General features: G+C 37.5%; 2 protein-coding genes across 2 annotated transcripts in view; both read left to right on the top strand.

Moving 5' to 3' along the window:
• The window catches only part of si:ch73-206p6.1 (phospholipid scramblase 2), a 5,644-nt gene extending 4,246 nt beyond the window's left edge, over positions 1 to 1,398 (top strand). Inside the window, exons 6-7 of the mRNA XM_056737722.1 lie at positions 143 to 301; positions 1,223 to 1,398. Of these exons, the coding sequence (XP_056593700.1) occupies positions 143 to 301; positions 1,223 to 1,252 (189 nt within the window). The 3' untranslated portion in view covers positions 1,253 to 1,398. The remainder of the gene's footprint in view (positions 1 to 142; positions 302 to 1,222) is intronic.
• Positions 1,399 to 12,925: 11,527 nt separating this feature from the next.
• Positions 12,926 to 51,878, top strand: plod2 (procollagen-lysine, 2-oxoglutarate 5-dioxygenase 2). The gene is made up of 20 exons (XM_056738252.1): positions 12,926 to 13,318; positions 29,949 to 30,040; positions 30,363 to 30,499; positions 32,675 to 32,838; positions 36,098 to 36,210; positions 36,410 to 36,473; positions 36,926 to 37,023; positions 39,655 to 39,756; positions 41,773 to 41,898; positions 41,990 to 42,111; positions 42,739 to 42,843; positions 43,832 to 43,957; positions 44,219 to 44,360; positions 45,020 to 45,082; positions 46,139 to 46,252; positions 46,506 to 46,571; positions 46,700 to 46,804; positions 47,998 to 48,144; positions 50,258 to 50,383; positions 50,489 to 51,878. Exons 1-20 carry the CDS (start codon positions 13,222 to 13,224, stop codon positions 50,642 to 50,644), a joined length of 2,265 nt encoding a protein of 754 aa, XP_056594230.1. The 5' UTR covers positions 12,926 to 13,221; the 3' UTR covers positions 50,645 to 51,878.
• Positions 51,879 to 72,089: the final 20,211 nt, after the last annotated feature.

Below are 72,089 nucleotides of genomic sequence, written 5' to 3'. Positions count from 1 at the left end.
GCATTTCTTGTCTATAAATGCCCACAAGGGGGAACTGTTAACCAGCGTATACAACTATTGTAGGCCAAAAGGCATGTATTTTATCAATGGTTTATCAATGGATCTTGAAATGTTGTTTATCTTATGTGATGTCCTGTGAAAGATCTTGACTCTGGATGAAGTCAATATCGGGAAGATAAGCAAACAGTGGACAGGTCTTCTCCGAGAGGTCTTCACGGACTCAGACAACTTTGGGATCCAGTTCCCCATGGATCTTGATGTGAGAATGAAGGCAGTGATGATTGGGGCCTGCTTCCTCATTGTGAGTACAATAATATAGACAACAAGCCTTTATAGTATGTGAGACACATAGTTTAAGATTCCCTTACAAAACAAAAATATAGACGGTTTCCTCGGACGCACACTCCTGGCCCGAAGTAAACGTGGTCTGTGTTTTCTCATAATATATCTGTTACACAGTTCGAAGTTGTGAAGAAAGTAGGCGGGAACCAGTGGACATTTAAACAAACTTTAATCAAAATAAACAAACATTAACACGGAAGTAAAATGCCGGCAGCCACCTCACGGATGACTGCTGTCCACAAGAACATAAATACAAATGTAAACATATGTCCGGGCCCGGTCCTCTCTCATCAGCAGTCCTGTTGCTCGTCCTCTTATGCTCCTGATTTCCTCCGTGAGATATGTGGGACCGGTGTGCGCACATCTGATTCCAACTATCACTCACGCCACCGGCCCCACCTCACGGCTCTCGTCCCGCCTTCCTCACCAAAATCTCAATTTTTTTATAGATAATTTATAATAATATTATTATTGTATTGTATAATAATTGTATTAAATTAAAACTACTCGACAGCTATTGATTCTTTTCAGAGTTCTAACTGAACTTAAGTTTTGGCCACAAAACGTTTGTATACGTTGTTGCTGCTGAAACCATCTATATGGAAATATACTGGAAATATGCTATGTGTTATATAATACATTTCCATACAATGGAGCCAAGTGCTTATACTTTTCAAAATAGGAAACATGTACAGTATTATTCAATATATTGTAATGTATTAACAGTGTATTATTCTATATACATATACTATATATACTACTGCATATTTATATATTCTTAAAAAATATATTTAAGTTATTGAGAGTAAATATACTGTATATGGAAATACTTTTCTTTCTGCATGAGGGCATGTTTGAAATGTATCTTTTTGTTTTTCAGGACTTCATGTTTTTTGAGTCAAATAACTAACCTCTACGCGAAATATGGAGAGAATGGCATGATGTTTGGATCTGTATACTTATACACATTGTTCATCTGTGACATCAAATGATATGCATGTGAATTTAGTCTAGATAGTACTGGTTGTTCTGAATAAAGCGTATTGTTTATTTTTATATACATGTAACAGATTATTCTAAACCATAAATGGCTTTTTAAAGGAATAGCTCACCCAGACATTAAATATTTGCTCACCTTTATGAAACTGAGCGTAAATGTGACACTGTTTTCCATAAATTAAAAACCATACAGTGAACTGTCATATGATACCTTTAATGAACCTTAGTATACAGATATATTGTTAGCATCAGTAAAATTAACCTTTAGGATTATATATATTAAATGTTGCTGTAATAGTCGTTCTGAAAGACCTGAAATTTACAACAATAAAACACAAAATAAGCTTTACAGTTAAAACCAGTGCAAGAAGAAAGCATTTGTTATTTAAAACAGTGATATATAATATTATATCTATATTAGTATAATTGTGAAATAGCATTTTTTTGTCTTTTTTTAGTGTCAACATGTTTTTAACTAATTGTGAGATTTTCTGTGTTGTTTCTTTGTGAATTTTTAGTACTACTCCAGTGTCCAGTAGATGGCAATGTTTATCTATAAGTTTACGCAAATAATTAGTTCTTGTGTTTGGAAATTAACTGTTAAAAGTTATGACTCAGGTATAAGAAACACCAATGCTTGCAATTAAACCATTTCTATGAGCCTTTACAAATTGCTGTTTTACATTATTCATGTCTTTTAATAGAATGAATGCCAAGAAAAAAACTGCACTTAGTTCTGTATTTTAAATATTATTTTGTCACATTTCTGACGTTGAAGTTGTATTAAAATGGTCCATATACTGCTAAACATAGTTTTATAAATGACACATTCTTACTTATTTTGTCAAATTATTGTCATTATAATGCGAACCAACTAATATTTCTTTAACTTTTAGTTGTACCTCACCATGGGTTTAATACATTTGTCATGTTAACCTACAAGGCTTACATGAGATGGTATTTTTTAGGGGAAAATGCATAAAATCTTTGGATGGAATAAATCTGTATTTTTCCTGAAACTGTAGTCAAAAAGCTGGCTTCTTAATGAACTGTGAATTCGGAACAACACAAATAAGGGTAGGTCATATAAATACAATAACTGTTAATAGACATTAGAATGTGTTCGGTATGGCAGCTTTGTTCTGACCATGTATTGTGTTGAAGATTTAAAAAATGCCCCTTAACCAGGTTGAAAAAAACAGCATATGCTATGTTAGATGATTTGTGCAGGCTTAAAGGAGTAGTTCACTTTCAAAATAAGTGTTCATGATAATTTACTCAACCCCATGTTATCCAAGATGTTAATGTATTTTTTTCTTTAGTCAAAAAGAAATTAAGGATTTTGATGAAAATATTGCAGGGTTTTCCTAAATATGCTTATCTTCCTCTGTTCTGCGATGAGCGTTCATGATTTGACGACACTTACGTATTAAGTTAAAAATACGTATTATGTTAAAAACTTGCACTTTTACCTTGTAAACACTGACTCTGTACTAACATCAAGCGTGACCTTTACAATGTCATTACACGAGGTCATGAATGGAATTGCAGAACAGAGCAAGGGGAGCATTTGTGTTTATAAACCATATACTGTACATTTTTATTATTTTTAGAAAATGACCGATCGTTTCGCTAGATGATACCCTTATTCATCGTCTGGTATCCTTTAAAGCTCTTTGAAGCTTCACTGAAACTGTAATTTTGACCTTCAACCATTCGTAGTCCAGTATATGGAGAAAAATCTTTGTGAATGTTCTCATTAAAAACCTTATTATTTTTGTGACTAAAGAAACAAATACATAAACCTCTTGGATGACATGGGGGTGAGTAAATTATCATGAAAATGTGTTGTGAAAGTGAGCTACTCCTTAAAGCTGATCATATGCTGGTCCATTCAGTTCAGTTCTCGTGTGCACAGATAATTAGATCATTCATTTCCATTCATGTGTTCAATTCATGCATCAAAACAAACCCAGCACATATACCGTAGTAAATGTTTGTGAGGCCTATTTTAAATACAAAAAAATTATATTTTGGTCTGTACATAAGAACTTTACTGTAATATTATGTTATGGTGTATTGTTTTGTGCTAATGTAGTTTTAAGAGTCTGTTACATTTCTCGTATATTTTACATTTTCCATGCCTCTTTAAGGCTAGAGATATTATGTTTAGTTTTATGCATTTTAGAAATATTACAAAATATAGCGTTTCTCAGAATAGGGGCTAAAAAGACTGTGTCTCAAATATCAGACTTGTTATTGAAAGGAAGAAAAAATGCTTTATGGTGTCCTCAATATTACAAGAACGGACAGAGCCAAACCAATCTGCCGAGCAAGATGGTGATGTCATGGGATGCCGCTGTGAACTATGGGAAAAGCTTGGCTTGAGTACATTCTGGATAAGTCTGTAAAGAACCAACCTTTACAGGTCTGTTTTTTACGTCATTACTATTGCTTGTGTGACATTGTATTTATTTTTCCATGCTTTGCCACAAACCACTATAAGAAACAAACAAATAAAAGAATAGTAAATTATGCAAAAAGAGAATGATGCAACTGTGTACTTTTTGGTAATACTGGTTACATGGTTTGAAGAGTTAGCCAAGAAAAATGCAATGCAACTATGTCAAAGCCAGTATATAATCATGTGCGATGACCCATATTTTACAGTTTGAACATTTATCTTTTTGTGATTATGAGCAAACTAGCTCATTGCTTTTGAAGGAAAGAAAAACAATTCAATGCTGCACCGAGGGGCAACTTGTGCATTTCTTAAAGATTAAAATGGATCGAAGCAATGTATGTGTTCATGGTGAACGTCATTCTCATGTTTTCCATAAATGTTCAGTGTTATTCCGTATTTTTGCAAAATATGTCTTTAGATACATCTGAAGATGTCAAGTACAGCGAGTTCAAGGCTCTGGTTTAAATAATTTTTTGTGTAATAATAGTGAAAAAGAAATCTTGGTTCTGGTTCAGTTTCTTGTTTAACATTTCTGTCAGTATACCGCACCCCCACCCTAACAGTAACCAGAAGTTATCACCGAAATCAAAGGGGAAATAATAGGTTTGTACGCATTTTGGGTCACAGGCCCTAACACTTTCCTTATCTTTAAATTCTCATAGTAATATAAGGACCAACCTTACCCTTTCATCCAGAAGCATTTCCTGTATTGGCAAAACCAAGACAATAGTCAACAGTACATGAGATAATAAAATGTCCATGTTCAGCTAGAACCAAGCTTTAAAGTTTAACGTAAATAAAGTACAGTTAACTTTACACACATTTTTCCTATCAAATTCCAGAAGCCCTACGCATCGGGGGAGATGTGCATTACCTCAGTCCCAGATTGTGTGCTTGATGTATAGGGTTCAACTGAAGGACACATGTTAGTACGCACAATAGTTTTTTTGATTGGGTGTAATTCATTTCCTTATATCAAACTAACTGGCAGCTTTGTTTGAAAATGTACGAGACTTGTGATGATAGCAAATAAAACAATAAAGTTACCGGCTACATATGGAAGCTACAATGCCCTTACAAACAAATCATGTAATTTCCTGTGTCAGTGTGTGAGGACCACACAGCCAAACTGAGGTCTCACAGACAGCTGTGCAAACACAACAGTCCACAATGAGATGAGATAGTACGAACAGGCTCAAGATACAGCTGCAATGTTTAGGTTTTCACTCAGCGTGAGTTATTAGTTATTGTTTGGAGTTAGCACATACTCTGGTGAGACTCTCTTACTGGGTTTCATCCATAACATGATGTGCTCTCCTGAGATTTGTCTGTAGTTGAGCTGACCGCTAAATCTTGCTTATAATGCACATTCCACATGAGACTCGGCCTTGCCTGTCCACTGAAATGGTGATGGTCAGGGTTTATAAATACATCCGAACGTCTTATTTCAGACTGGCCTCTCTAATGATCACGTTTGGTATTACTCTAATGAGAGACTGCCCATAAGACTCATCCTGTATAATTAAGCTGAGGAGAAATCTCCCAAGAGGACCACTAAAGCTGTCCAATGAAGCCCCACCTTTGAGCCACCTAAAGTCTCCTTGCTTTATAAACATTTCACGATTATAGCGCCGTACTGTGGTGATGGCTTGTATTGTATAGTAGTTTCTTTAAAGGGACAGTCTAACCAAACATGACCATTTATTCATTTATTTACCCTCATGTGAATCAACAGAACACAGAAGAAGATATTTTGAAGAATGTTTGTAACCAAAAAACACTGACACCCACTGACTTCCACTGTATGAACACAAAACCCCAGAGGCATTTCTCAAAGTATCTTTTGTGTTTTGCCTGACTAAATGATGAGAATTGTCATTTTGGGTGAACTATCGTTTTAAGCAATATTCCTTGGAATTCTATCATTTAGTCATTCAAACTTCTTTCCAATTCCCTGATACTTTCTTCCTTGGAACTCAAATGAAATGTAGCAATGCAGGATCTTGCTGTTTTTTAGACATTCATCTTTATTAGTAACCACAGGCCATCAGGACAAAACCACAGGACAAAAAGCAGCTAAATCTAAAAAAAACGTTGGTTTGTATGATTCACATGCAAATTTACAAATATAATTTCTAGTGTCCTAGTATTGTTAGTTAATTATAAAATTGTCTTCTCAAAGCTTTTGGGAAAGTAAGATTATTTTGTCATGTTATTATACACCCGGCTTGTAAATTTGCCGTTTATTTCTGTAATTGAACCTTTTTGTACCACATTTTTAAAACATGTGAAAATTCTGTAAAATAATACTAAAAACATATGTTTTATAGTGCACTGTATATTGACATGTATTGGAAAAGCACAATATATACAGCTTTTCAACTGTCCCTTTATGCAAATTCAGTTTTAAAAAGTAACCATGGCCCTCATTGCGTGGCAAACTGACTCTATTTTCTATATTTTGCTAAAATTGTCCATGCCTAAAACGGTCTATCCCACAGTTTCAGCATTGCAAATGGCGCCATTCGGGCTGCATATATTGCACGTTGTACCACCCATATGAATGATGGGTTCTGGATGGATACTTTGTTATGGATAGTCTGACAAATGCATTTTCCTTGGTGGTCAAGTTGTCTTTGTGATTTTGTCTTAGCGTTCTGTAATTCCCTGTCCTCCAAACCTCTAACCTCATTCAAAACTCAGCACAGATGTGGAAATAAGGTGGTGAGGTTAACACCGGATGGTTTATCAGAGAGGCAATGGACTTCAATAGATTAAAGCTTGTAATTAACACAAAGTGGCATGATCATAGATATTTAAAATTGGGCAAGTTAGCTGTTATAGGAAGTATTTTTAGCATCATCAGATCTATGACAACATGGCGTCTTGGATGGATGAATCATCATTTTGATTGAGAAACCATTTGCCAGACCTTCCAGCGGCAAAATATAAAAAACATGGTACTGTATGATTTTTGTTTAGTTTCACCCTGTACTTGTGGAAGAACTAGGTGGGCTATATTTTACGATTGTCTCGCTTTGTGATTCAAGACAAAAGAGCCCAAAAGTCTGTTATAATGTTTAATATAGATCCAACCGTTGATTTAACCACAGCCCGATTCTTTCCCCTTCGTCAAACTTCAGAGTACTTCAGATGAATGGAAATAAAAGAGAAATCAGAGTTTTAAAGAGAGATTCATAACTGTCTTTATTGCCTGCAGACATCCGTGTCACCTCAAACTAATGGCTTTGCCTTTCAAGTACATTATAATAGGAGACACTTACATTTATAAAGTTCCTTTTATATAAAAATAAATAAATAATAAAATCAAATAAAATCAAACAAAACAAAATTAAATAATTAAAGCTCCAGTATAGAAGCCATAATACACAACGTTTTTATTCAATGAAAGGAGAAAAAAGGCTGTTCTGTGTTTTATATAATCCACTTCTAGGATAATATGTTCTTTTTCATGGGTTTTAACTTAGTCTTCATTGGCTGAGTTTTCATCCAAGCTTTATGCAAATTTTTGACAGATACGTAGTCATGTGGATTTAATGTTTGCTACATCAGGCTTTATTCAGCAAATGGGTTTCCATATCCATTATTTGCATAAACTGTTTTTCGGGGAAATAGAAAAAAAGCAAGAGTAAATTATTTTAATCTGGCATTTCCATCACTCGTTTCTGATGCAAACTTCAAAATGTGCATAAAACCAGTGATGGAATCGTGGATATTGTATCTTGTGGTCCCGTTCATTTGAGTTCTTCATTACTTTAACTACTCCTTGTTTGTTGCCATGGTTACTCATTGTGTTCTTAGTTTCCATAATCACTGAATAGTTGAACATGGGTCATTTTCTGTTGCCTTTTAGGTTTAGAGGCCGTTTTTCACAAGACCATTTTCAATTCAAAGAAAAAATACTTGTCAGAGCCAGTTTGTAAAAAGAAAGAAAGAGTTTACGTCCCTGTGTGAAATCTGAAGATGGCGTTTTCCGATAACTATGCTGTCGTACACATGTGTATTACATGTGAAGTCTGTAAGTATGTGCAAGTATTCCCTATACAAAAACTTTTTTGTTTTCTACTCTATCGTTGTGACTCACTTTTATTGATACTATATGGGCAGGCTAAAGATCATACTGATGGTGTTGTATTGATCACCATTATTACACGCCTCGTTTAAATGCTTCGTTCTGATTGGCCAGTCCTGACATTTGCGGTTCGTTATTCCCAGACAACAACCTCTCAAAACTAACACCACACCGTAAACCGGATGCATCAAATAATTTTTACAGATTTTTTCTTTTAATAACATATATGACATGATTTTTATAAATGATTAAACCAAATTGCCTGTTCGTGATATTTAAACGTCGTTTCCTACTTTAAAACCAAAAGTAAACAGCTTTTCCTCACGGAAGATATGCAATCAGCAAAAGTGAGCTAATAAAACATTTCAAATACAGATTTCATGTCCAGTTTTTTCTTATGTAGCAATTAGCTGCGTAATAACCGTAATAATGTACAAGCACCTGGTGTACTAGCAAAATAAGGCCCTTTTGTGTGATACAACTTCTGCGTTAACAACCGGCTGCTTGTACGTATCACTTACTTAGGGGATGTGTTGGGGTATTACCATGGCCCTTGTTGCGTGGCAAACTGACTCTATTTTCAGTATTTTGCTAAAAATGCCCGTTCCCATGTCCATCCCACAGTGAACTGCCTTTTTTAGCACTGCAAGTGGTGCCATTTGGGTTATATATACGCATGTTGTACCACCCAAATGAATGATGGGTTCTATGTGGATATTGTGATGGATAGTCTGACAAATGGATTTTCCCTAGTGGTCAAGCTGTCTTTGTGATTTTGTCTTAACATTATGCGATATGTTAAGGTACAGTACAACTTACTACCTCATAATGCAACACACACTGATATCCATGTCATGACGCCTCCCTTTCGAAGAACTACGGCAGTTGACATAGCACTAAGATGTAATCACGTTTTTGCTTTATTTACGAAACGTTCTCTGTAGAGCAGTTTGTCCGTTTAGGGCTACTGTAGAAACAGTGGACCCCCTGTGTATGTAGATCGAAAGCTCGTTCTTAGGTCATAAAAAATAACCCTTCATTATGTTAGGACTTTATAAAAATCTGAAGACAAAGTTATGTATATTATTTTGCATTTCTGTCAATAAATCCTCCAAAAAATACACATTGGACCTTTAAAGATAATGATTGTAAAAACCGCCGCTAGAGGGCACACGATCGAAACAACATCAATGGCATAGCTTGATGAAGCTGTGAATGAGCGTGGAATGATAGGATCTGTAAGTCTTCAAGTGCACCAATCAGACGGGAATGAGAAATCATGTTAGATGATGAGGTTATGTAATAAAGTTTTATACATTTTTCGTATAATTGTGGTACATTTAAAAGTGACTGCTCGAAACAAGCTAGAGGCTTGCTAGGCCCTAGACACTACTTCCACATTCGTCCACGACTCTGTTGTCATGCGGTTTCTATGTCAGTAAAGGCGGTAACAAAGGGTAAAGAGGATATGACGCCATTTGCAAGCGACTTCACAGGCCCGTGTCACTGTTTATAATGGCTATTTTCTCACGATTTTCAAGTAGTTGGAAACATTTGAGATATTTTAAGTGTTATATGTTTTGTTCTGCGGAGTAATGGTTTTTGGATATTTTACTGCAGAATTGTTACAAACTGTACCTTTAACATGAACTTTTCTGTTTGTACGTTCTTTTGCTTTTGACAATGAAGAAATACATGAACAACTCTGTTCATTTACTCTTTAGTTGTATTTTATTATACTGTAAAGCCATTTAATACATTTATCTGCCACCAGACAATGCTTGTAATTTAAACATACATGTTCACATATAACTGACACTCTTCCAACAAATCACGAACAGATGTGGCAGACAATCAGAACTAGTTTAATGAGTTTCTCACTGTATAATACAAGTGATTTCAGCTGTTCATGATTTAGTGGCGCACAACGCACATTCTTAATACCCACATCTGTATAGTCCCCGACTGCCTGCAAATCCTACTCTCTCAGAAACCTGTGAAATGTCATGGGATATGGGGACAACAGTTGTGTTCTTATTGATCATCTCTGGCATTATTTATATCTACACTCTTGCACAGAGAGTTCTGAAACGTTGTCCACCTGCAGTGACAAAGTTTGCAACAAGACATTTTTTAAAGGTTCACAGTGAAACAACCTTTGCTGAACTCAAGACTGGAGGATTTGTTCTGCTTTGAGTGAAATCGTGTAAAAATGTAAATGTTGACCTCAATGACACCAATCAGGGGTTTGGACATGAACCAGATTACCTCATTATAAAAATTTGTTAACCACACCATATGTTTGAAATCTTGAGAGCACAATACAAATGCAATACTAGTAACCATTTCACGTTTTGAGGATTTGTCTTTTAAAGGTATTGCAATGTTTAACACAGTTGTAGTCAATATGGGCCATTCTACAAAATTACTGTTGGAAACATCTTGAAAAAAGTGTTTTTCTCCAGTTTTGTTATATATATGCAAATTGTAAAATATCAAAGGTATATTCTAGTAATTGTGCAGTTAATTTTCATATTGTACTTTTCAGATTCAGTTTTGGAAAATTCTTCCTCTGCACAAATTTTGTCACTACCGAAACAAAATAATATGTAATTTAATAAGAAGGATTATATTTACACATTAATATTTTGTTTAAAATCTACTAATGAAATTGTTGTAAAAAAAAGTTTCCACCCGTGAATCAATAAATTAACAATATTTCAAGTGTAATTTATGCGATTTGTTGTATTTTGAATTTAATCTTTTTTTGTTAAAGGCATAACATTGATCACACCGATTTCAAAGTTAAGGATTAATTAGTTTACATATACATTAGAAACACTATCATAACATCTTTGTTGATAATTTAATCAACTTTTTTTGATATTTGATAAATTTGATAAAACATCCCATGTTTCGGTCGTGACACATACATGTTCAGTAGTGATGGTAATGTTTTGGTAGTGATCACAATATTTAATTTACACAGCTGAATCAGACTTTCAACATTTTATGTTGCACATATTCAGCCAGCACATATAGCAGACACACATCTGCCAGTAAATATCTAATAGAAAACCTACAGCTCACATACTATATCACTACTAAAACATTCTAAAATACTAATGATTTGCATAACTGCACAGAGTTTTGTTTGTTTCCCCAAATAAAGGATTAAGTGTTCCTTTTACTCACTACAGAAAAAATGTGTCACTACCGAAACAATGATACATTTCGGTTGTGACTGTTTCTGTAGGTGACAATTTTTGAATACTTTTCAGCTAGCTCAAAGATGATAATCAGAATGTGGTTTGCAAGCACTGTTTTGAACAAATGTACACACATAACAAATCAATTTAATGGAATAATGCCCCCCAAAAATTGCTTAAATGCAGAAAAAATATTTTTGGTAGTGATGTTCTAGTTGCACAGACTATTGAACAAATTTACTTCCAAATGATAAGACAAATCTACTCACCATGTAGCTTATTAGAGAGAGGGACACAGTTAAGATCCTTGATAACAAATGTAGGGGTGTGGCTTAAATCAGTCTCAGCCAATGGACTAAAACATACACTGTTTCGGTAGTGACCTGAAAATCCATGACACATTTTTTACATGAAGTTTAATAATTTAAAATTAAAATATATTTAAATATATTAAAAAAAAAATGGAAAAACACGTAACTTTTTTATATGATTTTCATAAATTGAAATTGAGGGGTTTGGGTTCAGAACACCCAATCCTCCAATTGAAAGTACCCAATAAATGATGATTTTATTAAGCTCACTGATATTTTAAATATTATTGTGGGTTTCGAAAGATGATAGCAGTTTTTCACGAATTCTGTAGAATGGCCCATATACACTTCGGACTAATACTTTTAAATATCGTTGTAGTATAGTGTTTATGTAGTATCCAGATTCAGACAATTCCATCACCAACCAAGAGCAAAGTGACCATCTAACTATTCCAGCTCCAGCTCAGTCAAATCCATCCCCAACCAAGAGCAAAGACAGACTACTTGTCATATTAATCCAACATTTACAATGCTTAGTATTTAACACTAAACGTACATCATCAGCATGACAGCAGTTTGAAATTATAGCCACACTCAGTTACATTATGCCATTACTATTCTCCCTGCTTATAAGATTCCTCTGTTGTCTGATGTCGATCACAAAATAAGACAAAATTAGACCTAAACTTTTTCTACAAATGAAATTTCCTAAATCACAACAAACAAGCTCTCCTTATTTTTCATAAGCATTAACTCAGTAACGTTTGATCAAAGTCTCTAAGTGTAGATGAGATGAGGGCACCCGTTCCTCTCGACTGAGACTGGTTTCTCCCAAGGTTTTTTTTCCTCAATTTATTTATCATTGGGGTTTGGGTTATCATTGGGCCCCTCGCCACAGGGCCTGCTCACTGGGAGCCTGAATTTATTCAATATTATGAATTATTTATTAGCATGATCTTGCTTGCTATATAAACACCGTGTAAATACCTTTTTTGTGTTTTTGTGTTTTTCTTTTTTTCTCCAATCTGCTTTGGAACAATGCATATCGGGAAAAGCGCTATATGAAAAAATTGAATAGAATATCCATTGAACTATGAATTTAATCCTATATACTTTATATGACATTGTAGTATAGTAAATGTTTTATAAATAAAATTAAAAAAGTTTTATAAACACAAAAGCATTTTAAATCTTCACCTAAGGTACCGTTTTTGATTTATTTTATAAGTTTTTATTTTGTTGTAAATTATTTAAACTGTTTTGTAAGTTCAGGGAAATACCCAGCAAACAGTAATAATAAAGAATGGTAAATGAGAGATGACCACAGGTGACTTGAAATTACTTTTTTTGGGAAGTATTATTTAAATCCAAAGTTGTCCTACCAGAACAGACTCTTTCAGTAATTTCTTTTGCTCAGTGAGAAAGTTGTGTTGCATTCGGGTGTAAATGAGGGCGGTGCAGGGGGGCATTATTTGAGTTCAGCACTGGAGGAAGGGCAGCGGAGAGGGCGGAGGACTGCGCTCAAACACAGCTGTACTTGTTAAATCAAACACACTCTCTCTCTCACACACACGCGCACTCCTGTCACCCTGTCTGGGGTAGATCACCGTAAGCACACCGGTCGCTTGTTCTTTAGACACAATTCTCACCAGTGATATTAAAAGAGAAATTCCTTCACGTTGATGCTTTCCGAGAAAATATTTCATAATCGACCCCCGTGCTGTGCGGACAGACCCTCAGAGTCGCAGAAACTTCTCGAACTTGTTCATTCACACGGTCTCTGAGGACTTGCTGAAGGCGGCCATGGAGTGCCCACGGTGCTTTCATCTTTTTATTCTGACGCTGATGTTTTGTGTTTATTATACACAGAGCATGGAGACTAAGCAAGAGATTTCACCAGGTAAGACACCGTTACATTGTGACTGCGCGTTCTGCTGACTGATGTCTCAGACACATTGAAGGTGACGCGAAGACGCAACGCACCTAGAACGCTCTTCCAAAAGTGGAAGAGTTGTAGTTGCGTCGCTGAGCAATGCATTTCTCATCAATACATGCGTATCAGTGTGTGGAAAATGTAAAATATAAATACATTAAAGGACCGAAGATACATTAAATTCATCATAAATGTAACTTTGATTATTGCATTCTAGCATAGTAAATGAACGTTTTTATTTTTTGTCGGTTTTGAATGAATATCATGGTTTGTTAGACATGTTTAAAACATTTGTTAATGATTTTAATGTAGGTTATTTAAAGGTGATTCATTTTAAACCTCACACCTTGCATGGTGCTTTTTGAACTTGACGGATGTAGGTAGACTCGCTTTTTTTCACACAAGCATGCTATGTGGGGATGTGAGAGACACAGTGGGGTCCAAAGACTGACATCACATTTTTAGTCTGTAATCATTATTATTTCCATCAATGAAAACGTTTCAAAACAGACACAGTATTAAGGAAAAAAAGACTCTTCTCTGTAAGCTAACCCTGTTATAAAAACCAGCATGTGCTGGTTTGCTGGTTTGTGCTGGTTTAAACTGAGCATGTGCTGGTTTAAGCTGATCATGTGCTGGTTTGAGATAGTCCTTAGCTGGTCCATAGTTTAAGCTGGTCAAACCAGCATCGAAACATACCTAGCCCAGCATATGCTGTTTTTTCAACAGGGAATAATTAAACTAAAGCACATTTAAGATATTGGTGGGGTAAAGTCCTTTTTTAAAATGTCACATTTTCCTTCTTCCATTAAAACACGCATGATGCTTAAAAATGTATTGGTTGACATGAAACATTAGATTTTGCACACATTTGCTTATAGGAATTTATGCACATAGAGTGTATAGTAATTGGAGTGCTGGTGGGCAGTAAGACATTCAAAATAATATATGATAAAATAATAAAAGAATTACATTGAATTAGTATGATTTTTTAATGAAAGATGTTCAATCATGGTCTCAGACAATTGGACCAAATATTAAAACTGTAAGAATACGTGTTCTAGTGCAATTTATGCACACAAAATAGAAAAGCACACAATAAATGGGCTGAACGTTTCTTTGAAACATTGAAAGTTTTTTCAATTACTTTCTGGATGCTATTTGTTTTAACTGTAATTCGTTTGTGATGGTAAAAGTTTACAGTCTTGTAAAAATAATTCAAACTTTCAGATGTTTTGCCTAATCCCTTTCTTTAAATTACACTACAGGAATATAAAGTTGCTCTGTCGAATGCTGAACAAGCCAGAGGGAAAATTATGCCCCACACAGTTTTCATTCATTTTGGCGCACATCATTTCCAAGCCACATGACTAAACCAATCTTTACTCTTGGGCTACATTTACATTGTATACAAGGAAACTAAACTAACAATCCATCACACCAGTTCTGGAAGTGATGGGTGCTTATGGAGACAATTTATTGCTTAGAAAAATACCAAGCATATTATAAACAATACAGTGTACTGGGATCCTTTAAGAAAAAAGGGAAGCAATTGTACAAGTCATGCAGAATATTTGCATGTTTGGACAGTGAGCTTTTTGGTGAGAATTTTATATGTTAAGAATGTTAATGTCTTCTATAAAGAATATTGAAAGAACAAAATCCCAAAATGCAGCATTATGTAAGTATTTCTGTGACTTCATGTCCAATGGTGGGTTTGACATAGTTTAGTAGAACATTACTCATACTGTTTTATGTTAAAGCTTCTTTACAGCCGTTCCTTAAAGGGATACACACTCTTAAGAATAAAGGCGCTCAAAAGGTTCTTCACAGCAATGCCATAGGAGAACCATTTTTGGTTCCACAAAGAACCATTCAGTCAAAGGTTCTTTAAAGAACCATCTCTTTCTTACTGTTTTATTCATTTTTTCACCACAAATAACCTTTTGAGACACAGAAAAGTTCTTCAGATGTTGAAGGTTCTCTCTTAAAAAGTGCCCTCTTAAAAAAAAGGTGCTTCAAAAGTTTATTTTTAATTCCAAAGAGGAACCTTTTGGTTCCATAAAGAACCAATAACATCTGAAGAACCTTCCTGTTTTACAAAAGGTGAAAAATAGCCTACAGATTAGAAAAAAGTAAGAAAGAGTTGGTTCTTTAAAGAACCTTTGAATGTTGAAAAAGTGGTTATTCTATGGCATCGCTGTGAAGAACCTTTAAGCACCTTTTTATAAATAGTGTATTTCATCCAAAATAAAAATTCTGCATTCATTCACCTTCATTTCATTCAAAACCTGCATGACATTCTTTATTCTGTGGCTCACAAAAGAAGATCTTTTGAGAAATATCTCAGTGGTTTTGTGTTCATTAAATGGAAGTCAAATGTTGTTTAGTTACCAACATTCTTCAAAATATCTTCTTTTATGTTCTGCAGAAGAAAGAAAGCCATTCAGCTTTGAAATTAAATGGGGGTGAGTAAATGATACAATTTAATTTTTGGCTGGACTATCCCATTTAATCGTAAATGTTCCAGATTATTTGACTACTAAATTCATAGTTTACCCATTACTTTCTAACATTGAATACTTGCCATCATGTCATTACAACCCCATTTCTTTTATTCCTAAGTGGAACAACCCAAAAAATATTTTGAACAATGTCACTGCTGCTATTTCCTTCACTACGAAAACATATATTTAACTTTGCTATACCTCTCAAATCTCATTTGCACAAATGCCTACACATATCCACTAAAATGGATTGTTTTTATAGTGGAAAGTAGGCATTACATACTACATACTTGGCAATTTGAGGGGAGGGGTTGAAGTGAAAGAAATGTGTGACATCATCGCAAAATGAATTACATTTCAGAGATGGAGCAAGTTATTACATTTAATGAACGAGTATGATGGATATTTTGGGAGTAGTGTGCGCTGATGAATCATGCCCAACAGGACCAGTATTGTGCATTAAGATAATACGCTCAATTTTAATTTGATGTTGATTTCAAACCACTGGCACATTCCAACACAAACTCCTAGTTGCAACTTTCCAAATGTATGCTGCCCAGCAGTAGATAGCAATCAAAATGGGTGCCTTAATTGCCTCAGATTTAAAGTTTCGGTCATTAAAAGTTACTGGAATCTGAATGACTCAGGCAATTTGGGTTGTTAACCTAAACACAGTAGAATATAGGAACTGCTTTAAATAGAGAGAGAGGTGCGAGAAACCCCTGGCTATTGAATAATGATGTCGCACCTCAGTCTGTTAACCCATCCGTCAGCCTGTGTGTCTGAACAGTCCAGCCTGATGTCATCTCTCATGGAATGCCTGTGGAAAACTGTCACCCCCAGTGTGATCTCAGCATCCTCCCACGTTTAGACCTCACACTCCTATTCACGAGGAAATAATTCCCTTTAGGCCGGACTGCAGTGCAGATTTATGACTTCCGAGTCCAACTGAGTCATACATTAACTAAAGAGAATGTATATGTTTGCGTGCAGCGCTGACCGCTAGAGCTGGCAGGACTAGCCTGCAATTGGGTTTGTGCAACATTGTGTCAGTCAACCGCATTCTTGATTAAAGAAGTCTGGTTTACATAAACAATTTCACTGATGCAGATGTGTTTGTCAAAACCTGAAATTATCGTCTTTGACAATCGTTTTTTGCTTGAGCCAAAAAAAACATAAACATAGGAATATAGTGATGTCAGATCAGCTTTGGCAATATCTAGTGTTTCTCTGCCTGTGGCTTTTATTTGATGTCGATTATGAGGTCTGTGGACCACGTCTGCACATTTGTTCAAAGAGCAAATAAAGAGTGTAGTAAACAGGCCTCAGTAACACCTCCTGAAATGACTGTGAGAGAATAATTACCTTATCTCATAAACTTTCAAAAGATTTTAACAGCTCTTCCTTTTATTACATGACATATCAGTAACATTTTACAATAAGGTTGTTTTTGTTAACATGGGTACTATAATAACTAATATGAACTAACAATGAGCAATAACGTTTTATGCTTGTTAAAACTGTCGGAGCCCATTTTTAGCCTACACATGAAAACGTATGTTGGAACTAAGATGGAGATAACTCATGAATTCTTTGGAATACAGACTTACGGTTGGTCTCGTTTGAAAAAAGAAAAGTAGCTGATTATTGTTAATGAAAAAATCACACACACACTAACAAAATTAAAGGTATGTTGTTAGGCTTATTGTAAAAAATAAAAAGTTTAAGTTTGATTAACTTTGATTAAAAATACATTAAAAAAATTCGGGTCGCAAAAGGATAACATAAAATCTAAGCACACTCTTTATAAAAAGAATAAATTACTCTCCCTACATAATTTTTTTCTAAAAACACCAAAGAAATCTGTATTCTAGAGCCTTAGACCTTTCCAATGATATATAGATTTACCATGATTCGATTAAAAATTACATGCACAATATTTACACAGGGGGCACGGTGGCTTAGTGGTTAGCACGTTCGCCTCACACCTCCAGGGTTAGGGGTTCGATTCCCGCTTCCCGCTTCCGACTTGTGTGTGTGGAGTTTGCATGTTCTCCCCGTGCCTCGGGGGTTTCCTCCCCTGGTCCAAAGACATGCATGGTAGGTTGATTGGCATCTCTGGAAAAATTGTCCGTAGGGTGTGAGTGTGTGCGTGAATGAGTGAGTGTGTGTGCCCTGCAATGGGTTGGCACTCCATCCAGGGTTTATCCTACCTTGATGCCCGATGACTTCTGAGATAGGCACAGGCTCCCCGTGACCCGAGGTAGTTCAGATAAGCGGTAAAAAATGGAATGGAATGGGAAAAAAATGGAATATTGACACAAACTTAGGTGTCCCGTATACGGAACGGGTAACAGTTAACAGGCTACTGCCAATGGGCTCTGTCATTTACTTGGCGCAATGCGGCACCAACCATGACGTACGCAAGTGATTTTGCTAAATTCAGCTCAACGCAGTATTTATTTTCATGTCCTGTGCAACATTGTTTAAATAGCAAATGCATTTACTGCACGTGCTGGTCTGAAAACGAGGTGTGTTCCGGCGCATTGTGGATGGGTTGCTATTTTGAGGCAACTGAAATAGACTTCCCCACTGACCACCTGAAACCTGGTTTAAAGTCAACGGTTTTAGTTTGTTTGCAATGTATTCATTATTTAAAGAGCATGCTAGTAATATGCGCCTAGGCGGGTGCAAAGCGAGTGTACATTCTGCTAATTACACACAGAGGGACGCGCAGCAGCACACAAACCTGCCAAATATAAAAAATTAGTGGATTACAATGTAAAATATTATTATTGTGTACATAAAGATACAAAATCTGCCTTGTCCTGTAGATGGTCTGCTAACGACTTTAACCTTGCGCACGAGCAGATGCGTTTCCTCTCAGGAGAAGCGTCCAGTTTTGCTCTTGGAAATTCCGCTGTGTAAATATGGAATCTGCCATGGCGCGAAAGAAACTGACTCCTAAAGGGAATGGGAGATGAGACTCAAGCTGTGTCTGAATTCGCCCCCTATCTCCTATAGGCTATAGTGTACTATATTGGGGTGTCTGCCATTTTTTAGTGTTGTCCAAATTCTGAGTAAACAAATCATTCCCAACATTTGTTCTGACTTTTTACCCACAATGGATTCTGATTGATGCAGGGTATATTACGTCACTGTCCGAAATTGTTCACTCATTTTCATTCACTTCTTTCCCACATAGTGGACTATTTCGCTATATAGGGAATAGTGAATGAGTGAACAAGTGGATGAAATCAGGCGCAGCTTCTGATTGGTTTACTGCACGTTTGGACTAAAACACAGCCATGACTCATTAAGAGAATAAGGACAAGCCTTTTAGACCATGCGCAGGGCGTGCTAAACGATTTTCCCGTCCGTAGCCTGTTAACTGTCACCCGTTCCGTATACGGGACACCTAAGTTTGTGTCAATATTGTGCATGTAATTTCTAATCGAATCATGACAAACTATGTATTATTGGAAAGGTCTAAGACTCTAGAATATAGATTTTCTTTTATAATTTATGTAGGGAGAGTTACGATTATTTTTATAAAGAGTGTGCTGTTTTGTTATCCTTTTGCGACCTGTATTATTTTAATGTATTTTTGAATCAAAGAAAAATCTTTTAATCTATTTTTTACAATAAACCTAACAGTATACCTTCAATTTTTTTGGTGTGTGTGATTTTTTTCTTTGTTGAAATAAGCAGCTACTTTTCTTATTTCAAACGGGACCAACCCTAAGTCTGTATTCCATAGAATTCATGAGTTACCGCCATTTTAGTTCCAACATGCATTTTTATGTGTAGGCTCAAAAAGGGATCCGACAATTAACAGGTACTAACAGAGGTGGATTCGAACACACCCTAAGTGCAAGTGCGCCCTGCGCTTTAGACTATGCGCTTAGATCGTTAAAATAGAGCCCAATGTTCAATGGCAATTTGTTTGTGATAGTTCAGTATGTTTTAACTATTGTTAACAGTTAAACCTTTTGATTCTCATAAAATATTAGTAAATGCAAAAATGGCCATGAAAAAAGCTGTAAATGGATTTTGCTAGGACATGCTAGCTAATGCATTAACCGATACTAACAAATAGGCTAAAACGTTATTGTAAAGTGTCACAGGAAATGCTAATGTTTGTCTATTACCGTACAAAAATATATTTTTTACACTTTCTGTAACAAATGGGAGTGATATTGACCCTTCAAAACTAGAAGCAACGTTATATGGATTATTCTGGATATGGCATGGCTTGTCTGACAACTCTCCATCACACTTTGCTCTGTTTGTGGTATCATTTATCTAAAAAATGGTGCACAATGAGTTACAGACTACATTTTAATCCAACAGATTTAAGAACACTTAATCTTAAACGTGAGCAATGGTACACTGATGGGTGCCAATTGTATGTAGCCATTTGTTATTAAAGCCATGTGCTGTCTTTACACGTAAAATACCCATAAAAGGTTATGAGAATTTCCACAACCAAACAGAAGCGGTTCCCCTTTTATATCTAATTGATTTGGCCAATAAAACATTTAGTCTCCATGGCAACGTTCAAATTACAGGAAGCGACTACAGCAGTTGCGCGCATTAGGCCACCATAGGCAAGATTTTGGCAATGTCAGGCAATCGACCCTGATTTGTTCTCTTCTTGAATGGATTGTTTTACCAGCTAGGGAAAATAAACATGTGTTACGGCTTAGTTCAAGCTCCAAAGTGACTTTGTGTTCAACCATGTTAAACCAGACGCTGATGATGTCATGTAATGTTCCATTCAGGAGGCATTTATAACTTTGGAGTGATGCGATTGAAAGCTGAGCCCCTCCGCCAGCGCACTACATGGTTATAGACACGGATGCATGTTAAAACAATCAAGAAAATTTCCAGGCCCCGATAGAGAGAAAGTTTTTCTATTTTAGTTGTGGACTGTTGAAATAATGTCTGTCTACCTCACTTGACGATTTTCTTCAAATTAGATTTCTCACCTCCAAGTAAAAGCACATGTGGGAGCCACCTTACTAATGTTTTACTAATGTAAAGATGTGAATATATGTGCATTTACATACAAGTTAATACTGTATCATTGGTATTCATGGATTGATGGTGAATTTGGTTGCCATTGTGTTTACATCCTTATGTTGTGTGTGGAGAGAACACACCGAACACTTAACACCAGTTTCGGAAGGTCTGTTGGAGAGAAACAGTGGCATACCTCTGGTATAAATGAACGTGTACTGTGGTGTAGTCTGGCTCTTGATGGATCGGACTGTTTAATAAGGCCAGAAATGCGACTCAGGAGAATGTTTCCCAGAACTCTCTGCAGTGAGATCAGCCCTGTTACTGACCTGAATCTGACTTTATAGCAGAAAGTGATGATGAATTACAGCCTCATACCTAATACTTTATAAGATGCTTGGGAAGTTATTGCATTCTATTACTTTAGAAATGTTGCGTTCATAGTAGGCAACTGCCTAAAAAGCTAAGTCATGATCCTTTCAATTTTAGAGTCATACATCATCAGTCAGAGAAAAATGTCACCTGTCCAAGCATCTACTCCGTAAGGGCTGTTTAATGATCATGATTAATTGGATTCAGAATAAAAGTTTGTTTTTATATAATATTTGTCTGTGCACTGTTCATATTTATTTTGTATTTATAAACACATACAAAAATACATGCATATGCTTAGAAAATATTTCCATGTATATATTTATAATTTAGAATATATATAACCATTATTAATATACATTTATTTATACATTTTTCTTATATGTATACATGTATGTGTTTATAAATACAAAATGAATATGCACAGTACACAGACATAAATTATTGTAAACACAAACTTTTATTTTGGATGCAATTAATCATGTAACAGCCCTGATGTGATTGTATGATGTCACGTCATAAATTACTGAAATTGGTTTCATGCGAGGTCACACCTGGTTAGGACACAGTAAAGATTAACAGATAAATCTATTGTTAATTCGTTTTTGGACACCTTTAAAATATATTTAAAGTGCAATAATTGTTGGAGCAGTGCCCCTGAAGCAATCTAGGGTTCAGCATTGCCTCAGATGTGAAAAGTAATTGTTATCTCAGCAATTCTTTAGTACATAAATAGAGTTAACTTTTGTGTTATCAGTCCAGATCGCTTGACCATTGACAAAACCTTTGTATTTCCCCTGTAAAAAATAAATATTAACAGCATTTCTGATTTATATGAAATGGTATAAAATACTGGGATGTTCAAAGTAAACTCGAATTATTGCTGCATTTTGACCATAAAAAGCCTTCAAGCAGGAGCCTTTATGAAACATTTTCCAAATGGTATTTCATGTTTTCTTTGCTCATACAAATTTGCACAAAAATTGCAATACAGCATGTTAATTGAGTGTGTTATATGTATATAAACGTATTATGACAAATTTTCACTAATGAAAATGAAAACTAGAAAGTGCTCACTCTTTGGCCACTCTTAGGCCTTAAAGTCCTCTTGAACCGGAAGTTGCGATCATGTTAACATCCAAATTCTAATGCATTTTCGAGTGAAAGGGAATTTCGAATGAAAAAGATTTGTGGGTGTGACTTTCATGGCTATTTAGATGTATAAAAACAGCCATTGCATTTTGTAATGGAACTAGGAGCAGACTGACAGTTGAAGGGGAGGAGTTAACAGATGCTCCTCCCAAGCCGTCTAACATAAGTCATTTAAGATGCATAGTGTCTACATGATGGAACTGCATTTTCAGGTTTTGAGGGCACATTCCTTTTAACAAGAGAAGGACCCACATTAGTATGCGATTTCCAATAAACACTGCAATATTTCATGATAAATTTGAAATTGTTATTTTAAATTTCACTGGGACTTTAACATGGAGGTTCAACTTTGGGCCATTTTAAGGTTTACTCATCTGATGTATGTTGACCCAATATGAGACCAGTCAAAAATGTGTGAAAAGTTCTTGTTATTGTAGGCTGAGAGCTTTCTTAAACACACTCAGTCTCCGGGGCATAGCCATTGCTTGGAAGACAAACTCAGAATGCCAAAGAGAAAATAGACTGTGTGTTCTTTAGCTTCCCAGTAATATCCTTCAGAAAGAAACCTAGCCTACTTTAAGGCAGCAATCTTTTCATGTATTTTGAAAATACAGACCCTGTCTCTCCTACTGAGACTTGAAAGTTCTCTGAGTATATCAAGGTGCAGTGTGAAAGTTTACACAGACGGCTCTGGACTGTGTGCAGGAACGCTGTCTAAAACATTACTTTGAACCACAGCACTGATCTAACTCAGGTTGGTCCAGACTATGCTCTACATTCAAAAATAGCTCTTCTAAATCTTCTGAAGCTCCACGCCCACAGTGTTTAGCCTAAGCTTCACCCAAAAACAGCTTGCTACATCAAGGGTGGAAAATTTCATTCCTTTCAGTATTCGGACAGTGACCTCTCCTTCTGTCCTGTAGGTCTGCTTGCAGAGCTTTAAGGACTGCCTGTGCACTCCATTAACACACATTATTTCCCTGAAGGGTGAAAACTCACATAATAATATGTAATATATTATATGACTTGTCTGTTTTCGTCATTTTTACTCTAGGCTACATGAATCATGGAAGGAATATCTAGAGTGACTTCAGATGATTAAAGCGACTGGACAATGTGTGCTGGCTTGGTTTGAGAAGATATCTTAGAAGGCCCTGTATAGTTAATTATTATTTTTCAGTCCATCCATATGCCATATATCTCAGGATTAAAGACACTGATTGAATACACATCATTCATTACAGACTAAGTGATCTGACCTAAAAAAACTTTCAGTGAAGTAAGTTACCAGGACCCATCAAGCGAGCACATGTCATTTAGACGTGGAGATGGGCTTTTTGACCCCCCAAAAGCCCTAGCAACCCTACTGAAAGCATACGCTAGCATAACGCTAACAAAGTAGTTTTGCATTGGGAAATATCAGATGGTAGCATTATTGCGTGAGGCTTGGGAGTCGTCAGCCTACTGCATGATTTCTCAGCAAATCTTGTATTTGAAGGGTGTGGAATGTGTAGGTCACCTGGTTAGCTTCACATCTTCACAGACGGTGCTATTCAGCAGCAGCTGTGTGTCATCACATCCCCGTGTCTGTTTATTTAGCGTCATGGAAACCCAGTCTCTCCAAATTTGTTGAGCTCGTCTTGAGATCCAGCAGGGCACAAAAGAAGAGGGCACCCACTGTAAACTAATCTGGCTGCTGTGACCATTTGTGTTTTGCTGTTGTCTTAAGGGATCAGGGGGAGGTTAGGTCAAGCGAAGGTCAGAGCAATTGGTGTTTATTTGCCGGCCTTAGGGAAAGACAAGAGAGGGAATCTAACAACCCCCCAGAAACCCCTCTTGGACAATATGTAAGTGTTTTAAGATGCTGACTTGAGAATGATGCTGTCGACTTTCTGGTTGGACCTTTCGGCATACTCTAGCCATAGTGGTACATACAGTGTGGTATCCCACACATGTGTAGCTTCGCTTTAAAGCGATTCAGGACCAATCTGAGAGGAACTTTGAGCCAGGAAACGACTAAAACTTGTATCTATGACTAGATACTAGACTATGATTGGTTGGCTGGCCAAGAAGGAAAAAGGGCGCTGCTAAGTATGGGGCCGTTAGTTTGAAATTGCATTAATACTTTTTTTCAGTTTTACCATACTTACACATGCACTATATATACAGTATGTGTGTGCGTGTGTATATATATATTTTCCAGGCTGTTAATATCAACGTATTTGATAGAAAATGAAAAGTGACACAGTAAGTTTCTGTAAGTGCTGTTATTGTTTGTGTGTTCAGATTGTGACCGTTGTGACAGAACCGAATCATCTCTGCTGCATAGTTGCATTTCTCCAGTTGCCAAATATGTAAATATGATTACTTTTATTTCTGACGCTATGTCATTTTCTTGCAGATGTTAGATTGTCTCTACTAGGATCGGTCACAAACATGAACCCTGCATGATCTAAATTTAAGATTTAAATGGGATATATGGCGTGAATACGTGTTTTTCTGTGTCTTTGGTGTGTTATAAGTTGCCCATGCATGTATTAGACGCGAAAAAATTACAAAAATGAAAGTGTAGGAATAAAAGATGCATTCTATCTAGGAGTGAATGATAACCCAGACCTGCCTGAAACGCCTTGTGTAACCACAACCCAACAAATCTACGTCACTTGGTGGTATGAGTTGTCTAAGACCGCCCAAATTTATACGCAAGTAAGGTGGGCGTACCTGTCAGTACAAGTGCTTTGGAACCTGATGTTCCTAATATGGCCAGAGGCGATACATATCCGTCACACGCTTTCAGTGTTTGACCAATCACTACGCACTGGTTAACTGGCCAACACACCTCGCTTTTCAGAGCGATGCGCTTTGTGAAAAATGTGCACGTTTCAGAGAGGCGGGGCAAAGAGGAGAATCAAACATGCATGGTATGTGTAAAATACCTTAAATCATGTATACGCATTGCATTACATCTAAAACAAACGATACTATTTGTTTTAGCTGTGTCATATGACTCCTGTAATAATAATTTGCATTGCATCAAAGCAGCTGTACAAGAAAACCAAAACCAAGAAAACCAAAAGTTGAACACACAAAAAATTATAAAAATAAAAAAATCTGATAAACCTTAAAAGTAATCAACACATTTCATCTCACTTTTTGTGTTTCGTTCGTTTTCTCAGACGCTAAAGAAATTATTAATTATCTTAAAAGTCCTCCTAGTAACTCCTAAACTTTTTGACCTTAAGAGAGCTTTTCATGGTTAAGATGCTTTATGAAATAACTTTTTTTTACGAGGATATTTTTTGTAATTTGAATTTTCTTTGGAAATGTGGGTTTAGAATAGAAAAAGTTGATCTGTTTCCTTAGAATTTTGTCACTGGGAGCACCTCTTTGCACAATGATTTTTCATGAATACGGTACCATATGTTTTCCCAAAAGTCTTTTTCTCAGATGTTGACTGTAGTGGAGTAGGCGGGGCAAGATCGTGAGTCGAGGCCGGGGAGTGAAGTGTTAATGAGCGTCAGCTATGCACGCACCGGTCTCGTATCACGTAGGAGAGCGGGAGCATAAGAGAACGAGCGACCGGACCGTTGACGAGAGAGGACCGGGCCCGGTCCTCTCTCGCCACCTTCTCGAAGGGCCACCTTCGCGGTGCCTTGCGGTGGCCCTGGGCCCTCGGTGGACGGCTCGACGGTGGCTCCTCCTTTAGCAGGGAGTTGGGGCGTGTTCCCCGTCCCCTGCTCCTCCCCCTTGGCCAGACGGACGCAGGCTCCGGCCTCTGGCAGGTGGTGGCCGCACTCGGCACTCCCGCCCCCTGCTCCTCCCCCTCGGGGACGGACCCAGGGTCCGGCCTCTGGCGGACGGCGGCAACTCCCCCGCTCCCGCTTGGACGATAGCCACCCCACCTCGACCTAGGGGCGCGGCAGCAAATGTCGCCGTTCCACCGAAGCTTTCACAGTGGCCTCACTGTGGACTTCCGTTTCCCCAGAGCCACCGCTTCAGGTAGCCACTGGCGGACCTCACAGTGACTGCCGAACACAAGAACATACGTACAAACATAAAACATGTTTGGGCCCGGTCCTCTCTCGACGACGGTCCGGTCAGTCGTTCTCTTACGCTCCTGCTCTCCTACGTGATATGAGACCGGTAGCCGCACAGCTGGCGCTCATTAACAATTACTCAACGGTCTCGAAACACGGTCTCGCCTCGCCTACTCCATTACATTGACATACTGTACAGTAAGACTATAGAGCTGGCTGTTAAAGAATTTCATGATAAATGTTTGGGTTCATGTTAAGACCTCAGAGGCTTAACTTGGGTATTTGAGTTGAGTCTATATCAGGAAACCATAATCTTGAAAAACAGCAAGAAAGAGTTCATGTTTCCATCTTATATGTGTATTGTACATTGATTAAAGAGTTGATCTGTTTTGCCTCAACATGACCTGTATTAAAAGTTGACCATCACATTGAATGAAAAAAACAGAACAGGATGTCTGGCAAATATCACATTTTAACCGAAGTAGCTGATTTCCTGACTCAAGTGTAATTGATTTACTGATACTTTAAACCCAGACATCCCTGTTGAAAAAAAACAGCATATGCTGGTTTGGTTTGTTTTGATGCTTGTTTGTGCTGGTTTGAGCTGGTCATGTGCCGGTTTAAACTGGTCGTGTGCTGGTTTAAGCTGGTCCTTAGCTGGTCATCTGCTGGTCCATAGCTTGTTTAAGATGGTCAAACCAGAATCAAAACATACCTAACCCAGCATATGCTGATATTTTCAACAGGGATGACTCTGCAGAAAAGACCCTTTTTAGACAAATTGAGACTCAATGGGAACTAGACCTATGAAGTATGCCTCAAACCAGCACTATTTTTGTCTGGTTCAGAATCTGTTGCCTCTAAAATAACCGTATATTAGCCTTATCTAAAGACCTATCTGTACAGATTCCTAAAACATGATTTAAATGGCATCAAAGATAAAAATCACATCTCTGATACAGTGAGATTGTCTCCAGGAACTCCAGGTTTTCTTGAGAAGTCCTCGCCCCTTTTTAAAATGGATTAATGTGTCGTTCTATATTTTTGGCTAGTTTCTTGAGCTATGAGTCATGAGTAAAATCATAGCGTCTGCACACAATTTCCAGGCAGAACGTTTCTACACTGGTGGTGGGAAATCCACATAATTATTTAATTTGTTTGCAATACATGTCAATCAAAAGACCTGAGCCTTATGAACCCCCAGAGAGCAAGCATAAAGCAAAAGTGGCGAATGTATTTCAGAAATAAACCTTGAGAGGAAACAGAATAACTTTGTATGTCTTTTATTTGGGTTACTGTCCTGCCTCAGAAGGTTTTAGATAGAAATAACCCTGAAATATTAAAGAGTTGATTTAGATTATTATTTCAAGTGAGACCTGCGCCCATATTCCTAAAGCTTCTAAGCATCCTCTAAGAACGCTCTTAATTTACCGTAAAAGCTTCTACGTAGTAGTCTTTGCTTAAAAATGGTCCAGGACCAATCTGAGAGAAACTCTGTGCAAGGAAGAGACAAAAACATTCATCTTAGTGAGGAGACGGGGCTGACCCCGTTGCTATGTATGACACAGTCTTTTAAAGACTGTGATTGGTTGACCAAGAAGGAAAAAAGGGCGCTGTTAAGTATAGGGTCATTAGTTTGAAATTGCACATGTCTTTTTTACTGTTTTACCGTACTCATGCACGCACACACACACGCACTATATATATATATAGATAAATATTCTTTCTTAATTTTATTTTATAGCGTTTTTACAATTTGAATTGCATCGAATCAGCTATACAATAAACCAAACCCAAGATAATCAAATGTTGAACACAAACACACCCAAAATAAAAATAAAAAAACTGGCAAACCTTAACATTTATATAGAAATTGTCTTGGATTGCAACATATTTCTTCTCACTTTTCTGGTTTAGTCCATTTTCTCTGCTTCTTAAGAAACTCTTAAGTCTCTTAAAAGTACTCCTCGCAATTCCTAAACTTTTGGACCTTAAAAGCTCTTTTAAGGGTTAAGATGCTTTATGAAATACTTTTTTCTTTACTAGAATCTTTTCTGTTATTCTAATGGGAAACGCTCATATTTCTTAGAATTTTCGTAGAATTTTGTCATTTGGAGCATCTTTTTCTCTAAGATTTTTCATGAATATGGGCCCTAATCCTAAAGTTTGACAGTGTTAAACTTGTAGAATAAAGTTTTATGCAACTTACATCTATATTTCCAAGTTTGGCTTAACACCTCCGGCAGCGATCAGGCAGTCTAAGCTGAAAGGACACAGTTGAGCCATTACATGAGCTGAGAAATCTGGTTGCTCCTGCCATAATTCCTCGTTTCACAGCTGAATATGAAATTTTTACTTTCTGAACTGAAGGAGGCAAAGACCAAATGTGACAACTTTTAAGACCCAACCAGACTGTTGCTACTTTAGTGAATACCTTTAGAGGAGCAATTTGAAAACATTTCAAGAAAAGTGAGTGTGTGGTATTTTTTTATTTTATGTCCCAGTTTAATGTGCAGGGACATATTTGGGTGATTTCCTCATAAACGTGTAAACACTGTGTCTCTGCGGTGCTTTCACAACATTACTCTGTTTATATGAGCAGCTTGACATGGTAGTATCAACCAATAGCATCATTCTGAGGTAAAATTGAATGCTCAATCCAACCAATGTGAGACAGCCATAGTGTTTGGAAAACGGTTTGATGTTTTGTTTTGTTTGTTTAGTGAACTGTTAGATTGGCGTGGCCTAACATTTTTTCAAAGATCACATCAGCACATACAATAACAAATGATGTTTTATTCCCACTGTGTGTCATCTGAACACTAGCTGTAAATCTTGCCTCTACTGCTACATATGACGAACATGCATCCAGTTTTTTCTACAATGTTTTCCTAAGATTTCTCTGGGGCTGTTTTCCAAACACCAGAGATGACGGACGATTGAAGTTAGCCATTGCTTCGCACCCCATGCCGGAATTTATTTTCTCACACAGGAGGGTCTGTCTCTGCTCCGCAGCACGTCCACCGGAAATGTAGCGGCTGCTTAAGAAACTAAAACGTATTCTGCTAACTAACCATCAGCACCACGTTAGCCACTGCCGTATGCAACACTATTACTCATTATACACAGGATTCTGCCAAAAACACTTCTAGCATGTATTTATCCTCACAAGAGGAGGTGATGAACTTTCAGACTCAGTCTTACAAGTGTTGACATAGGTTTGAGGTTTGGTTGAGCTTGGTTTGGAGTAACTAGATACCCACTACTTCATACACTAGGCAAAAAACAACATATACGCTTTGGTAAAGAAGCTCTTTTGCAAACGGCATGGTTTTGGAAGCTGAAGATTGCAAATGGTTTACATTAAAAAGCCTATTTGAGTAAACATTTCAAACCTCAGTTCACCACAGTCACAAATCTGTCATGTTTCTTTACTTTGTGATTATGTCATGCTTGACTTCCTCTTTCTTAATGATATTTGTTTACTCTATATTCTTCTGTCTACAGATAAACTGCTTGTACTTACTGTTGCCACAGAAGAGACAGATGGCTACCTCCGATTTTTGCTGTCAGCAAACTACTTCAACTACACTGTAAAGGTCAGATTTTCTTTATCATTCTATTTTATATTCTATTTGAACTGAATGATCAACTGCTAAATTGTACAATTTACTGAATTTCAATACTTAACTGCGCCAGTTTTATGTATCACGTGTTTGTTTTTTAAATAATGCAATAAATTGAACGTCTGTCAAATTGAATGTTTCTATCCATCTTGTTTACTTGTCCATTATTGCCAAATAAATCCTTTTGGGCCTTTTTAGTATGTACTGTATCGACTCACTGAGTACACATAAGACCGGATGTATGTTTTATTGAACTTGAGATATTGTCAGCTAACAGTGAAAAATTCTAACACAGGTGCTGGGAATGGGGGAGACTTGGAAGGGAGGAGATGTTGGTCGTTCCATTGGTGGTGGTCAGAAGGTTCGGTTGCTGAAGGAGGCAATGGAGTCTTTGGCTGACCAAGAGGACCTGGTGATTCTTTTTGTGGACAGGTAGGCTCAGAATCAAGGGTTTATGTATTGAATTAGCAAATGATCATTGTGCTTCAGCTAGTTTTTCGTCTGGTTGCCTGTTAAATACAACTCTCAAGGCAGTTTATGGCTTTGGAAATTTGGAATCTATTGATTCGTGTTCATCGTCACGAATTTCCCCCTTTTTTTGTGTCAGTCAGGACAACCCTTTTTCTTGTCACTCAGCACAACGTTCACTTTAACCTAATATCAAAAGAAGTTGTATCAAAAGAAATTCCTCATCTCAAACCCTAAAATCAAAATCTCAAAGGCTAATTTAGCTATAAACGTGAGTTTCACGAGGTAGCAAAGCAACGATAATGGCTACCCTAACCCTGCCCCTAAAACTAATGTTACAAGGGAAAAGTCGGTCACACTCTATTTTAAGGTCAAATTTTTGGTATTTATAAACCATTTACTACCACTTTTGCGTCAGTAAACGTCTAATTTGTTGCTTATTAATAGTTTGTAAAGTAGTTGTTAGGTTAAGGTATTGGGTAGAATTAGGGAAGTAGAATTTGGTCATGTTGAATTATGTGCTTTATAAGTACTAATAAACAGCAAATATGAGTATAATAGGCATGCTAATAAGCAACTAGTTAATAGTGAGAATTGGTCCCTATAATAAAGTGTTACCGAAAAGTCAAATCATAACAAAAATACGAATGAGATCGTAGAAAATATGAATTCACATTATTGAGCCACCTTGAAAAATAGATAGGAATTCCCATCAGATTGCGTTGATATATACTCACACGTGTAAGATATTGCGTCTAAAAATATGTTTGATTGAAAGTAGTGCAGGGTGACACAAAAAAGTTGTGCTGACTGTCAAAAATATAGAGGGAAATTCATGTTGATGAACACAAATGAATAGGTTACAGTATGTGACAATGTCATGAATTCCTGTGAGACTGTGTTGGTTAAAAACAGATCTAATAAGATGCTTTGCTTCTTAGTACAAATCAACTTATAACATTTATTTATGCGGGGAGTGGCTGTCCTATGAATAAAGTTGAATTTGAAACAAATTGCTTTTTAGTAAGCTGCACAAACTGCTCAAATGTAGCTTTTCAGTTGACTATAACAAATATGACATTAGTGTCTTAACTTCCTCAGCAGGAGAAATCTTGCAGCACTGTAAATTTAATGGAACCCAGCAAGACTTTGTGTGAGGGAAAAATGGATGGGCATTCGTTCAACAACTTTGTAGGCCTACCTATAAAACCCCATTTTTGGGGCTCGATTTATGGTAATCAGACATAATAAATGGCCTGTAATTTAATCTCATCATTCATGGGAAATTACAGCATGTCATTTTATAATGAAAGTGTGGTAATCTTTCCCGTGCCGTGCAGGTCTGGGTGTGTTCTATTGAAAAGCCATTATTATGATCACAGAGCAGAAAAGACCGCCGTTTGGAGTTAACTTCATGCTTACCTGCCACATGCTATGCAGTTTTGTTTATGAGGGGGTAATTTATATAAAACCCCTTCATATTAAATGCCTCAAATCAATTTAAGCCCACATTACAGAACTCTGGAACAATTTATGCACAGCCATATCTGGAATTAGAGATATTTCTAGGTCACCTAAACCACTCAGAGTTTAGAATAACTACATTCAGGGCCATACGTCAGTGAATAGCTTGCCTTGTGTCTAACCTTAACATTTAGGTTACTCCCATGCTGCTAAAATTTCTTCTGAAATACAGTATTTTTCTAAGTAATATTTTATTCACAGGTACGGTCGAGACCGTTTTGCCACATTGAGGATGCGTCATGTATTCCAGAGATGAATGTTGTGTCGTGTAGGGAAAAGGAAAGCGATTTGTGTGCACAGGTGTTCTCCAGATGAAACCTTGGTTCTTCCCCCACAGTTCATTTCCTATGATGACATTTATAGTTACTCCCATTTCCAGGCATATTAATAGTGTCTGTAATGCAAAACCTAAACGCCAGTGAAATGCCCCCCAATCCAGTGTTCAGTGAAAACAGACACAGCTGATTAAATAAACTAGAGGCAGATTAGCAAATATTGTTTGTACAACTGTTTTAGAACTTCTTAAAGGTGAAAATATGACTAACTGCGGATCAGATGATGAATTGATAGCTAAAGTGAGCAGGATAACAGCATTTATTTGTCTTTTCCCCTCAGTTATGACCTCATCTTTGCTGGAGGACCTCAAGAGATTCTTAAAAAGTTCCAACAGTCCAATCACAAGGTGGTGCTCGCTGCCGAGGGTGTTATCTGGCCAGATTCACGCCTGGCTGAGAAGTACCCTTCTGTCCGCAGTGGGAAACGCTTTCTTAACTCTGGAGGTGTGTAAAAGGCATGCATACTAAGTTGGAAATAATGGGAAATGCCATGTTTGGATGTGTTTTTAGCATCAAATGTCTTTTTTACTTTTCAAATGTTTATTTAAAATGATTGAAGACAAAGCAACGAGGTATAGAGACACAGATATGAGGACACTCCAATGCAGTGTTCGAGACAAAGTCTGCATTGGGAATAGCCACGTTTGAATGTTCCACTTCCCACCTCAATGCATTCCAGACAAACAAGGTCAAGCTACATTAAAATGTGCTAAAACCGTATTTATTGTTTGAATTTAGTCATTAAACTAAATATACATTGTTTCAGCATTTTGTGCTGTGGGTTTATGTGGAAAGAGCTCCGTGCTATTTGTAGCATCCTGGACATGATGTCAGATACCTCATATCAATGAACCCTGACCTCAGGAAGATGAGTTCACATTTCCTACTTCAAGCACCATTCCAGGTGTAAGTTCCTAGTAGGAGAAGGTAATATGAGTTGTCACGAACTCGCCACGAGTAGGCTATGTGAATGCAAAAGTTTGCATGTGCATATTCGTCCAAATTATTATTCTTATTTTGCTTATTGTTTAGTTTATCAATGTTTTAATTATTCATTTTTTCATTATTCATTTATGAGGCCATCTTGAAGACTTTAAGCCAGCAATGACTGGCATACTTTCTGCACACAAGGTCATGACCGACACTCATTTGAGCCATATCATCCAAACTGATCTTGCCTTGAATGCTTCTTCTGTGGGTTTGTTTGGTCTAGTAGGGGTTAGAACAATTCAAAGCGATTATAGAGAGCATAGAAAAACAGTACGATTTTATTATCTGCATTCGACGATAGAGAAAATGTTTTCTTTGTGAACCGTCAAGCAGAGGCCAGTCACACTGTGGAATTTCCTTTGGCATAGTGCTCTTTTCATGCAAAAGCCCAGGTAAATGGAGCATTCATGTGAGAGTATGCATGTGTCCGTCCGTCTTGCCAAACTCTCGTTGAAGAACGGTCACATCCGCCTTCATTATACATAAACCCTGTGGTCATGGCTCGTCTTAACACCGTAGTCTTGATACAGGCTATTTTAATCTGGTGAATTACTGCTTTGAATGTGGTGGTCACTTGTCTGGTATATTGTCATGTCAGGGCGTTGAGTCTGTGTGATTAACAAGCTTATTTGTTTTGGATTTCCTATCCGATACTGTTCACAATCCAAATTGATGGTTTGGTTTTGTCCCGTAGGCTGCCCAGTAGATTGCGGTGTCCACTGTTTTGTTTCAGTTAGATGAGGAATGTCATATCCACTAGCTTGTGGAAACAAAAAAGACTTGGGAGATTTGGAGCACTGTATTTCAACATCAGTCTTATTTGCTAACCACTAGAAGTCCAGTTTGACCATTTAAAAAAATCTGAATTTGGGACTGGATCACATTTGAGCAAAGGTGTTCAGGCTCAGCTTCATATGATAATCTGTTGCATCATCCATAACCTGATACTCATGACCAAAATTTTGGATGGAGATTTGCGTTCAGCCAAAAGTTTGTGGGCATTTTTGCAACATCACTTGATTCATTTTACTATTCATTTAGTCAAATGAAAAAAGCTATTCAGTTTACTTGCTGTCTGCAGGTGTAATACATTCGTAGTGAATTCCTCCAGGTGTTTACACATGTAACATAGCTTATCTCGTTAAGATCATCCTTTGTTGCCAATATTCAACATCTTTGTTGGTAGCAGGGTTTCATTCAATGGGAAAATACCTTCTGCATTCTAGATTAAAACCACATGTCATAATCCCTTACATCTGGATTTAGCCAGAACCTGGGCATTATGTCAAGGGTTTAACTTTACTGCAGTGTAATAAAACAAAATCCATGCCACCACATCTGAGTCGACATCGTTTACATTAAGATGATAAACTAATTTACAAAATTCATTGACAAGTGAATGGTTTTTGTATGGTTTATCGTTTTTGGCTTTTGGTGGATTGAAGCTTCCTTGAAATCCTCAGTGTCTAAATTTCTTTATAAGAATTTATCAAATTCCAACTACAGCCATTGAAAGAAGCAGTAGTATTTGTCTTAAATGCCTGATTTTCTTAAGGGTATGAATGCTTCTGAAGAGTAAAAAAGGGTGACATAGGGTGGAAATTGAACATAGGCTGATGTGAAAGCCAAACCCTACAATTTCCAAGTCTGGTCAGGGAAAAGATGATAAATATGCACCCGGGTTACTATAGAATCCCTAACAACCAGCTGAGGCCCTACTGTACACTATATCTAGGGTAACTACAGAATGTCTTTCCTGTCTGAGGTTACTCAACTTCTTGGTTTCTACCCGATTTCCCAGTATTTTGAGGGTTTGAGGAATCACACTTTTTTATCCACGGTTGCATATGGTCATAAGTAAGCACAGTGCGTAACTTTATACTGTCTGCCGCTGTGTTCTATGTTTAATTTTTGCATTATGATATACACTCACCTAAAGGATTATTAGGAACACCTGTTCAATTTCTCATTAATGCAATTATGGTGGTGGTGTAATGGTGTGGGGGATGTTTTCTTGGTACACTTTAGGCCCCTTTGTGCCATTTGGGCATCGTTTAAATGCCATGGCCTACCTGAACATTGTTTCTGACCATGTCCATCCCTTTATGACCACCATGTACCCATCCTCTACTGGCTACTTCCAGCAGGACAATGCACCATGTCACAAAGCTCGAATCATTTCAAATTGGTTTCTTGAACATGACAATGAGTTCACTGTACTAAAATGGCCCCCACAGTCACCAGATCTCAACCCAATAGAGCATCTTTGGGATGTGGTGGAACGGGAGCTTCGTGCATCCCACAAATCTCCATCAACTGCAAGATGCTATCCTATCAATATGGGCCAACATTTCTAAAGAATGCTTTCAGCACCTTGTTGAATCAATGCCACGTAGAATTAGGGCAGTTCTGTCGGCAAAAGAGGGTCAAACACAGTATTAGTATGGTGTTCCTAATAATCCTTTAGGTGAGTGTATGCTTACACTTTGTACAGCACTTTGGTCAACAGCTGTTGTTTTTTATAAAAAAATATGACTGCCTGACACACTGTTATTGGGATGGATATTGAAATATTTATTATCGAGAAAATTGGAATGAGAACCTTCATATCTGGGCATCCAATAATGTCAACCATTCACACACCTATTTACAGCTTAAGCTTACTCTTACAATAAATGGATCATAAAACCCAGTTGTGTTGTTTTTTTCACAGGCTTTATTGGCTATGCTCCATACATACACAAGATTGTGAACCAGTGGAACCTTCACGACAACGATGACGATCAGCTATTCTACACAAAGATTTACGTGGACCCACTTCAAAGGGTTAGTGAACAAAGTTTGCCACTCTCTGAGAACATATAAACTTACTCATAACTTAACCATGTCCTCATAAACTGCTACCAAATGCATCACAGCGCTCAAATGCTAGAAAACAGCTGAAAAATACACAACCAAACTTTGAACAGAGATCATATTGTTACATTTTTACACAAACTATAACATGCACTCTTCTTTATTTTAGGAAAGGCTTAATATGACTTTGGACCACAAGTGTGAGATTTTCCAAAACCTAAATGGAGCAGTGGGTGAGTTTGTTGAAGATGGTGTCTGACATTGTCAACTTTGGTAGGAAACACAGTTATTGATTCTGTGAACAGTGCATTAAAAAATGCATCTATATGACTAAATGGTTCTTCAAGTATATTAGTGTCCTTACTTTTCTTTTTGAATAGACATTTATCTCTTAAGTATTATATTTTGGAATGTAACATTTCCAGTGTTGTTTGTGTTGGAAGCCAAAATTATAATTATGCTGTTTGTTTAGGAAGCAGACTAGCAGGTGATTAAAAGTACAAAACCATAGACTTGCATGGAAGGGGATACCCAAGTCACATCCTGCAATAATACTAGAGCTTGAGGGTGGTCTCTTTTTAGGCCAGTAAGCACCACCTAACAATTGTCCAAAACGGCCTAAGAACTGCAGAATTGTGTTACAACCAATTTGAATGTGACACATTTTTCATTATTTTGCATTTAGATGAAGTCCTTCTGAAGTTTGGGACTGAGCGAGTGCGAGTGAGGAACACAGTCTACAACAGCCTGCCGACCGTAATACATGGAAATGTGAACTCCAAGGTAAATGTCTTTATTTCTACAGACACAGACATAAACAGTTAATGCAAATTCTCTATTAAACATCCATGAAACGAAATATGGAGTTTAGTGGCTTTGAATGTACAATTTGTAATTTTTTGCCTAGATGCCACTAAATTTCATACACTGCACTTTTAAGTCTGTTTAAGTTAAGTCTTATTAGCCTTGAGCCTTTTCATCTCAGAAGATACCCATAAAAGTTGCCATGTTTGTTAGTGTCAAAATGTACAGCCTGTAACAGAAAAACAACATATTACAATCAGATGTATTCATTTTTTGCTCTCAATAACCCCAGGTTGACCACCACTTAGTATACACATATATTTTACAGAATACTACAATACTAGCAAATAGCATACTGCTCCTCGGCCTTAAGTCTTTAAGACACTGATATCCAACAAATCCTGCAAGTCTTCAAAATAGGTGTCAGGGATTACTAGACAGTTCTCTGGCAACAATATGAGCATCACTCCCCTATTCTCAGGGTCCAGCTGTTGAGTATGACAGTAAAACATTCACTGCATATCTGGATGATAGCATAATCTCAACCACAGAGCGAGATGAGATTTTCCTGCTACTCTTCTCTGAAACATTAAATAAACCAAGACTCTCTGTTGAGTCATCTTCTCCTGGTTCTTAACCATCTGTGCTGTTTCTAATGAATAATCATTCATCCAGAACTCACCCTCATGCTTTATGGTCCAGACAGCCCCGTGTCGGTCAGTGGAAATCTTCTGTGAAATATTTATCAGACCCTGGGGAATCCAGATGTTCCCATAAACACAAATACAAGGACCAATTAAAGTAACAAGGCTTGAGAATATAGTAGCTGACGGCTAGAAGCTAGTGGCTTTCGGTTTATAAAGACCGGACATCTCATAATTTATGTCCGCAGAGTTTAACCAACTGACCCGAGAGCGCCAGAGGTCAAGACCTGAGTGTACAAGATTTGTCTGCATTGTTGCCACATTTGATGTCGAATGACCTACCACTATCTCAAATTGATGAACACAGAACGTATTAGACAGACTGCATCTGGAGACCATCTGTGGTGGAGGCTGGTTTGAATTGTAGATCCCATCCTTAGTTGTACTTTCTAACTTCTTGTAATTGAAAGCAGCATGTCAAGAGTGTGCAAGGCTCTTATTCCAGAATCTGCATCCAACAACTTGTGAGCAACTGAAGTAAGATTAAAAGCTTCTCTAACAGAAGAAACTCAAAGTTGGTTTTCTCTAAGTACAGCCAATGGGCAGTTTGTTAGAGTGTTTGGTTTATACGTTTAATTGAGTTCATTGAGACATGCTGTTACATTGTAATAAAGGGTTTAGTATAATTTAGCTATTATCATATATACATTAAGTATATTAATATGTCTCATTTTCCACATTTGCCTTTAACTTTTTGTACAACACTGGTTTACTCTTGTCTTTGGGTTTGCAGGACTGCAGTAATTGCTATGTGAGGTTGCTTTGGATAGAAGCAGGTTTATCAAAGTTAAAACTATTGAAACATTTCTGTTAATTAAAACAAAATTTGGCTTGAACATTATTTGCAAAACTTAAAGCAACAACGAAATATAAGTTTAAGTTGAGGCACTTATGATATTAACTGAAAGAATTAAAAACTGAAATAACCATGAGTTAAACTTATATAGCAATATCCAAAATGGACAGTACAAATAATGAAAACCATAAATGTTGGCAGTCTATCAGATTTCATGTATTTTATTATCTTACTACAGTAGCTTTGTCTATGAATACAGTTTAGGGCTGGAACAAACAGATTACACACTATAACATACATCAGGACGTTAGAGGGCCCCTACCCAGCAACGGGCCTTGTTGTCCTCCCTCTGACCACAGCCATGTTGGGTTACAAATATACATAGGACACTTATTAGACTGGGTTCTGTGTAGCTACTAGTAGAAAGCAAATATTTATTAATGTAAATAGCATTTGCGTCCGTTTGGCTGGCTAGAGGGTTGAGCTTTGGAAAGCATAGGCACCTTTATCGCACAAATCAACAACCACTAAAGATAAATATTTAGCGCTTTCTGTAAAGTTTAGGCTTAAGCTGTTTATGCTATTGGGAAAAATTGTTTCAGCATTCAAATTTTAGATAAACACAAATAACTCCCATATACCTGAATCTCCATTTACAATTTCAATATGAAACGACCAGCAGATGTGAAGTTTCCATCTATGCGATGCTATCCTAGAAATTTCCATTGATAATTTACAATCACTGTCATATATTGTTTGATGTGTGTTCTGCTGTAAATCTAAATTCAAAATTCCAACAATAATAACAGTTCAGTTGAAATTTATTTCATGAGAATTGAATGGCAGGAATCCTTTTTGGTTTAACGTTCCAACCAAAACTACCATGGGTTGGCCCGTAGAAAGAATAGACATTTCCCATCCTTGCTGAAACATAAATCACTTTAACCACATATTTTTAGACCAAAAAGTACATTTCTTAAATTCACGTTCATAGTGCATTCAAGCTAATAGCACATGGGACTTGAACCCATGACCTTGATGTTCCTACAGTGCCACGCGGTACCAGTTCAACAACAGGAACACTGAGTTTAACTCTTCTTTTTATTCCAGATATACTTGAATTACTTGGCCAACTACATCCCAAATGCGTGGAACTATGAGCGAGGCTGTACCATCTGTGACCATGACATGGTGGATTTGTCCCAGCTTAAAGTAAGTCATCGAGCGACCGCCACAGTGGGATTTATCATTTCTTTTCCCTCTCAGAATCCTAAAACTCATCCAGACCTACTAATAATACACAACTCTATATGTAAGAACTGGTTGTTCTGTTTCGGGTTTCACTTTGTGATAATCCAGGAGAAGTCAAGCTTGAGACTCATGAATGTGTTATCCAACAATAGCAAGCATCTTGCCCGACGTCTCCCCAGGCTTTCATTAAAGCTGTATAAATGCCCACGAGGAGCCACTTGAGGAAGAGGAAGTTGTGCTCTGCTGTGGTGCAGGAAATGGCTTTTGGTTTTTAGACAGTTTCACTTACTGGGGTGTTGCTGTCAACCAAACCTGTCTTTAGAGGGTAGTGTAGTATGGAGTTTTATCCACAGGGTAACTTATAGTGGTTATCCTGAAAATTTGACACAGGGTTCAGCTAAGGCTGCCAAGAACAACAACCCTGGGTAGTAGCTAATACATTGCTTAGGGGGGTCTGGGGGCTCTGTGTCAAAACAGCCCACCCCAAGTGTCTTACATTCTGATCCTTAGAAATGGGTTGAATCTTGTTGTCATGCTGGTAAATCGTAAACTAATAATTTAGAGAATCCACTTAATTCATGTCTTAATTCATGTCTAATGCAAAAATTATGGATTATGAGTTACGCTTCAAAATGTAAAACTAAGGGTCAGAGGTTTGCTTAAGTTCTTCACCATCAAATACTGACTGGGAAACCACACGGAAAAGAGCAACTTTCCTAAAGGCTGTCGGGAGAATTTCATTCACTTTGACATTTTTATTCTAATTACAAAACACATTGTTGGGCTAAATGGAACCCAAATGAATAACTATGCTTGTCTCTTGCTACTCAGACATTTCTTCTTAGAAATAGACCCAACAATGAGTCTTAAGATCTCAACAATGTCTCAAACTGTGACAGGGTTTTTCTGCCAGCAGCTAAATCATCTTGACTTTTTGATGATTCAAGGTTTTTTGAAGGATCAATGTTCAGCCCACTTTCCGAAGTTTGTTGTTTCTCGGGGTGAAGCAGTGGCCGGGTCACACAACCTTCATCTGCTTTGTGGTTTTTGGTTGTTTGTTGAAAAATGGACGAGAGTTCAGATTCTCACACTGTCTATGCTTAGGTCGAAATGGGCCCAGTTAAAAGAAACTGTCCCGGTCTAGACTCTTCAAAATCCTCTGTGTCTCCTGTTTAGTCCCTGGTCCTCTGTCAGTAACAATTTGCAGACCTCTGGCTCGATTCTTGGACACTCCCTTCAGAAACACAGAGCCAGGGTCAGAACGGAAAATTACATGGTGCCAGTTAGGCCCCGTTTCATCTAGTGAGCTGTGAAGACCGGTCACGAACCACAAAAGTAGTGACCGATCCATGTACCCTTAAGCTCAATTTCATGGGAAAGAAACCTCGACATTCTCTAAGACCTCCAGCAGAGCTCTGGGAAAACTATGGCCAACCAGTTGTTTGCAATGTATTATTTGTTTACCTACCAGTAAGCAACCCTTTAAATTATTTAATTTTAAAAATGAAGAAAAAGATGAAAGCATGGAGTTTAGTTGTTACAGTGTATATGTAAAAGATAAATAAAAGTTTATCTGAACTATACACTTTATTTTGTGTTTATTGTATGTTTCCGCTTGTTTTAGACAATGAATCAAACTCAGAATATGAGGCAGTGTAAGACAAATAGAGAATTTGTGACTCTCATATCCAATTTCGAAAAGAATATTGAATTATTCACAAAATTATAACAATAACACTATATTTTTAATGAAGTTTTGAATATCATGGTTATTGCCCATACTAATTAATTTATTTGTTTGTTTTCCACAATGTTAAATAAGATTAAGCATGATTATTTGTAAAACATTATATTTAAAGCATACAACATACTCTATATAATATAGGGTTTTGGTCTACCTAAAACATGTGAATTTCTTCATCGCATGATAAAGTGCTCTCCATTAACGTTTGACAACTTTTCTCTTTATGTAAACAGGAGTTTTCAAGAGTGACTGTTGGTGTATATATTGAACAGCCAACTCCATTCCTGCCAGAGTTCCTCCAGAGGCTCCTCACACTCGATTATCCCAAAGATAAACTTGATGTCTTTGTTCATAACAGTGTGAGTGTCTGGCCGAGAAGGTAATGATAAACATTTGACCTTTTGAATATCAGGCTATTCGTGAACCTTTTTTTCATTTTGTGTTCTTCAGGAGGTTTACCATGAGAAGCACATACAGAAATTCTGGGAGGAAAACAAGGATGTGTTCCATAGCTTTAAGGTTGTGGGACCCGAAGAAAACTTGAGTCAAGGAGAAGCACGAGACATGGGCATGTAAGTGTCTCCTTAATGTTACTTCATGTCTGTGTTTGGAGTTGGTGTCTGCTGTCATGGTGATCTCAGTCAAGTTGTTTGTCTTAATTGTTAGGGCCAGAAATGTTTGTTTAAGCAGCCAACGCAGATGTTAAAAGATGGGTTTTTTTCAGACACCTGTGTTTTAGAGTGTAGGTTTTTAGGAATATTTTAAACCACAAATTAAAACATTTGTTCAGCATGATAACCTGAAGATTTTTGACTGCGTATAAGCTCTTTTAGCCCGGGAGACCAAGTGATTCACAAACAAACTCTTCATACTGTATGTTTTTACATTATACTTGAAAAATCTGAATAAAATGAAAGTTAAATTATGTAAAATGGCATTTTTGCAGTGCTTAAAACAACCATACAACATTACAAACAATAAGTCATTCTTTACTACTACACATTCGTCTTACTATTTGTAATAAAAATAATTATAGGCACCACTTTTTCTGCCGGTAATAATTGATACATTGCATATAAAACATCTAAAATCAGTCAGCATATGTTGTGAATTATTAAAAAACAGCTGATTTTTGTATTGTACATAGTATAGAAATGTACTTATATTATTAACTAACACAAAATCTCTTTTTTCAACAGGGATTTGTGCAGAAAGGATCCTTTATGTGACTACTACTTCAGCATTGATGCAGATGTAATGCTCACCAATCGACAAACTCTCAAACTCCTCATGGAGCAAAACAGGTGATTTTTACTGTTATGCCATATATTTAATTCCTCTGGAATCTTCCAAAGTAACCGTTTGTCCCTCAAGCTCCTCAAAAATCTCACGGTGGACTGAACGCACATCCCTCGCAGTATAAAAATATGCCTGGGTGGCTTCCTGTTTTCCCATGGTGCATGGAAAGAGTCAGCGGCGTATTGCATGAAGTTCCACAATAAACAGAGCTAAAATGAGCTGCATTTACCATGTGACAGCGCTTAACACTCTTTTGCATGACTCTGGAGGATGCCAGCCTCAGATATTTAAAGAAGCCTTGGGAAATCTCTCTTGTGACCTCTGGGTTGTGGTGTGAAATCGTAACTCGGAACTGTGGACATGTGGAATTTTACTTTCTTGCTTTCACATTGTTGACCAACACTATAATTTCCACTAATGTGAATGACATGTTTACGTCAGTCAAGTGATATTTGGTATGCTTGCAACGTTTATTGGTCAGAATGGAGTTGAAGTGCCCAACTGTGTGACTTTAGAAGCTCAGGCGGTTTCACGAGCCGATGCCCTCTTCAGAACTTCACGCAAGAAAATATGCTCATATTCATCATTGGAATGACACATTTTTATTCTATGCTTTTTACTTTACAAGTCGTTATCCAATCGTTTTTGGTTCAATGAAATCAATGGGTTTCAATGTTGTTCAGACACCAACATTCTTCTACAATATCTTCGTTTGTGTTCTTCGGAAGAAGGAAATCCAGACAGGTTTGAAATGCCATTTGGGTGAACAAATAATGAAAGATTTTTCATTTGGGTTCATGTTTATATGCTCATTTAATATAATCATTATATTAATAATTATTAATTATTTCTCCTGTTATTTAATATAATTATTATATTAATAATTATTAATTATTTCTCCTGTTATGACCTTTTTTTGAACACTTGACTGTCAGCAGAGATGCTCACATGTTAACGTCATTGAACTTTTCCATAATCCTGTTTTCCCGTCAGAAAAATAATTGGGCCGCTTGTCACCCGTCATGGAAAACTGTGGTCCAATTTTTGGGGAGCCCTAAGCCTGGATGGTTACTATGCAAGATCAGAGGACTACATTGACATTGTGCAGGGAAAGCGTGTGTGAGTATCTTCTCCTGCTCTGATCTATGCTTGAATCATTTTTTTAGACTAAATCAAAGCCCGTACTTGAGGTTTTTTACCAAAAATAGATGACTAATTCTAGATTTTAAAATATCTAAATTTACATGTACAGTTCCTTCCATGATTTACTTGAATTTCATCTCTTTCATGATCATCATACAGCGCATTTATACGATCCCATGCTTGTATGTTTAAAGACGTGTTCATGTCCTGAGCCGACCTTTTGTTTCGTGTTAACAGTGGTGTGTGGAATATCCCCTTCATGGCCCACGTCTACCTGATAAAGGGCCAGACTCTGAGGAATGAGCTTAAAGAAAAGAATGTTTTTGTCCTGGAGAAGCTGGACCCTGACCTGGCAATGTGCAGGAATGCCAGAGAGCTGGTATGACCAAACAAAGAGCTGTACAGTAACCACAAATACAGTGTCCTAGATCAACATCTCTTGCTGTCTTTTAATAATATTAAATAATGTGAAATAAAGTCTAAGCCTAAATTTATATATAGTTTATTGTTATTATATAAACAATTATTTTTCAATGCTTTTAAACATCTGCTGTTCCGCTGTGATCAGGATGTAACTGGCAAGTATACCGAGTATTTGATGTGCTGTTTGTGTTGAAAGCATGAATTTTCTATGTCTTCATAGCAGCTGTGCATTTTCAGTTTCATGTCTCATCGTCCTCTCCCCTTGTTACATCTATCCCATCACGTTTAATAGAAATGGGAAAGTCTGGTTGGCTGCTATGTTGTTTCTCAAGGAACCCTACTAACAACTGCTTTTTTCCACCTAAAAGGCTTCATGTCTACTAAACTAACTGTTATTGACAACCTAAAGCTTCGCATAAGTGCTGACCAGAAAGTTGGCCACCTTAAAAACTCAGGGATTTTTGCTGCACACGCATTTCAAAAGCTCCTTCCTGGCAAGGTTTTATATACAGTATACAGTATATGTGGCGGGTCCATTTCTTCCCTCATGCTCTCCTTCTGTTTTACGTTTTTTCCTCATTAAATAATTCACATGGTGCTTTTCCTTCATTTTAGACAATACAAAGAGAAAGAGAATCTCCTTCCCCGGAATCATTCCATATGCTCAGATCCCCAAAGGTTCCTCTTGTTTTACTTATTCTTTACTGTAAAATACAAATAAATGTTTTACAGCTAGCTCCAATCTCTTTCCCAAAGGCTGAGCAAGCAATAATCCAACCATTACTAATTGTAGTATTTAATGTTAATAGTAGATAAACAATATGCACTAAAATTTAATATTTCATATATACTGTAATTTTTAATGATCGAACAGCAAACATTTATTTAAAATCTAACATCTGAGATAAATTACCCAATATGCATGAGGAAAATAAATCCACATTTTACGTTCAATGTGGTTTTGACATGGTTTCCATAAACGTATATGCATGTATTTGTACGCATTCAGATATTTGATTATATAAATATTTTATGAATATTTGAAGCGCAATTTGAAACGCATCTTCCTCAGACAGATGTGTTCAGTAAACAAGCCAAGCCTTTTGGGAAAGTGATGTTGCTGTTTTGAGTTTGATAATCCACACCTGCTCTTTGATGGAGAAAACCTGGAGAGAAAGCACCACATATTACACAAAACCATCAACTCCTGCCCCTTGCGTGAAGTGGTGGAAAGGCTTATGAAGGCGGTGATAAAGATCCCACTCATTAGAGTAGACCATTTCCTTCCAAAAAACACAGCCGTAACATGAAGCTTACCCTCGCAAGCTCCTTGACTTATCTCAGTCTGGGCATGTCCTGTGTGAAGCCCATCCAGCAATCCAACAATGACAGTGTCAGTGAATGATCACTGTTGCCGGTATCTTATTAAAAAGCCTTGACTGAGAGTAAATCAAGTTCTAAACCCTTGTCCCTGCTTCTAGAATAGTAAACAGGAATTTTGGTTCCTGGAATTGCTCTATTCCCATATCTCCCCGAGTTCCCGTTCTGTCCCTACTCACATCCCTCCTCAATATCTGTCCTCGTGTATTATCCCACACTGTTTGGTTGTGGAATAATCCAACGTCAGATATGATTTATTACTTATTTTACATTTACAATTTCACATGGATTGTCAATGTTGGATATTTTCCTTGAATGTACAGGCTCTTATGTCATTTTCTTTGTCGGAAACAGGGAGTTTTCATGTACATTACGAATCGGCATGAGTTCGGAAGGCTCATTTCAACGGCCAACTACAACACATCTCATTATAACAATGACTTGTGGCAAATATTCGAAAACCCACAGGTGAGTAGTTACATGACCATATTTTTTATAAGTGTTTGATACAAAAACAACTGTGTATCAGAATCCAGAAGTTATTTTCATTAAGAGACACGTTTGTCATGGATAATGAAGTGGAGTGCTGAAAGAGTAAACATAATGTGATGACCTCCATCTGGCCTGGTTTTAGTCCATCTGTTGAATGAACCCAGAGGGACTGGGCGCTGTTTGGATAAATACAGAGAAGAAATACTGTAATCCTCTTTCTTCTCCACAGGACTGGAGAGAGAAATACATCCACCCCAACTACACACAGATTTTCACTGAAAATCTCTTGGAGCAGGTAGAAACAATTTACGTTAAAGCAGCAACATTTTGATACCCTACATGGCACGGTTTTGTCTTTGCACTGTGTCCAAGTGAATTAAGAGATGACCGGGTGATATTAAGCACCTGTTTATATTTCTGCAGCCCTGCACAGATGTCTTCTGGTTCCCTGTGCTCTCCGAGAAAGCCTGCAATGAGCTGGTGGAGGAGATGGAAAACTATGGGTCATGGTCTGGTGGAAAACACCAGGTCAGATAAACCCGCCGGCTTCAAAACAGCCTGCACACTTTGCACAGAAATCACACCCATTAAAGACTCAAAGATTAGCACATGAAAAGAAAATTCTGTCATTTACTTGCCCAAAGCTGAATAACTTTCTTTTTTTTGTGAAACAAAAATAGAGTCATTTTCAAGCAATGATCCTTTCCTCCAGTGAGCTGCTAAATTGGTTAGCTGAAGTCTGATTCGTGATCAAATTCTTTGGATTTATAAATAAATCATTCTGTTGGATTTGTGAACTGGATCAAGCGGTTCATAAAAAAACTGATTCCATAATTCGATTGCAGTCACGTTCATATTCAATATTAAAGTGGCCGCAACTCAGAACGTTTCTAAATATCTCACGCTTATGTTGAGTACTTACTGAATAGTATCGTACCCTTCAAATATCCGTAGAGTCTTTAGTTTTATCACATTTATATAAGACAGATACAGCTGTACGATTATTTCCGAAAACAAGCGGAACTAAAGCACGGAACTAAAGCATGTGCGCATCAGTTGCCAACAAAACACAGACTCGGTTTGATTTATTGCATGTGGTTCATGTCCGGCATCTTTTAGAGCTGGAAATGCTCCATCTATCAGTTTCAAATGATCTCCAAATCCAGCATTATATCCATCGTTTATATAACATCTATCACTGAAATGGCGTGAACAAACAAACACATCTCAACTTCTCTCACTATTGCAAGAGTAACGAGATGTAATTGCTGGCCCACTGCGCAGCCAATCATGATGGTAAGCGGGTCCTCCTATTGCTCGTCGGTTGATGCGTGGGCAGGCTTTTTCTTTCGCCTTGCCATGGGTGTGCTTTCCAGGTGAATTGCCCAATAAGGGACTAAGAAAAGTTGTTATGTAACGGTTTTTCATGTTTGAAAAACAATTTCCGAAACCTGTATGAACCTCAGGGGAGTGTATCGAGCACAGAAATACTATGTGATATAACCAACTCGTTTTTCGACAAGTTGACCATGTCAAGCATGAGAAGACAGTACGTTTAACATTGTAAAGAAGTCCGAATGCAAGAAACGCTTTTGCACTTCCCCTTTAAAGACATGAAGGTATTTAAAAAAAATCAGGGGAAATTCTTTAAATTACTGTCGGATAACATTTACTGTTTATCATTGACTGTATGTCAAAAGTCTTCTGTTTTCTATCCTCAGGACAAGCGAATCACTGGAGGCTACGAGACTGTCCCGACGGATGACATACATATGAAACAGATCGATTTTGATAACGAGTGGCTTCACTTTATCAGAGAATTCATCTCTCCTGTGACTCTCAAGGTCTTCTCCGGCTATTACACCAAGGTGAGTCGGTCTGTCTGGGCTTGGACCAAATCATCTGTTAAATCTGTACGTCTTAGCTTGTGTTGAAGAATGTCTGTCCTACATATCTTCTCTTCTCTCTATCTCTGTTGTCCTCTGAGGCACTTTGTCCTCTACTGTTTGCTTGAGTTTGATGGACACTGTTTGGAAGAACCTTCATAAGCCTCTCAAGAAAATGTGAAGGACCTACCACAAAGCTAAATATTAAGACATTTCGCATAACAAATATTTTAATTATTTTTTTACCCTGTAAAGTCTGTACTGTAATGAGTAGGCCTTATTTTCAGTTTTGGCTGCGTTTGTCAGATTTTATGTGGTTTTCATATACTCCCACTATAATACAGTGTTGTTTATTTTATTAACGGAATATACAAAACAATGTACATTATGCAGAACATATTTGACAATATATATTTCATAACACGTACAACAAGAACAAAAAGTCCAATGTCCATTAGTCAAATATGGTATATTCATGAAAAATATTAGAATTGTCAAGTCTTCATTGATTTAGTTTATGAACCTTGTTTTTCCAAACAGCTGTCCTTTGTCTCTTGAAAAAAAATGTGAAATTTATTTTTAATGCTGTCCATTTTATATAATACAATAAACAAACAAACCATCTGTTCCAATCATTTTTTGCTTAAAGTTTTGGCTTATACCAAAAGTCAACTACAAAAATTTCAGATCCAGCTATATGATGGCTTTGGCTGACTTGACTCATGGAATGAGTAAAGTCATCTCTCTCTCTCACTCTCGTATCTTTTGGGATGGAGGGGGTGGGGGAGGTATTTGTCTACGTTTCACTCAATGAGCACTTTAGGTCTCTGGTTGATTTGACTTGTGGAATGTGAACTATAGTTGGCACCAGTTGTTATGAATGACTCAAGAGTCAAATGCAGGAGAAGGTAGGTTTATTTCGACCCAGCACAAAATGCTCGTACAGAGAATAATAATCACATAGACAGTGAATTTGAACGTCAAGGCAGCAATAGTCAATAAAGGCACGAGCGCTCGGCCGGGAGAATCAGGGGACTGCACCGAGAGGTGCGTATACCAGCGGGAAAAAAATAATAATAATTGTCCAGGAGTCAACTCCCAAAAACAAACGAGTCCGCCCAGCGAGCACCATGTAAAAGTCCACCTGCTGCAGGCAGGTCAAAAACACTCAATTCCACCTTGCAAGGGCCGAGGAAAAATCCACTTGATGACGACGGTTCAACTGGTGTGATTCCTTCCAGAGAGACTCGAGCCGATCTGCTATAGCCACTTCGAGCTGAAGACGATGAACATAACCCTTGTACTCCCGTTTGTTTGACAGTCAAAGTCCGTAACCTCAATCCCAACAACCCACTGTCGGCTGAGAATCAAGGGGTAGAATGTCAGGACGGCAATCACACGTGCAGCAAACCAGAGGATTCCCCAGGCAACTGGAGGTAGCAGCGACATCCCTCGAGCAGAGGTAATGGCAGTCGGAGATTCTTGAGTAAGCAGAGAGCAAGGCAAGGGTAGATTCCGGTAGAAGACTAACAGTTCTGGAGCCTGGACAAGACAAGGTGATATCAAACAGGGTTTGCAATCGCAAGACTGGCCTGGCGTGGCCTGCCGTGGCGTGGCCTGGCGTGGCCTGGCGTGGCATGGACAACCTTCGGGTAATTAAACCAAACAGACTCACATTGGACAAGAGGAGACATAGGGAATATAAGGGAAAGTGAGCTGGAAGAAAACAAGGAACAGCTGGAGAAAGAGCCGGAAAATCGGAAAATCAAGGTGAAGAGTATAAACTAATAATGGAGTAAACAAGGAAACGAGGGGAGTGGGTGAAACGTGGGAGTGGGTTCAGACACTGAACAAGTGACAAACTAGGAATAACAAAACCCACGTGCCCGACAACCCTAACAAGACAACAAGACGCTAGACCAGAGACCTGACACCAGTTGGATTCAAGAGAGGCAGTTAAAACTCAACTTTATAGAACATACAACAGTATTTACCACATAAATGAGGCAATCGAAACACAAGTCTATTACTGTAAATCTGTTCAGGTTTAGAGGTACTTTTGGGGTTTTCATTTTGCCTGTTTAAATTTTTTCAGGGCTATTCTATTATGAACTTTGTGGTGAAGTATACACCAGACAGACAGGCCTATCTGAGACCACATCACGATTCCTCAACATTTACCATCAATGTTGCTCTGAACAACAAAGGCATAGACTTTCAGGTGAGCTTGCGTTACATATCTAAAACAAAATTTGTTTTTTGAGCAATTTAACCACCAACATAACACATTCAACAAAAAAAGTAATCATGTTCCCTTCTGTTTTAGGGTGGAGGATGTCGATTTCACAGATATAACTGCTCCATAGAGTCTCCTAGAAAAGGCTGGAGCTTTATGCATCCAGGTCGACTCACTCATCTCCATGAAGGACTGCCTACCACCGGAGGCACACGCTACATTGCGGTGTCCTTCATAGATCCATAGGCATGCACACACCCTGCTGAAAACTAGCCTAAAGTGGTCTCCCAGTTTGGCCAACCTGTTAAAACTAGTCTGTTTTGCTGGATTTAGAGGGGGTCCGGGTCAGGTTTGAAGATCATCTGGCCGAAAGGCAAAACAAGGTTAAGACAGACATCCACTTCCGGCTGGTTTCATCTTTTTTTGCCTTTTTTAAATTGAAATTTGTGTATTGTCAACTGCTTGGTTGTGTTTGTTTTTGCTGGATCATTCCTGGTATGTCTGTCTTGTGGCTGTTTGTATTCGCTGTCTTCAAAAATATTTACTACTGTCTCGAGAGGAGGAAAAATGCTGTTAGAAAGAAGTTTATTAAAGGTCGCTGCACACATAGACACACAGGCAGAAATACAAACTTTGCTGAGAGATTTGACTGTAACTCTACTGTAACGTGGCCAGACATCAGGTCTGTAACTTTGGTTTGGGGTGTTTAGTGTTAGGACTCAATCGTTGTTGCTGCCTTTAAGTCCTCTTGGGAAGGTCTCTTATAATTTAAGAAATGATTATGACAATGTGCTTTCAAGTTATTTTGGGTGGAAATCAAATAGTCGCTATGGACTATTTCACATTTCTTTCTCACTTGTTCACAAACAGACGAAAAGGATTAATATTAGTGCATTTATGTGTTTTTGTAATGTCCTAAATACAATAATTCTGACATGACTTTAAAAGCAGCATTATTTTACTGTTAGCCACCCCTCAAGCTGAAAAAGTAAAAAAAAGAGTTAATTTTAAGTTGGAAAGAATGAGTTTACTGTCAATGTACTGTAAATCTGGCTCTTTTTATTTTGCTGAATTGTTAGTTCTGATGCAATAACACACGCTTTCAACAGTTCTTCTGTTTACAGAAATAATATACAGTTATTGCTAAAGTTACATGTCTTTACAGCAACTGAATTGTGGATATATTGTCAAACAAGTACGACCAGCTTCAACAAAGATATGTACGACAAAGAAATATAATTTTGTATCTTTGCACAACAAGAAACAACAGGGGTGAAAACAAATCCTGGTGGAAGTTTTTGAGACAAATGTTTGTTGGTGTTTTACTGTAAAATACAAGGTAACACGTATTTGAAACTGATAATGTCTCAGAGATGTTAATTTTTTTACTTTCTCTGAAAGTTGTTCTTTATAAATGTCTCACCCAGGTCAATTAACTTATTTTGAAATTTCTGAAATAATAAAACAATTTTTTGAAGGATTCTTTTATCTTCAGTTGACAATAACGGCTTTGTGGAGAAAATGTTAAATGACAAAATGCTGAACTATGTGTGACAAAATAAGTTACAATTCATTAAATGTTCTTCGGAACAAAGTATGGCCGTTCTACAGTGAAATTTCACATAAACATTGAAAAACACATTTAGTTAACCAGTCATGCAAAGCACATTATTTCACACATTTTAATGTATTTTCACTACATTCTAAAAATGTGGGATATTTTTAATCCAATGTTGGGTCAAAAAGTGACAAACTCGACCGTTGGGTTAAATAAACCCCCCCGAAATAGTACTTTGACTAACAATGGGTTAAAACAACCTATTTAGAGTCCAGATGATAGATTAAATGGTAATCTATGTTATGGTTAACCTGCATGTTATACTCCACCTTATACGGAATAAAAACACTACTTCATACACCATTCATTTTAAATGACTCAAAATGTCATGACAAACCTTAAAAATGTAATGCTATTGTGTTACAATGTTTGTGAGAGCACCACTTTGGCTGTGACCTGTAATATACTAGTCTGATAATAGTTTAGCTCAGATGAGAAATGATTGATAGTTGATACTGGTCAAAGGACAGCTCTTACATTAATATTAGTAACATTCTTGAAAATCCTGACGCAATCGCTGTTATAGGGTCGGTCAGTGACACTTACTTGAACTTGAGTGTTGAGAAAGATGGATGATCAGTTAGAATGTACAATTATGAGGACCGTGTGGGAGTATTTCCTCCATACATGCAGCTGGATCATTTTAACTGGAATTATACTTTGCTTGTTTTTCATTAAACCCATACAGATGGGTCAGTATGCTTATCCTTTAACAACCCACTAAAATATGTCAGACATGTTAGCACCCTGACAAAATGTACAGTATCATTCACTATTATTGGCACCCTTGGTAAATATGAGCAAAGATGGCTGTAAAAATAAATCTGCATTGTTTTCATTAGGTCATTGTGGGTTAAAAGTTAAAGGTTTAACTACATCTTTTTCAGACGTCATCTGAACATCTGATATTGATGTCCAGGGGATCACATACAAACTTATAAAAATCAGACGAATTTCAGACGAATAAGGAAATTGAGTTCAATGATCTACATGAAGCAAGACTGTTTATTTACCCTGATAGCAAGCAGGGGATGTATTTTCAACGTCGGCAAAGACTTAGAAAAGACGTCTTCAGGTGGACAGGAATCAGATGACTTAAACTGTACTGTCTTCACCTCAGCTGGTGTCTGCCACATCGTGTAACTGCTAATTTGCGTGATTTTAAACTCCACCCATCTTTTTCAAGCCCCCAAATAGAGTACGCCAGCTCTCATTGAAAACCGCTGTCAATGTGAACATGCCTGGAGTGTAAACACAGTGTGGCGAACAAAAGAAAGGTCGAAAGTTGTCACGCCGATGGATAGCGGTGAAACCGAGACGTGAGAGCTTTTTCCTTCCTTTCGTCTTCTGGTTGGGGTTTTCTGGGAAGAGCTCCTTGACTTGTTCAATGTTTCCGTCTGGCAACGAGAGAGCGGCATGTAGGTCAGAGACAGCTGCCCTGCAGCAGCCTACAGAAAGACCCCTTTGTGTCCGCTTTCTCCCCTCTGCTCACGGCTCTGAAAGATGACATTGATGCAGAGCAGCGGCACAGGAAACCGGCGAGGCTATTAAACCAACAGGTTTGCTGAGCATGGCTTATCAAACAGAGCTGAGAGGGAATTCTGTAGTCGAGAAGATCCCAATGTGTGAGGTCAAAACACACAGTAAGCGAGAAGTCAGATCAGGCCACGTAGCAAAAAGTTGTCTGTGTCGCAGATTGTTATTACATTTATACAGCCATCATGTCTATTTAAGGTCAAATGAACTCATGGTTTGTAAAGGGAATAGTTAAGAGTCCCTGCTGAATGTGTAAGCGAATATGACGTGTCAGGTAGTGATTACATAGTGCCGTCCTGACCACATCGGGCAACCCGTCTGTTTATGTCCTTTCTATTTCTTTAATTAAACTCACACACATTCATTGTGGGGGCATGGTGGACCGACTGGTCCCACCCTGTTTACTGCGGCATAAGGGTGGAGTCACTTGTTTAGCAGCAGGCAGAATTAAAGCTGGATCCCGTAAAGCAGTGGCAGGGTTATCCGGCACAGCATTGCCAAACAGCCCTGTTTGCCCACTGGCTGAAGTCTAGGTATTGAAATTATTTGGTTTTAGAGGACAGTCATACTCTTATTTAGAGGGGAAAATTCTCAACATTCCCTGTGTAAAAGATGCACACACACAGACACACACAAAAAGTGCTGAATGCAAGTCGCATGTCAACTCAATTCAACAGGTTACAGATTAGGCTGTGAAGAACCTCTGGTTGAACTGAATTGGTGGTGGTGGTTAGCAGTACGTAAGTGCGTACATTTTTAGTAGAATGTGTTTCTCATGCATTCCTTTTACTAACCGAATGGATTTTGTGACCCTGGTTGGGTCTATTCAGTCTTAGAAAGTTTAGTCAGAAAGCAGATGAGATCATTCAGGATTTCCCGGTATGGATTGGAATATTTAAAGTACGAAATTGAGTCATGACATCAAGTCTAGATGAAGACCAGTGTAGACGTTTCAAATCTTCTGAGAAATGTTACTCTCTCATCATGGCAATGAGCTCTGAATTCAAGAGTGATCAGAAGGCCTACAGAGCCATTATAATGAGAGAGACATTAACCACAGAGAAATTAGGACAGAGTGCTCAGTGGAATAGATGAATGAGCGAGTCAGGCCCTGTTTTGACAAGTGGAAAAGTACTGATGGAGAAAATAATGAGAGAGAAAGACAGCAGAAGAGAGAAAATGAGAGGTATCGTCCTCTGTAATGACAGTGATGTGTTGGCATGCTAATATTCCCATCGAATGAGTATGGATTTAGTCATTTCAATTTAGTGAAAAATATATGTGGTTGTACTGCTTCAGACTCCTGCAATCAATGTTTTTCTTTAATAAAATGACTCACTGGGCAATTTCATGTCTATAAAAGCAATAAGCACCAAGAAGCAGTGGGTTACAGTGCATCTTATCATTGCTAAGGGTGCCTTAAACCCCATAGCTGTTAAAAAATGCACTGTTATCCACTTCTTCATGAGCATATTGTTTTGATATAACGGTTATTCCATATGCGTATCAAGGTTTCATAAAATAGAGTAAATACAATTATATTTGGGCTATGTGGTGAGCTGTCCCGTTATATTTCGAGGTGTTTTATAACAGCTTAGAACTCCGCTCAGCCAAAATGAATCAAGGACCAGAACTTTTTACACTCCTAATGCAGCATAACTTTGTGCATCAATTTTATAATTTATACTTTATCTACAGTGGGTAGGAAGCCTCTCCTCAGTGCAAGACACATGAAATCCCGCATGGAGTTTTGACACATTCTTATTGACAACATGGAATAGGAATTGTAGTTTATTTTGCCAAATATTCGCATATTTAATCCCACTAGATATTTTTTTTGCAATCGTTTCATATAGAGGTAAAATCACATGATACTTTTGTTGCATCGCAATTTCACTACATCTAGTTTGAGACATTCTTCACTTGAAACCTAAAAACAATTCCAGTGTTATGGATGTGACTTTTTGTCAAAACCTAAAATATAAACTCACTGAATGTATATATTACCACAAAATTTAAGCTGTTTATATTTTCCCAAACCCATGTGGAGTCCAGATATCAGAAGAAAATATCAGTCTGAATAGTGCTGTATATAGTACTGTATACATATCAAAATAACATGCATTGTGGATGTACGAAAAGGAAACCGTTTTTTAGAGGCGACACACTTTGTAGGATTTCTGTGAATTAAAATACACAAAATAGCCTTTTGACGACATGAAATTCTTAATATATTTGCATTTTCATGTGCATATTAATGAAGAAAATTACACATTTGTGTATACATGACAGTGTTTTTGAAACCATCTGCAATTACATGGATATGGCAAAACTGATAAAAACAGTGTAATATGCATGCCAGGTCAATGAATGGCGATGTTGCGCTATAAATTAACACTAATTGCCTGCACATATACGCATAATTTGTTTTAAGGTAAAATCGCTTTCAAAACACTTTGTCTGTACGTATGTTTATAGTTTGTGTATATAAAAACTATGTCTCCGCTGTAGTCGTGAAGAAAATCAGCATTTTGCTGGAGAAATGAAGTATGTCACGCAGCACATGCACCCTGGAGGCGGCCATTATTGTTTGGGGAATACTTGCGCATGCCGTCAGACCAAACATGTGATACACATGTATTTGGCGTCATCGTTTTCAGAAAACACCACCTTCAGAGTTTGCACAGAAACAATAATGCCGTTGTTAAAAAAAAAAGGCAATTTGAGACCCGTTTTCAGAACATTGCTTTTTCAGTCCTAAAAATGCTGTTGTCGTGTAAATGAACATCCAAAATGCATAAAAAGTTTTCTGTTTTTAATTGAAAACGTTCTTGTGTGGGAATTCATACCTATTTTACAAAAGGCTTCATTCGTGTGAATTCCTATTTCCTACGATCTCATTGGTATATTTTATTATGATTTGACCTTCCCCCGTGATGTAAGGTTTAGGGGCGGGGTTGGGGGAGCGATTTATCAGTGTTTTGCCACCTCGTGAAACTTGCGTTTTCAGCTAAATTAGCCTTTGCGGCTGTCATTTCAGGGTTTGGGGTGAAGTAAGGTGTTGGTTAGCCACATCGTAAAAAATGTACGACTTCTTTTGATATCAGGTTATACATGTAAATACACATGCCGTCTGTGTATTGAAAGTTTTGCTGAGTGGCATTAAAAAAAGGGTCGTGATCACTCACATGAAAAAATGGAGATATACGTGCCATTTACACAAATTACTAGATTCCAAATTTTGTGTCCATGCCACGAACTGCCGTGAGACTGGGTTGAATGTTTTGCTTATGTGGCATTATCAGACGCAAGGTGTGACATCACGCTGACTTCCAGATGGTTTAAAGGACATTCACTTCTGTATAACACAGCCAACACCCTATATAAGTCCTGTCTTTTTTTATTTATTGCTGTGTAAATAAAGGTTGCTGCCAGTGGGCCCCTGTAGCGTCTTTACCGGAGGCAGACGGCCTGGACACGATACTACGGTGTGTAAAATGTGTTAAAAATGTCTACTGCCAGCATGGTTAAGACCGATCATTTCATGCTGACGCCCATTTTCATGACTATGTTTTCAGGTGAGTGCTCCTAAACAGTAATTACGGTAGATTGTACGCTTCTGAGTGCATCAACTTGTTTACTTTGCAGCCATGCGATAGTTTACTGGATGGTTTTAAATGCAGGGCAAAGCCCATTAGACCAAATTACACAGCAACACGCTGGAAAAACAATCTCCGACATTCCCAGATGTTTATCCATCGACTTATGGAAAGACACAAAAGGAGATTTTCACCCGGACACTTTCACAAGAAAGTGAAAGCAGCACTCTCTCAAATTCTGTCTTTCTTTTTTGGGTATCTGGCCTTTCCAGAGAGGATTTATAGAGTCTTGCAAAACAGGGGTCACTGGCAGGAGTTTCTGTTTAGGAATGGGTTTATGATGTTGACTCTGAGGTGTTGTGCGTCTGTGTGATCATTTGAATGGTGTGTGTAATCACAACAGGTCCGATCTGTCTGCATGCTTTGCCAACCACAGCCAGACATCGAGCACACTGAATCAGCCAAGTTTGTGTGTCAAACAGTCTGTCTTGACACACAAGCACACACAAACAGTTCATGTGGTTTTACAGGGTGAATGGAACCAATGAAATATGTCTCTCACAATAGAGTTTCCATTTTGAATGTCCACTGAGAAAGAGGAGGGGATGGATGCTAAGGTTTTTTTTCAAGCATGAGCAGTGAACCACAACGCTCCTGCATCACATCTCTGTCAATACGACCATGAAGTGAACCTCGCCGCTATTTCTGCCTGATCTGGTCTACGTCCATCAACCGAACCGATGTCTGCAAGCCGCTACAAAAGACCAGACCAAACAAAAATCTACTCCCCGGTATTCAACAAACAGAGCAAAAGGAAAGAAGATTTGTGTTATTTGAAACTATTTTGAATAGACTTGATGGACGTCAAGTCTCGGGGATATCAAAGGCAGTAAGCGGCTTTCCTTATGCCTGTCCTTGATAAATCATAATAGATTGGAAAAATCTGCATGGGTTGAGTGCGTCGCTGTCATGTTTGTTTGCCTTGCTGTCATCTTGCGTTTGTGTTGATCTGCCATCTGTCACAACCGTCTACTCTGTGTTTTATTGCTGATTATAGCTGCCCACCTGGGAGCTGTGTCTCTGGAGACGTAGAAGGTGAATGTACCTCACGCATAAACACACGTGTACTTATTCACAAACATTACTTCCTGCAACTGAATTTCAGCACATCCTTTCGAAATATCACATTCCTCTGAGAAACTCCTTTGAGGTCTATGATAGATGTTTCGCTGAAATATAAATCGGATTGTCCGATTGATTTCGAGCTTACAGAAAATGACACATTAAACATTCAGAAGTGAATTATGAAGTATGAGTAACATTTGGATTCGGTTGAAAGCACACATCAACAAATGGATAGATCCAGCCAAAAATACTCATGCACGTGCAATTACATTAAACCACAAGGCATATTAGATTTTACTGTACATGAATATAAACAGAATCCGGATTAAATTTAGGATGCTAATCAAGGCTCGCCGTGATTACAAAGGAAGTTGGTTGTATTCTCTCACAATGCATCAACAGATCCAACACAGAAAAGCTGGAGTTTGTTGCTGTGGTTTAAATCAAAGTTAGCAATCCATGACAGCGAATGCTCCATTCAATTATGACCAACCATGCGTTTACGGCCTAGACGTACAACAGCACTGTGCGTGCCCTGAAGGATGGAAAAGGTAATTGCATGCTTCGTTTGGCACCGTGCTTGCTGCATTTACACTCTGAACTTCTGTAAGTTTCAAATCGCAGGCGGAAGTCGGCCCTGCCCTTGCTGCCTGGGAAAGAAGAGTTTATCTGAGGTTGTCTGTGTGAACCCATCGCCCTTCTCTTCCCCAGGCCCATAATAAAAAACGGAACTCATATACTAAAAAATATAATAATGCAAAATATAAAATATTTTCGTTTTCATATAATGGGACCTAGCGTTAATATTATTAGTATTAATTTCTAATTGTATTATACTGTAAAAAACTATTTTTTTGTGTACATTTGAAAAAAGTACATGTTACCTAAAAATCTCTGTGCAAAAACTTGACACAAAAAATAAGATACAATATCATTTTAAAAACTGTGTAAAAAACTTTACAAAGAAATGTAAGTAAAATTTCTTTGTGAAAACACTTACGCAAATGAACACAAAAAAATAAGTCAATCCTACACTTTATACAAACAACCTTTCTGTCGTACAAAAGGATCTTTGTGGCGAAATAAGTTTCTTCAGATTCTAAAATGTACGGAAGAGGTGGTTCTGTAAAGAACCTTTGACTAATTGGTTCTTTGTGGAACCAAAAATGGTTCTTCTCTTGCATCGCTGTGCACCTTTATTTTTAAGACTTAATAGTTGTTTGTTACAGTGTGTATCGTATGGTATTATTATGGGTTTAGTCCGATTCACTTCTAAAACCACAAAAGCCTGGAGATCAAATAAGCCCAGCGACACCAACGTTCCAACAGATACTAACCAGACATTGGAACCTAGATGACATTTTCCCTCCATCTCCTATTCAAGACTTGCTTGCGTGTCCCTAGAAACTGTTGCCACTGTGGATCCTGGAAGCACAAGTAATGTTCTGTCTTGTGGCAAGTCTAATTTACTTTTGGACTCTGTGCTATTCTCCCTCACTCTCTCTTTGTACAAATGTATGATCCTTCACAAACCATATTCCGTTATGCCCAATTTAACAACAAAGGGTTTTACCACAATAAGCTTACCATCCTTTATTCGCTTTTTCAACCCGTCCAACTTTTTGTCAGTCCTTGTGGAAGCATCTTATTTTAGCGCCATCATGAGAACAGATGCACCGGGCTCATCTTCTGCTCTTTTTGGATTAGGGGGGAAGAACTGATGGGATCTTCCAAAAAAGCAGACACATACGGGAGGAAGCCAGACCTAAAAAAACATAAGGCTGGTACTTCAGAACACACACAGTGGATAAAGTAAGCTGTTTGGCTTCCCTGAAGTCCATTCTCTCTCTTTTTCCTGAAACCAATATAAACCCAATAACTTCAAACTTCACAGGGACATTCAAAGCCACAGGGTTTGCTATTCTTCAGCCGAAGTTTAAAACAGCTCATTCCCCTTAGTTTGTTTCTCTCCAGTTTTCTGGTTGCTCTTGCCAAACATCATGATATTGGGACTAATGGCTGTTCCCGACACATGTTTTTCTGAAGGGACGTGTAAGCAGTGGGGCATTCTTGACAGCTCTGCCATTTCTACTGCTCTATCATACCAGCCTTTCTCACATTCCATGAGGTCATTACTTTGTGCAACTGGAATTTCCTCCACTATACGCAGCACTAACCACACTAAGTCAGGCCTAATGGATCAAAACGTTCTCTTTCCCTCAGCGCTGGAATTATTACTTAAAAGCATTTCTCTCCATCTTTACCGCATCGGACGGTCGATTCTTGGAAATTGCAGAACATTTTATAACCAATGCTGCTTTGTAGGGTGTCATAGTATGGTAATAGACCATGTCTTCCAGATAGCTGACATTTAACATTTAGCATTTTGCACAGGTTCATGTTAAAGAAGCACGTTTCCTTTTGTTCGACTGCAAAACAGACAAAGAAAAATTTGACCATATAAGGGCAAACATCTCAAAAGAAGGTATTTTGAAGAACGTTGGTAACCAAACAACATAGACCCCCTTAGACTTTCACTACTATGGAATGAGCAAGGTTTACAAATGGCACAACAAGTTGTTTTCGCTGTCATGGTTGCTTGACAACCGCATCATATTTCTCACAGCTGCACACTGTAAAACCTCATGGGTTTTGAAAATGAAAAGGCCCTGCTTATTACAAGTGTCTGTAAAATGAGCATTTTATATACAAGCTTTGGGTTTCTGAGGGTAAACTGCGAATTGGCTGGTAGAGTTTACGCACATTTCTCCGGCCAAAACTACACGGCTCAGTTGGGTTTCTCCGAATGCGTGAAATTAAACTGGGTGTGAGAACGGCTCCAGATATCACACCGTCGGTCTGCCAGCGGGCCTGAATCCACGTCAGTCTGTGGAGGTTCCAGTGTGTCTATTTAAAGAACAGAGCCATTCAAAATGATTGAATAGAGACACTACGAAATTTATGTAGTTCGTAGACGGGTGTAGTTTCCCACAACAGCACTGACCATGTGGAACTGATTCTGTGGAACAGAAGAAATGGCTGTGAAATCCATTAACATGAATAAGCATATATCAGGCCTAAGATCTCAGGACTAGCGTAGCATTTTTGTGTCATTTTTGAACATTTATAGGCCATTAGATAAGAAAGTGAATAAGTTTGGTCAGGATGAAATGAGACCTGGCCTTGCGTATTACTGTACATCAGCTTTTTACTAATGTGATGACAACCCCATCTGGTTAGGTTTCTTTAACAAAATTTCCAATAACATCTGCAAAAATAATTGAAATTAGACTTTCCTAGATTAGATGTTACAATAACTCACAAGATAGCTAAAGTAAAATTTGGACTTGTGTGATTTTAAAGGGATAGTTCAGCTAAAAACTCCAATTTGCCGTTTATTTATTCACCTTCAGGCCATCCGAGATGTAGGTGACATTTTTTTCTTCAAGAGAACCATGAAGAAGATTGTTTGGTAAATCCGCAGCCCTCTCTGCTTCATATAATGGGAGTCTATGGGGTCCACCTGTCTAAGACTTTCTAAAGCACATAATTCCAAAAAGCGGCTCCTGGCAACATTTTAACATTTTGTGAAGTGACTCACTCGATATTTTCATAAATTTGAATGTCATTTTTAAGTATATAAGCCATACTGTACAGCCTCAAGACTCCCTTTCTGCAGGTGGCGCTAAATTTACCAGACACTGGTGTACCATCCACCACCAAATACTACAAGAAGAAGATTGCGATCATGCGCAGAGGTGGCACAATATGGTGAATATTATTAAAAACAACGTTTAATTGGGTGTGTGATCATAGAAGATATTTAAAGGTAATTTTTGTATCTTTTTTAACATCCTACACTGTAAAACAAATAGTGCTAAAAGTGCACTGTACAACTTTATTGTAGTTTTCGCAGCAGGTTTGTCAGTAACTTACTGTAGATTTAATTACTACTTAATATACTTTCCAATTATTACTGTTTTCAATTACTTTAATCAAAATTGTAACAATTAAACTGGCATTAGCACAGCAACACTGCAAAAAATGACATTCTGCCTTAGCATTTTTCTGTTGTTTTCTGTAAGAATATTTGAAACTTCTTTGATTACAATACATTTACATAACAAGAAAAGTAACATTTATTCTTGTATTTATTACAAGATATTTATTCTTGTTTTATGAAAGAAAAATTTGTAAAGTTTATGCTAAAAACTAAATTGCACATTAAATCTACAGTAAATTACTGGCAAACCTGCTGCGAAATTACAGCAAAGTTTAACAGTGCGGTTCTTGCCAACGTAACCATAGGCGAACCACTTTTAGGGCTACATAGCACCATATTTTGTGCTCCAGTGATTCTTCAGCGGTTCTTCGGGATGACTGAGGTTCTACTGTAGAACCACTGAAGAACCATACAGGGGCTTTCTGTCCGAGATATGGTGCAATATATAGCACATAAAGGGGTTCAAGCCAGTAATATAGTCATTTATGGTAATGATCATACTAGTTACATCCTACCTGCAAGAGGGATTCGCATGTCCTTGAGAGAGTGATGTTACAAGAGCCCGAGTCTAAAGATGTTGGTAATTTCAATTGGAAAATATATCAGGGCCCCTGTTCCCTTGTACTAATATATATTTACTGTAAAGCACGTTTACAACAATTCAAAACAAGCACAACTGCTAGAATCAAGTTGAGTGAATATATACTGAAGTGTGAAGTCCTAAATACATAACATTGATCTAATAATGCATGGCTCTTATCCATCAAAAAAATGCTTTTTTCTGCATAATGCACAAATACTGCTAGATTGTCTGCAAAACTCTCCGTGTCCCTTTTGAGCTCAACAGCTTTCACCAGTTGTCATTTTCAATACAGGGTATCACCTAACCTGTCCACAGTCTTATGTCAGTGCTACTGATTTTGTGTTGTGAGCAGTTTTCATTTTTTTATTCATGCACACATTCAATATCCTCATCCACATTCTGCCCCCTTGAGGATAAGTGACATAACACATGATTTAAACATTAGAGAGAACTGTACAGTGCATCACTTTAAAACCAAACATGTAAGAATGAATAAATAAACAGACCAGGCAAGAACACATCACCAACTATCCTCAGCACCAAAGCAAGAAAACATATATAATAACTGACAATGTGTCGCAGTGATGGGAACCATACAAAGGGTTTAACAGCAGCACCTCACCAAAAGGCATTTTTCACTCAGGATAATGTGAGGAAATTGGGACACACAACTGATGAGATGTCTCTCTGATAATGGTAAGTATGCTATGCATTTCTATAATCATGTATGCCCAGACACAAAGGATGCCTAAACCTTCGTTCCTCTACTAATATTCTTGCCAAACAAATATACCAAAACAAATTTAGTGTAATGTAAAGTAGAATGCAAGTATAATGCATTGATCATGTACAGAAATTGTTTTAGAAAAGTTTTGTTCAACTTGTTGACACCGCTTTACACCACAAGGAGGAAGCAAAGAGCTTTAAATGAATATTTTGAAATCTTTGCACAACACTGTGATGTTTTATTTTAAGCAACACTTAAAATAATAGTTTACAAAAAATCTCACATAATTTACTCACTCTCATATCATCCGAGGTGTTTTTGACGTATTTAGCTTTTTTATGTTACTACAAAGAATTTATTATTATAATATGAAAGATATGCAGTTCTGTCTGTCATTGTAATGTCATTGAACGATGAGAGAATTTAAAATGGTCTATTAACTGTTCCTTTAAAGCTCTATTTGTGTTTGCTTTTCAGTGCCATACACTGTAAAAACTAAACCGTTTTCATAATTTAATATTTTACACACAAATGTCACAAAAGACTTTCTCTAGCTTTGTTTAGCCTATAGGAGAAAGAGCTTCCAAGATACATCGACGAACATCATGACCTCATTTCAACATCCGTTAATAAGTTGTTTTAAAGTTCAGTTGTAAACATGCATCTGTAACTCGCTTTTACAGAACAGCACAAAGGTGTCAATATTTATACCCTGAAGTCATAACCTCAGATATGAAAACTTGACAGACCGCATTGGTTTATGAGACATGAAAGAACTAACGGTGCTCAGCATGAGGTGAGAAAGGGCCAGATAAGTTAAGGATGGTATAGATATGATGAATGTAGTGCATGTATTGAATGAACTGATTTCTAATTATTCTGACTAAAATCTACTTTTTTTCCTCTAAAGAAAAAAAGTACCTGGTTTGAAATTACACCCAAACACGCATTGAAGATTGAATTAACTGCAAACTGAATAAAAAGATAAACACCATTAAACATCGGCAGGCCACGGACAACAACAACGACACATTGGATTAATAGGGCATGTGTGCATCCTTCAGTGTGAAAAACAGGCTTTGTTTTTGAAAAGAGACGCAAGATTAATGACAGCGGCTGACTTCTTCCACAAGGCCTGTCCCCGTCTAATGAAAAGTGAAGGATTTTTTCAAGGTGGACTCTTCGGAGGCGCTGTGTCCAGGGCCGGAGGTGTCCGGGCAGACAGCCGATAAAGTGGAAGAAGATGAGGAAATCATCAGAGAACTCACTAATCTCTCCATATTACAGCCTAGAGAGACGGCGCACAGGATCGGTCGCTCCTGGTCCTGCTTTTTTGTGTCAGATAAATGTGACAGCTCTGGGCTTTCACAATAATAGCCTCTCTAAGGATGGACCTTAAAATCTGTGCCACTTCCCAAAGCCGTCAACAAAAGTGTCCCCAAAAGAGTTGGGAATTGGTGAGTGTTATAGGATTAGAAAATACGGTCATATGGTAAACTAGAGAAGAAAGGGTATTTTTGTCTTTCAAATAATTAGTCTCAAATGCTGAAGAGTTAAAATGTTGTATAGGATTTTGTACTTGTAATAGACAGTATAACATTTTTGATCAAAGAATATGCAAGTACATAGTCACCATCAATGTTCCCTATATCTTTTTTATTATTGGGCAACTTGACATCTCTTTAAACACAACGTTATATTTTAATATTCAAATACTTACACAATAACACCACATTTATACGAATTAGCTACCTAGTATGAAAGATGGATAAGTGAGGGAAAAGACAGACCTGAATCAATCTTTCCTTCACATTTTTTTTTAAACCAACACCACCCACATAGTGACGCTTCATGCAAATGGTCTTGGAATCATTATCTGCGCAGTAAAAAATTATAGATGAAATTGTCTGTGAATTACCTTTGGACGGATATTATTTTGTATATCAGCGAATATCACATAACACTAACTGTGGTCATTCACTTTCTCTTCTTATATTGGTTAAAAAAGGCTTCAAAATGGCCCAGATTTCCTATGTTACAACAAATAAATACTGGAAAGTGTTTCTACATCCCCGGTAACATCTCAGGAGCTTTGACATTCAATGCTCAAGTGTTCAAATTAAAAAGAGCAAAGTTATAAAACGGACTGTCGATTCAACAACTCACATGTTAGCTATGTGTTCCTTGGAGTCACAAACAGAACTGTGGCGAGCAACAGACAATGAGTCAGGAAGAGCTAAAGAAAACAAGGGATGTATATGTGGGAGGGATTCCATACCTGAAATACTGACTTTCCACTTCTCTGGCCTGTTCTCTCATAAACGCTGTTGTCATCCGGAGACGCAGGGGCAATTAATCTTTGAGAGGCAAAAAAACGAAACGCACCAACACAAAAGCTATCAAGATGACAAGACGAGACAGTTCAATATAGCAGATATTCATTGCTATCAAGTACACAAATAGCAGTGATAAACTTGTTCAGGCTGAACAGGAACAGATTGCCACTGTGGGACTTTGTTGATATGTCCGTAATTGAGATTTTCAATTTCGCGAGATGAGCTGTAACACACATCTGTTTGTTATCAGAGAAGAGAACTTGTACCCAGAGAGAGTGAAGAATAATACATGAGGTGTTCGATCCAGACAGATATGTAACACTCTAGAGACGGTGACATCATGCTTTGTGTCATGGTTACTCTGAAAGATGGCTACTTGAAAAAAGTCTTACATTAAACATATAGTTTAGCTACTTAGTGTAAAACTCTGACCGGAAAGAAATGTAGATAGGTTTAGCAATTAAACATTAAGCAATCACCAAGACTGTTTTATTACACTCACATTTTTAAATACAGTAAGTTGTTATTGCCTACGTGTTGTTGGGCTATAAATCAAAATGAAACAGGCTGTTGAGAATGATTTAGTACTAACCAGACCGATCAACAAACACAGACTGGAAGTTAACTTTAGGCCATGCCCAATGAAACCATCAATAATCTATAATCTTTGCAAGTGTGTGTGGTTTTATGAAAACATCACTTTGTCCTTTCAATGTTTCATTCAACTTTGCTTAAAAGACTTTAGATTTATGTTCATATAGAATGTGTATATGCATTAATAACTAAATCAACTGTACACCATGTACGATTTTAACATGTAGATAAATACTGTATCATTTTTTTAAAAGTGTGTATTTTAAAGGGGTCATATGACACGGCTAAATCAAATATTATCGTTTGTTTAAGATGTAATGTAATGTGTATACACTATTTATGGCTATAAACGCTGTATTTTCCACATTCCGTGCATGTTTGTATCTTCTCTTTGACCCGCCTCACTGAAATGCGCAGATTTCTTACAAAGCTCATCCCTCTGAAAAGCGAGGTGTGCCACGATTGGCCAGTTAACCAGTGCGTAGTGATTGGTCGAATACTGCAAGCGTGTGACAGAAATGAAACGCCTCTTACTATATTTGGAACATCAGGTTCCAAAACAATTGTACTGACAGGTGAATAAATGTCATCAATTTGAGCCCGAATTTGATCTGGAAAATGATGATCAAACCGATACATCAATTTAACCACCGCGATTTAAAGGATTGGTAATTTTTTAAAAATAAATATTATGTTAAATAGTTAAAAACTATAGCTAACTGTTTTACCTTTTATATACGACTTTATAAAGATTTGCCGCTAGTGATCATCCAGTGTTACGCCACGTCTCGTGGCGACTCAACAAAGACAATAAACCCTGTTATAAACACGACATTTGTTGCCTCTTGTTGTAACAATACTGATTATTAGATTAGGATTATGTTGTCTTTTTTCAAATTGTGCGCGTGTCTGCATTTGCAGATCACACAAAAAAAAAAACATGCGCCTCAAACACATGACAAACTCAACTCGCGTTATTCTGTAACACAGTCTTTTACAATGACAATATACTTACAGGCTGCAAATCTAAAGCGCCAGACTGTCCTTGCGAAGGTGTAATGGTCGGAATTGCCCCACTTTTTAACAAAAGCTTTCGTGCACAGCCGGCCTTGATCTCTCCCAGGTTCATGAAGCAATCATATGCGCTGCACACACTTGAATATTCGGATTGTACTGTTCTGGAACAGTATTGTAAATGAAATGTAGCCATTCATTTTTAGTTGTCTCATCTTTTGTCAGGGCAAACAAAGAGGCTTTCTCTTCGCAACGAAACACTGTCTCCACGACATGGCTGCTTCAGCGACGATACAATGAGATTTACAACTACCCCCACCTTACTTGCCTAAAGATTTGGGTGGTCTCATAAGTCATACCACGAAATGACATAGATTTGTGAGGGTCTGGTTACACAAGGCGTTTCAGGCAGGTCTGGGTAAACGTTCGGTTTTACATAGAATGCATCTTTTGTTCTGACACTTCATTTTTGCAATTTTATGTGTCAAATACATAAGACTTTGTGCAAGTTGGACATTCATACTGTATTGGGATACTATCCAGGAGCAACACTTCTGTCAAAGGCTCTGATTTGAGGGTTAAGATTATATTTGATTTTTTTGGCTAGTCAATGGTTGCAGCTTCTTATAAAAGTACATATAAAATTAATAAATCAAAACATTGTTTTTATGAACGTTCCAAGTAGCCCGACACAGCAACTCACCCAAAAGTGTAATTTGGGGTATTTTCTGTGGTCTTGAGAGTTATTATAAACTCCACCACAAACAGAATTAGATTTCCGCAAAAACTCATCCTTTAGATTATTTCATATATAACCAAGGAGACACACAGTAGCAGTGAGATCTAATTATTCCACTTTTATTTATTACACCAGTGTTTGTTTGAGCGTTTCAGTTTGTTTTTCCAGTGGCCTGTCTGTTTCACCTTCTCTCATGTTCTCTTCATAAAATCTACAATGCCGGCAGAGCGCGGTGAATAATTCTAATAAGCCTTGAATCCTCTTGTCTCTTTCCACGAGAGGAGGCGCCGTGAGAGAGACAGCAAAATGCATACCAAATCAGAAATCATTATTTTTGCCCTTCAGAAGTGCAAAACAAAGGGCAGCAGGTTATCTGGCGGAAAGTAGATCGAATTTTATCGCTGTTATTTGTGTGTAGGTGTGACAGAAAGATACAAACTGAGAAAGATAGGGAAACATTTATTCAAACTCTCATGAAACACAGTACTGCATACCGCATAAATATGAGATGGACAAATTGCACGAATGCTTTATCTTGTAGTGCAAGCACCCCTTTGCAAATAATCTAAGGTCAACTCAAAGTTAACATGCAGATGATAAACACCAGCGAACTGTGACCTTGTGTTCTTCTAGCACATTTTACGAGGATGTTCTTTTAAAGCTGTTTTAAAATGTGCAATCTCTTGAGGGAATGCACTTGAGTTGGTCATTAGTGTATATTTATGTCATTAGTGGTTATTAATCTTTTTCTCTGTGTATGTAAATGACACGTTGACCTCCTTGGTCTTGGATGGACCATATGGAGGTGAAGAAGTGACATGTGTGGGCTGGACTGAAGCACACATTGAAGGTCAGCAAGCCAGAAAACAGATTGCATCTCTGAATGATGACTTTAGAGCCAAGAGCACAATTCAGGGGAACCCTGCAACTAACTTATGAGGGCAAGACGAATTCAAGTGGTACCAGTTCGTTTCAGAGTCTTCTGTTTTATTGTATCGTTTTTTTTGTATGTGTATTATAACATAATTTAGGATGACTACTGTATTACAATATTATAAGTAGATAATAAAAATATGTATACATATTTTTCCATTGTTGACAAATACTTGCATGTAGAAAATAGAAATAAACATACAATTGAAAACATAAATACATCACAATTTATGTCAGCAACCAATATATAAAAAGTACAGCTCACATACTCACCTCATCCCCTAAGGACAAGTGTCCTTACTCATCATTCTCTTAAAACGACCTGAAGAAAAAAGCAAACCCAAACTCACACGGTTTAAACTGGATTGATTTAATAGCATGTGTTCATAACATTTATATTTGTTAAAACCTGACTAACAAACATCCCCTTATACAGTAATAACATTTCGACTTCACTTTTAATGATCAATAAAGTATTCACATCAATCACAACATTTTCTTGGTTACAAATGTTTCATATTCAATATGGTACGAGAGGCTCAGGTTCGCATCGTGCTTAACAACGCCCTTCAGCCATGATTTATTCTTGATAAAGCACTAGCCTCAAGTACCTTATTGCTTTTATTAAATGGTTACCACACAATACAAATATTAAATCCGAAAAATATGCATACACTGCTAAGAGTGGTTGCGAAGGGTGAATCATTAGGAGAAGTGGTCAAAGCTGTGTTTTATTGTGAATAAAGCTGTTGACCATTCAGAATCAAGGACGGGATCTAACCATTTTATAACACACTGCATAAGCAGGACATCCTATAATTGCTTTCAAATCAAATTCAATGACGAAAAATCTAAATTCTACGGATTCATTTATATAATTTCCAAGCAGCAACGTAAACAGTACTGCACATGTACTTGTTGCATTTTGTTGGGATCATTTTACTTCCGTATTATGACGCACTCTCAAGTGTAATTTAATTTCTATTGAGAAAAATAGTGGATGTGGCTTTCGTATTTCTCTGCGATTTGATGTTTAATGGATGTATAAAAATAGCTGTTGCATTTTTAAATGGAAATGGCAGCAGACGACCTGTTGAAGGGGAGGAGTTAACGGATGCTCCGCCCCAAGCCCTCTAACATATGTCATTGTTGTGGAAGTCATTACAGGACGGAAGTGCATTTTCAGATTTGAACAAAAGATTATGAGGGCACCCGCATTTTAAAAAGAGAATGACCCACATTGACTATTTACAACAAACTCTGCAATATTTCATGAAAATAATAGGATGTGTAATTTTTTGTTTCACTGGGACTTTAAACCTATCAGCTATATCCCAATCATTTTTTTCTCAAAATAACACATTTGTGGACGAACATATTTTCTGAAGATCTAATCATTTCCTGAAAATATTTTTTACTGTTTGCTTTTACCTTAGGAAAGTAACCTTGGTAATATTAATATCACTTTAAAGCTTACAATGTTTAATTTCATTTTGTATTTTTTAATAATAATGACTGAAGTACACTTCTAACCTCATGAACCAAGACAAAATAATCCTGAACCTAGAAGGCAACCATGTATCTACCAGTCTTTACTATGATGGCATGCGTTCTTGACTGTGTCAAAGAGAGCTATTTTTTCTTAAACTGTGACGATTAGCAGTCAACCTCTCTTAAGAGGATGTGAAAATAGTATTTTACCATTCCCCATAGAAGTTACATGGGAGAGGCCCGTGAAGGCTCAAATCAAGTCTCATCAGGTCTCTCTTTGCTAACCCTTTGTGCCACTGGAAATGGAAAATAAAAATTGCTCGTGCGACACAAGCTCACCTCCATAAATTAGAGTGTGAAAAACATAATTCATCATCTGCCTTCAGATAACCCTTTTCAGCTGACTCTCAAATCACAGCGCACAAAAACAGGCGGCCGCACCCGAGAGTGCGTTACACCATGAATCAGTTTATTAACATCGGCTGGTGGCACAAAGCCGGCGGAGGTGAATTTATTCATTCGTAAAGATCTTTTTACGACGTTTATCTACGCTCTGGCGCCAGACCACTAAAATGTAACAAACGACGCAAAGATAAAGATACGGTGTAAGGTGTCTGTAAAGAAATGTCTTTCACGGACATTCAATCTGTAGCAAAATTGAGTTTTCTGCCTTGATTTTACCTTTAACTTTTTAAACATCAAGGAAAACATAAAACAAAACAGGAATCAAAGATTTTGAAGTGTCATGTGGTGAAAGTTCAATGTTGGTACACTCTTAAAATAATGGCGCTTAAAAGGTTCTTCACAGCGATGCCATAGAATAAACTTTGTCATTCCACAAAGAACAATTCTGTCAAAGGCTCTTTAGAGAACCATCTCTTTCTTATAAACCATCAGATGCTAAAGGTTCTTAATGGAACCAAAAGGTATCAAAGCACCTTTTTAAACACCTTTTTTAAGAGTGTATGTTAGTAAATAAGCAAAGCTATACTCTTTAGATGTAAAAATACACAACACTATAAATGTAAATGTAGTTTTAACGAAAGAATATTGAAAAATGCCACGGGGATAACCTGTTGATTGGATAACTGTAAAAAAACCTGAAATATATGGTGATAAACTGTAAAATACTCAAGTATACACCGGAAAATTTTAGTGGAAATACATTTTTTTGTCTTCATACTTCTCATCACATGTTATTTACAGTAGAATATGGTATTTTATGTATGTATGTGTAGGTTAAAATTACACATCACTTTAATATTTACAGTAAAAACAGTTAACAGACTTTCCCATAGTGTGATTATATTTAATTTGAATAATATTTTTTCTTCTAACTTCTGTTTACAGGTAAGTACATTATGGTGTTTTATGGACTATTTTATTTTATTTT

Source organism: Triplophysa dalaica, chromosome 23 (genome assembly GCF_015846415.1).
Source record: "Triplophysa dalaica isolate WHDGS20190420 chromosome 23, ASM1584641v1, whole genome shotgun sequence".
Lineage (NCBI taxonomy): Eukaryota > Metazoa > Chordata > Actinopteri > Cypriniformes > Nemacheilidae > Triplophysa > Triplophysa dalaica.
This window is presented reverse-complemented; position numbering and strand designations above follow the sequence as displayed.

Coding starts and splice junctions, on each gene's coding strand:
- plod2 (XM_056738252.1), top strand. CDS start 13,222: ATGGAGTGCCCACGGTGCTTTCATCTTTTTATTCTGACGCTGATGTTT. Junction 32,839..36,097: donor ACGCTTTCTTAACTCTGGAG/GTGTGTAAAAGG, acceptor TTTTTTTCACAG/GCTTTATTGGCTATGCTCCA. Junction 42,112..42,738: donor GAAGCACGAGACATGGGCAT/GTAAGTGTCTCC, acceptor TTTTTTCAACAG/GGATTTGTGCAGAAAGGATC.